This window comes from Carcharhinus amblyrhynchos, unplaced genomic scaffold, assembly GCF_965287045.1.
Source record: "Carcharhinus amblyrhynchos unplaced genomic scaffold, sCarAmb.v2.hapA chromosome_111, whole genome shotgun sequence".
NCBI lineage: Eukaryota > Metazoa > Chordata > Chondrichthyes > Carcharhiniformes > Carcharhinidae > Carcharhinus > Carcharhinus amblyrhynchos.
Genome location: NW_027649851.1, coordinates 1 through 62,500, shown reverse-complemented (window position 1 = coordinate 62,500; position 62,500 = coordinate 1). Strand labels below are relative to the sequence as shown.

Genomic DNA, 62,500 nt, shown 5'->3' with positions numbered 1-62,500 from the left:
ATTCTGAACCAGTGCCAAACCTCATGGTGTCTTCTTAGCCTCCGCTCCCTGACAAACTCTTGTCTTACTGAGGGGGAACCAGATCAGTACATCTAATGGAGTGTTGAAATAGGCATAGTCCCACTGGAGGCTGGATTCTCCCTGCTTCTGGATTCTCCAACCCTTGGGCACAGCAGGGAGTCATGATGTGGAGATGCCGGCGTTGGACTGGGGTAAACACACTAAGAAGTCTCACAACAGCTCCAAGTGGAGAGGATCTCCAAGAAGATCGAGCGTATCGACACAAACGTCACTTTAACCTGGTGTTGTGAGACTTCTCACAGTGGGGAGCCCAGAGAAAATCACCACTGGTCCCCACAAACTGAGACCAGGCCATGACGGGAGCAGGGTGTGGGGGCACTCAGCGACCATCGGAGCTCCAGTAGCTTGGGACATGGCTTGCCATTGCCCACCTGGCACTGCCAGCCTGGCACTCTGGCAGTGCCAAGTGAAGGGAGGGGCCCAATATCCCAATGCCGGTGATCTTTATTAGGGGATGAGGTGTGGAAATATCCCTTCAATGGAGGAGCGGGTCAGGTGGTTCTTCGATGTCTGTGGGACGATGTAGGGGGGTCCCAGTGTTTCAATTTGAGATCCAGCTCAAAACCGGAGCAACTTTTTTTACTTATTGGTGGGATGTGGGCATCGCTGGCTGGCCTAGCAGTTGTAGCCTATCCTCAAGAGCAGTTAAGAGTGAAAAGAGTTAAAAGGACATTCATGAACCAGATGGTTTTCTTTGACAATTGCCAATGGTCATCATCTCACTCCTCTCCTTAAAACTATGCCCTTATGACCTCTTCCTGGCCTGAGGTGAGGTGGTACATTTGGGGACTGTTGGATCTATTCATTTATTTGAGAGTGGACAGCACTGTTAGAAGTTTTAAAACTGTTTTCTTTTATTGAACAGAACTTAAAATTATCATAATAAAAGCGAAAAGAGAAAGCAAACTTGGAGACTTCTAAGCAAGTTCTACTGTCCTGGACTGAACTGGATCTCCAAAACTGAACACACGGTTCCAAACTATATTTCAACCATTATCTCATTATTGGAAATGTTTTCTGCAGGCTGTCTCTGATTTGAAAAATAATATATAGATGATCTGGAGGAGGGAACCGAGTGCAGGGTGTTGAAATTTGCTGATGACACCAAGATTGGTGGAACGGCAAATTGTGCGGAGGGTGTGGAGAGTCTGCAGAAGGATCTAGATAGGCTGGGCGAATGGGCCAGGAAATGGCAAATGGAATTTAATGTTGGCAAGTGCGAGGTGGTCCACTTTGGTAGGAATAATGGTAGGAAGGACTATTACTTACGTGGAGAAAAACTGCAGCAGGCGACGGTGCAGAGGGACCTCGGGGTCCTTGTGCATGAGTCGCAAAAACCCAGCTTGCAGGTGCAGCAGGTGGTCAGGAAGGCGAATGGGATGCTGGCCTTCATAGCGAGGGGGATTGAATATAAAAGTAGGGAGGTCTTGCTGCGGCTATATAGAGCATTGGTGAGGCCGCAGCTGGAGTACTGTGTGCAGTTTTGGGCGCCGTACTTACGCAAGGATATTTTGGCCTTGGAGGGAGTGCAGAGGAGGTTTACTAGGCTGATGCCGGAGTTGAGGGGGTTGAGCTATGAGGAGAGGCTGAATAAACTAGGCTTGTACTCGTTAGAGTTTAGAAGAATGAGAGGAGATCTCATTGAGACGTATAAGATGATGAATGGGATGGATAGGATAGAGGTGGAGAGACTCTTCCCGCTCAGAAAGGACAGTAGGACTAGGGGGCACAGCCTCAAGATAAAGGGGGGGCGGTTTAGAACGGAGTTGAGGAGGAACTTCTTCACTCAAAGGGTGGTGAATCTCTGGAATTCTCTGCCCGTTGAAGTGGTGGAGGCTACCTCGCTAAATATTTTTAAGACGCGGGTTGATGGGTTTTTGATAAGAGAGGGGATTAAGGGTTATGGGGAGAGGGCGGGAATGTGGAACTGAGCCACGACAGATCAGTCATGATCTTATTGAATGGCGGGGCAGGCTCGAAGGGCCAGATGGCCTACTCCTGCTCCTATTTCTTATGTTCTTATGTTCTGCTGTTGTTTGCCTGCATTGTGTACCCTTTAGGAATGCAGTCATTTTTTAGCTAACATTTAGCCTTCTGAGTTTCAAAATGTAGCCAAGCTTAGCAGAGTTAGTTATAAAGGCAGAAATGTCTTAAAATGAGGTCCTTGCATAGATGGAAGCAAACAGGCCTAAGCATGCATAGATGAGAGGCTGGTTTCTCGCCTTCCCCAATCTCACCCGGCTCTGTTCTCCTGGCGAAAGTGGCTCCATGCCCAGCAAGAAAGCGCAGCCCGTTGAACTATTAACGGCGTGTTATTAACGGCCCATGGATGCTATTGTCTGTGCTGGTCCAGCTTGTGGCCAGCGAGACTCACGGCTCGTCTCCATAAGGAGAGACTCGACTCGCCAAGGGGTCTGGAAAGCTCGAGTGGGTAGGCCCTGGCCTCAGGCGGTCGTTATTTGGGGGAAATTCTGCCCAGCGTCTTTTAACAGAAACACAGACTCTTCCAGACTGTTCCTCATCCCTGAAGGTAAACTATTTTCCCTGATTACAGTGATTATGGCAAACAGCAGACAGTTCAGAGTTCAGCCCGGTTACAGGTAGAAACAGGACAGGAATCATGTTTGGAATTTAATCATCCGCTTTCTTCAGCAACTTCAGAAACTGTGGTGAGTAACACGGCCTCAGACCGCGTTTGGTCACAGGATCAACAACATGACTGCACAAGACTCGAAGAAATAGGAACAGGAGAAGGCCATTCAGCCCTCCAGCCTGCTCTGCTATTCAATAAGGTCATGCATGGCTGATCTAACACTCACTAAATCCACTTTCTAACCTTTAATTCCCCTACTAATTAAAAACCTCTTGATCTCAGTCTTGGAAATGGTCGATTCCTCAGCTTCCAGGGGGAAGGAGTTCCATATTTCCACCATTCTTTCAGGGAAGAGATTCAAAGAACAAAGAACAGCAAAGCACGGGAATCAGGCCCTTTGGCCCAATGAGCCCAGGCCACTGAGATGTTTACTATGTCAGATTTTACAGGGTGGGGGGGGGTGAGTTAAAGAGACATCTTCAAGAAAAGGAGAGAGGGAGAGAGTAGGGAGAGGCCGTGAGGGATTTATACACCGTGCCCTGGCACAGCACCCTCAGGTAATTGGCAGAATGGATCAGTTTCAAAACATTTCCTCTGTTTATAAGAACATAAGAACATAAGAAATAGGAGCAGGAGTAGGCCATCTAGCCCTTCGAGCCTGCCCCGCCATTCAATAAGATCATGGCTGATCTGTCGTGGCTCAGTTCCACATTCCCGCCCTCTCCCCATAACCCTTAATCCCCTCTCTTATCAAGAACCCATCAACCCGCGTCTTAAAAATATTTAGCGAGGCAGCCTCCACCACTTCAACGGGCAGAGAATTCCAGAGATTCACCACCCTTTGAGTGAAGAAGTTCCTCCTCAACTCCGTTCTAAACCGCCCCCCCTTTATCTTGAGGCTGTGCCCCCTAGTCCTACTGTCCTTTCTGAGCGGGAAGAGTCTCTCCACCTCTATCCTATCCATCCCATTCATCATCTTATACGTCTCAATGAGATCTCCCCTCATTCTTCTAAACTCTAGCGAGTACAAGCCTAGTTTATTCAGCCTCTCCTCATAGCTCAACCCCCTCAACTCCGGTATCAGCCTAGTAAACCTCCTCTGCACTCCCTCCAGGGCCAAAATATCCTTGCGCAGGTGCGGCGCCCAAAACTGCATTCCCAGCAACTGAACACAACCACAAAATATTGGCAAAGGAGAGAGGCATTCCGGGTGTTCTCAATAGGATTGACTGACTGGCTGAATGAAGCAGGGAGAAAGTTGAATCTCTGTCTCACCCAGAAGCTGTTCAGGGCCCTGAAAGATGGAAGGGCAGGATTTGATTTATTATTAGAAGAATAATAAAGTTCAATGAGTCCCTAGGAGGCCACTCAGCCCATCGAGCCTGCACTGACAACAATCCCACCCAGGCCCTGTTCTCGTAATCCCACAAATTTACCTTGATAATCACCCTGACACCAAGGGGCAACTTAGCCTGACCAATCCATCTAACCTGCACATCAATTTGTCTCCCTTGTTGTGATGTTCTTTGCTCTGAGTTCCGTTTGGACTTAAATTGTAATGGTGTTCATTTGGGAATTCGCCATTCTTTTCATTCATTGGTGGGACATGGGCGTCACTGGCTGGCCAGCGTCTACTTCCCATCCCTAGTTTTCCAAGGGCTGTTGAGAGTCAACCCCATTGTCAATAGGAGCCAGTTAGGTGAAGTAAATCAGAAAAGCTTTAATAAGTGATAGATGAATACTTATCAGTGACAGCGCAGGAATTGACTAGTGTCCAACTTGCTTCATGGTTCGGCCTTGGGTATATAGAATCATAGAAACCCTACAGTATGGAAAGAGGCCATTTGGCCCATCGAGTCTGCACCGACCACAATCCCACCCAGACGGGAAGATAGAGATGGAAAGACAAGGAGGCGACCATTCTGTTTCCTGAAGCCACTCACTGTGAACTGGGTGTTGCACCCTGAATGGGCTGTGGATGCAGGTTAAATACTAATGTTCAAAAGAGGAGTTTGCTGAATGACTGGATTATAGGAGTGTGTGTGAGAGAGAGTGAGTGTGTGTGTGAGAGAGAGTGAGTGTGTGTGAGACTGTATGTGTGAGAGAGAGTGTGTGTGTGCGTGAGATATGAGTGTGGGAGAGTGTGTGTGAGATGTGTGTGTGAGAGACTGTATGTGTGAGTGTGTGTGTGTGTGAGTATGTGTGTCAGTGTGTCTGTGAGTGTGTATGAGAGTATGTGTGTGTGTGTGTCTGTGTGAGAGAGAGAGAAAATGTGTGTGTGAGTGTGTGTTTGAGCGTGAGTTTTTGTGTGTCTATGTATGTGTGAGAGAGTGTGTGTGCGAGTGCATGTGTTTGTGCGTGTGTGAGTTTGTGAGGGTGTGTTTGTGTGTGTGTGAATGAAACTGTGTGTGAGAGAATGTCTGTGTGTGCGTGTTAGTGCGCGTGCGAGAGTGTGCATGTGTGTGAGTTTGTATGTGTGTGCATGTGTGTGTGAGTGAGTGCATGTGTGTGTACGCGTAAGTGTTTGTGTTGTGTGTGAAAGTGCGTGTGTGTGTGTGAATGTGTGTGTTTGTGTGTGAATGTGTGAGGGTGTCTGTATATGAAACTGTGTGCGTGAGAGTGTGTGTCTGTGAGTGTGTGCGTGTGTGTGTGAATGCATGTGTGTGAGAAAATGTGTGTGTTTGTGAATGTGTGTGTGTGAATGTGTGCATGTCTGTGTGTGAAAATGTTTGAGTGTGTGTGTGTGTGAGTGAAAGTGTCTGTGTGAATGTGTGTGTGAATGTGTGTGTGTGTGTGAGAGAGAGAGTGAAGCAGGAAGGTTGATTTAATTGGATGTCAGGAGCACACAGTGAGGAAGGGCTCGATGGGTTAAACAGCCTCCATCAGAGCCAAGTGCACATTTAAATACCAGTAACAGGTCCGCCTGTCTGCTATCCGCTGTGTTTTTCCAACATTTTCTCTTTAGGCAACATAAAATGGTAACATTTTTAAAGGACTGCAGAAGCAGAGGGAGCTGGGATAAATGTGAATAGATCATTGAAGGTGGCAGGATAGATGGAGAAAGCAGTGAGTAAAGCAGATGGTATTCTGGGCTTTATTAACAGGGACACAGCTGGAATTCTACCACCTCACCCTCCCAGAATCGGAGCGGGCAAGGGTCCGACAACAGAAACCTCTGTTGACCTCAGGCAGGGATCTGCGGTCTTGCCCGAGCGAGGCTGTAAAACCCCATCCATAAAGAGCAAGGAGATTGTGCTGAACAAGACACTGGTTAGACCTCAGCCGGAGTTCTGTGTACAGCTCTGGGCGCCACATGATAGGAAGGATGTAAACAGATTGGAGAGAGTGTGGGTTTATAAGAATGTTTCCAGCACTGGGATAGGCACAATCCAGGGATGAGGAACTTCAGTGAAGATGAGGATAGACTGGAGAGTTTGGGACCGTTCCCCTTGGAGACAAAGCTGAGAGGGGAGATGATAGAGATGTTCAAAATCAGGAGGGAGCTGGACAGAACAGACAGGGAAAAGGATCAAGAATGAGAGGGCAAAGATTTAAAGTGATTTACAAAAGAAGCAAATGAGATTGAGAAAAAGCATTGTCAGGCAGCCAGTAGTGGGGGTCTGGAGCGCACTGCCAGGCAGGGTGGTGGAGTCTCACTCCAGGCATTCGAGAGGGCACAGAGTGATTATTTAAATAGAAACTACATGCAGGGGTACAAGGAAAAAAAGCAGAACAGCACAAAATCACAATGCCAGACTGGAGAGCCATATCGCGATTTGTTCTAGCCTCTCTCAGTGCTGTGAGACTGTGCGTGCCCCAGTGCTGTCAGACTGTCCCAGTGCTGTCAGACTGTCCCAGTGCTATCAGACTGTCTCAGTGAAGTCAGACTGTGCCTGTCTCAGTGCTGTCAGACTGTGTCAGTGCTGTCAGACTGTGCCTGTTTCAGTGCTGTCAGACTCTCTCAGTGCTGTCAGACTGTGCCTGTCTCAGTGCAGTCAGACTCTCTCAGTGCTGTCAGACTGTGCCTGTATCAGTGCTGTCAGACTGTCTCAATGCTGTCAGAATGTGCCTGTCTCAGTGCAGTCAGACTAAGTGCTGTCAGACTGTACCTGTCTCAGTGCTGTCAGACTGTCTCAGTGCTGTCAGACTGTACCTGTCTCAGTGCTGTCAGACTGTCTCAGTGCTGTCAGACTGTACCTGTCTCAGTGCTGTCAGACTGTACCTGTCTCAGTGCTGTCAGACTGTGTCAGTGCTGTCAGACTGTACCTGTCTCAGTGCTGTCAGACTGTGTCAGTGCTGTCAGACTGTGCCTGTCTCAGTGCTGTCAGACTGTGTCAGTGCTGTCAGACTGTACCTGTCTCAGTGCTGTCAGACTGTCTCAGTGTAGTCAGACTGTCTCAATGCAGTCAGACTGTCGCAATGTAGTCAGACTGTCTCAGTGTAGTCAGACTGTACTTGTCGCAATGCAGTCAGACTGTCTCAGTGCTGTCAGACTGTCTCTGTGTAGTCAGACTGTACCTGTCGCAATGCAGTCAGACTGTGTCAGTGCAGTTAGACTGTCCCAGTGCAGTCAGACTGTACCTGTCGCAATGCAGTCAGACTGTCTCAGTGCAGTCAGACTGTACCTGTCCCAGTGCAGTCAGACTGTCTCAGTGCAGTCAGACTGTACCTGTCCCAGTGCAGTCAGACTGTCTCCGTGCAGTCAGACTGTACCTGTCCCAGTGCAGTTAGACTGTCCCAGTGCAGTCAGACTGTACCTGTCCCAGTGCAGTCAGACTGTCTCAGTGCAGTCAGACTGTGCCTGTCTGACATGCGCTCTGGGACAAGAAGGGAAAACCGTTTTGATGTACTGCGCAGGCGCGCTGGTGCCGGCTGGCCGGATCTCAGTGCGCAGGCGCTGCTCCTTGACCTCTCCCTGGTTGGCCCGCCTGGGCAGAGGCCCCGCTCCTTCATTCTGCACAGGCGCGTTGCTGCCGGCTTGCTGCGCCTTGCGATTGGTCCGGAGCCAGGCGGGACAAAGCCCCGCCCTATTTTGGCATCTCCCCCCCGCCCCCTCACGGCCGCCGCCCCCAGAGCCCCCCCGGGGGGGGGGACAGAAGTTTCCATGGAGATTGGCTCTCAGACAGACGCAGGCGCAGTGTAACGGCGATCCCAGATATGACGCAGGCGCAGTGTAACGGCGATCCCAGACAGACGCAGGCGCAGTGTAACGGCGATCCCAGACATGACGCAGGCGCAGTGTAACGGCGATCCCAGACATGACGCAGGCGCAGTGTAACGGCGATCCCAGACAGACGCAGGCGCAGTGTAACGGCGATCCCAGACAGACGCAGGCGCAGTGTAACGGCGATCCCAGACATGACGCAGGCGCAGTGTAACGGCGATCCCAGACATGACGCAGGCGCAGTGTAACGGCGATCCCAGACATGACGCAGGCGCAGTGTAACGGCGATCCCAGACAGACGCAGGCGCAGTGTAACGGCGATCCCAGACAGACGCAGGCGCAGTGTAACGGCGATCCCAGACAGACGCAGGCGCAGTGTGCTCCTTGCTGCTGGCGGGAGGTTTGATTGCAGTGGGAGAAAATGGCGCCGGGGCCCGGCTGGAGACTGAGGCCGCTCCGGGGCCCGGCTGGAGGATTGCGGATGTGATGCTGATCAAGCGGGGCTGTTTTGTCCTGGATGGTTTTGAGTTTCTTGAGTGTTGTTGGAGCTGTGGCCATCCAGGCAAGTGGAGAATATTCCATCACATTTGTAGTGTGTGGATGGTGGACAGGAGGTGAGTTATTCTGCACAGGAATCCTAGTCTCTGACCTGCTCCGGAGCCGCGGTGCTTACGTGGTTGGCTCCAGTTCAGTTTCTGGTTGTTGGTGACCCTCAGGATATTAATATTGGGGAGTCAGCGATGATAACACCATTGAATGTCAACGGGCGATGGTTAGAGTCTCTTTGGTTGGAGATGCAGCGAGTTATTGTGATCTGGAGCACCCGAGCTGGGGGTCTCTGGTTGTTTACTACCCGTTGCTGCTGCCAGCGAGGGTGGGGAATCTGGCACTTGGCCCTGTGACAGCGCGGCGCTCCCTCGGCACTGGCCCCCCTGGCGGCGCGGCGCTCCCTCGGCACTGGCCCCCCTGGCGGCGCGGCGCTCCCTCGGCACTGGCCCCCCTGGCGGCGCGGCGCTCCCTCGGCACTGGCCCCCCTGGCGGCGCGGCGCTCCCTCGGCACTGGCCCCCCGGCGGCGCGGCGCTCCCTCGGCACTGGCCCCCCAGCGGCGCAGCGCTCCCTCGGCACTGGCCCCCCCTGGCGGCGCGGCGCTCCCTCGGCACTGGCCCCCCTGGCGGCGCGGCGCTCCCTCGGCACTGGCCCCCCTGGCGGCGCGGCGCTCCCTCGGCACTGGCCCCCCCTGGCGGCGCGGCGCTCCCTCGGCACTGGCCCCCCCTGGCGGCGCGGCGCTCCCTCGGCACTGGCCCCCCTGGCGGCGCGGCGCTCCCTCGGCACTGGCCCCCCTGGCGGCGCGGCGCTCCCTCGGCACTGGCCCCCCTGGCGGCGCGGCACTCCCTTGGCACTGGCGGCGCGGCAATCTGCATTAATTAGTATTCCTATTTCTCTACGGAGCCTTGAACGCTTTGTCTGCCGGCTTTGAGGTGCAATTATGAATCGCTGACCCTCATTTGTCAAACATTTATTCTCCTGATAGTTTACGCTGTTGATATTTGTAACTTGTTTGAGACTGCAAGATAACTAGTTTGCAGCCACCACCCAGAAACATAAGAAATAGGAGCAGGAGTAGGCCATCTAGCCCTTCGAGCCTGCCCCGCCATTCAATAAGATCATGGCTGATCTGTCGTGGCTCAGTTCCACATTCCCGCCCTCTCCCCATAACCCTTAATCCCCTCTCTTATCAAGAACCCATCAACCCGCGTCTTAAAAATATTTAGCGAGGCAGCCTCCACCACTTCAACGGGCAGAGAATTCCAGAGATTCACCACCCTTTGAGTGAAGAAGTTCCTCCTCAACTCTGTTCTAAACCGCCCCCCCTTTATCTTGAGGCTGTGCCCCCTAGTCCTACTGTCCTTTCTGAGCGGGAAGAGTCTCTCCACCTCTATCCTATCCATCCCATTCATCATCTTATACGTCTCAATGAGATCTCCCCTCATTCTTCTAAACTCTAACGAGTACAAGCCTAGTTTATTCAGCCTCTCCTCATAGCTCAACCCCCTCAACTCCGGTATCAGCCTAGTAAACCTCCTCTGCACTCCCTCCAAGGCCAAAATATCCTTGTGTAAGTACGGCGCCCAAAACTGCACACAGTACTCCAGCTGTGGCCTCACCAATGCCCTGCAGCAAGACCTCCCTGCTTTTATATTCAATCCCCCTCACTATGAAGGCCAGCATCCCATTTGCCTTCCTGACCACCTGCTGCACCTGCAAGCTGGGTTTTTGCGACTCATGCACAAGGACCCCGAGGTCCCTCTGCACCGTCGCTTGCTGCAGTTTTTCACCACGTAAGTAATAATCCTTCTTACCATTATTCCTACCAAAGTGGACCACCTCGCACTTGCCAACATTAAATTCCATTTGCCATTTCCTGGCCCATTTGCCCAGCCTATCTAGATCCTTCTGTAGACTCTCCACACCCTCCGCACAATTTGCCGTTCCACCAATCTTGGTGTCATCAGCAAATTTTGACACCCTACACTCGGTTCCCTCCTCCAGATCATCTATATAAATGGTAAATAGCTGAGGCCCCAGCACCGACCCCTGGGGCACTCCACTAGTCACCATCCTCCAATCCGCACCGGCTCTCCTCTATCCACCGCCCTAGACACATCCTCGTAGAACTCCGGCAATCCCTGCAGAATCCTGGTTTGGGAATGATTCCCTAATTTATTTCCATGATTACTGCGTCCCAAATCTCGGAATATGAATCTCCAGCAGGAAGCATTGGCAGGAACCCAGGATTTTGTACGGAATGATGGAATCTTTTGGGATGGAGGGCAACCTTATACCCTCTGGTAACTGTAGCAACTCTTTGGGAAAGGTGTCCAGTTTAATTCACCAACCTGACCCCACAGCCACGGTACTGGGCAGCACAATGGTTTGCACTACTACCTCACAGTGCCAGGGACTTGGGTTCGATTTCCAGCTCGGGTCACTGTGTGGAGTCTGCAAATTCTCCCCATGTCTGCGTGGGTTTCCTCTGGGTGCTCTGTTTTCTTCCCACACTCCAAAAGATGGGCTTGTTAGGTTGAATGGCCATGCTAAATTGTCCCTTGGTGTCAGGGGGATTAGCAGGTTAAATATGTGGGGTTACTGGGATAGGGTCTGGCTGGGATTTTGTTGGTGCTGGCTTGATGTGCCGATGACCTCCTTCTGCACTGTCGGGATTCTGATTCCATGGCTCTGCAAACATGTCCTCTTTCCATTTTGAATGTTTCTCTTGAATTTGCTGCTTACTGTGTGCCTGGGGGTGGGGGACGTAGGCAGGGTGCTTATGCCTGGGAGGGCGGGCAGGGGGGGAGGTGTGGGCATAGGGCTTATGCCTGGGAGGGGTTCCTGGGCACGCACCCGAGTGCGGAAATGTCTTTGCGTTTTCCCTCTATTTGAAGCAGTTCTCCTCATTCGTCCTATCAAATTCCTTTGTAATCTTGAATGCCTCCTGTTTAATATCCCATTGACCCTCGCTGGTGTGAGGAGAATGATCCCAGCTTCTCCATCTCCACATGAACTGAACTACCTCGTTCCCCCAGCACCCTTCTGGTAAATCTCCTCTCACCTTTTCCATTCTCCTTCCCATCCTGTTGAGATGTGGCCATAAATATGAGCAAGATGATTGATTACGATGGACTGTGATGACAGACAATATTCCGCTGCCTCATCTCATTGAGAGCAGGTCTGATGGGCTCAATGGCCTCCTTCTGGTCCAGTATCTTTATGGGGTTTGTCTCCACTCTCCCCACCTGCTTCTTCATCCCATTGATTCCCCGAGTGACCAAATGTCCTTTGGTCCTGTCATAGAAACTAGAAGGAAGAGGAGGTCATTCGGCCCTTCGAGTCTGCTCTGCTATTCATTTTGATCATGGCAGATCATCAAATTCAATATCCTGATCCCCCCCCCCACCGCCTTCCATATCTCTTTAGCCCCAAGAGCTATATCTAATTTCTTCCAGTCACACAACGTTTTGGCCTCAACTACTTTCTGTGGGAGTGAATTCCACACATTCACCACCCTCTGGGTGAAGAAATTTCTCCTCACCTCAGTTCTAAAAGGTTTACCCCTTATCTGACCTCTCGTTCTTGATTCCCCCACCATCAAGAACATTCTTTCTGAATCTATCCTCTCTAACCCCTGTTAATTTCCAATAAAGCTTTTGTTTGTACCTTCATGGTCTGCAAGCCAATCCTTTAAAAATTACCACACTCTGCAGGTAAGCAGTATCTGTGGAGAGGGAAACTGAGACATGGAAGGTCAAACGTTAACTCTGTTTCTTTGTCCACAGATGCTGCCCTGACCTGCTGACTATTTTCTGATTTCATTTCGATCTCTGCTGTCTGCTGGATTCAGCCCCTTTATGGATGTCCAGCCAAAGTAGGTAAGTAGAGATCAGATGCAGATCAACCATCATCACATACTGAGTGGGCAGAACAGGCTCCTGGAGGCTGAATGGCCTCCTCCTGTCCCTGTGTAACAGGCTGGAGAAGGGGCTGAATGGCCTCCTCCTGTTCCTGTGTAACAGGCTGGAGAAGGGGCTGAATGGCCTCCTCCTGTCCCTGTGTAACAGGCTGGAGAAGGGGCTGAATGGCCTCCTCCTGTTCCTGTGTAACAGGCTGGAGAAGGGGCTGAATGGCCTCCTCCTGTTCCTGTGTAACAGGCTGGAGAAGGGGCTGAATGGCCTCCTCCTGTCCCTGTGTAACAAGCTGGAGAAGGGGCTGAATGGCCTCCTCCTGTTCCTGTGTAACAGGCTGGAGAAGGGGCTGAATGGCCTCCTCCTGTTCCTGTGTAACAGGCTGGAGAAGGGGCTGAATTTAACACTCCAGTGGTCACTGTATGGCTGAGAAAATGAGCAGTGAGGCAGTTGCAGGGAGTATAATACCTTTTATTGTTTGGTGTTTACAGAAGGTAAGCCAACAGTCAGCCCGGGATGTCTCAGGATGGCCGTCTCCATCGCTGCAGCCAATCAGAGGAAGGGATGCTGACTGTCAGTGGGAGGCACCATGGCAGTGAGTGATTGGCTGGTGGGCTGTTGGATTCCATCCTCGATTGTGCCTACCTTGGGTTGGACAGGAGGACCAGCGGCGTTGGGAGGGTGGGGCAGGAGGAGGGGGGTTTCTAACAATTCCACCGTCATTGCTGCCCCAAGGTGCCCTCCACCAGTTGGTGTCTGGACGCAACCTGGCTCCTGCCACACCACCCCCCCAACCCTCCCCCAACTTGTAAGTGTGGCTGCCTGCAGCCATTTAGCCCCTCCTTCCAGCTCCCCCCTACTCTCCCATCCCCCCTTTCCTCCCACATGTCCAGAATCACCCACCCCCTCCCTCTAACCCGCCTACTCCCATTGCAGCAGCCAATCACTTGAGTGTGACACTCAGGCCTGACTTCCTGCGGACATCCTCCTGTGTTGCTGTCGGAGGGTCCTGTGTGATGTCTTCATTGTTGGAACAGGGAGTTTCATCTGTGAAGAGAAGGATCAGTCAGTTACTATCGACTCTCCTCACTTAGACACACAACAGGAGAATAACATCAGATTTAAACAGCCTTGAAGAGCCCATTCGGCCCATCTGCTCTGTGCTGGTGTTCCATATGATCTATCTCTCAATATCCTACCAAGTTCTTGTCTCAACTAAAGTCACCAGAATATTAGTCGGCCTGCATTCATGGGTGTTTGAAAGTGCAGCCTTCTCTGTCAATCAGCAGAATCTGTTGGTGGAAATGTTTTCTAAAAATTGAACTTTCATTTATTTTTCAAAATTAACAGTTAGGAGATTAAACTTGTAACTTTATAGCTGACAGGGTGATGACATTACTTCTCCCGCCCCTCTTCATCTAGCCCACTCCCCCTCCGTCTTGCAGACCACACCCCCCTCTCCATCTTGCACCCCTGCCAAAATCCTAGAACCCCCATCCTCAGAGCAGTCTGGGTAAACCTACACCTCCAGGCGAGACGGAGGGGGGGGGTGAGACAGAGTCTCAATTCTGCCAAAGAATCCCAGTAGGATTTTGGCTGTGACAGTGAAGGGCCGATATATTTCCAAGTCAGGATGATAACTGATTTGAGGGGGAACCTCCAGGTGATGGTGTTCCCAGGTATCTATTGCCTTTATCCATCTAGATGGTAGTGGGCGTGGCTTGGAAAGTGCAGCTTAAGGAGCCTTGGCGAGTTCCTGCAGTGCATCTTGTAGATACACACAGTGACCACCATGTGTACTAAGTGGAGAGACTGAATGTTTGTGGAAGGAGTAGCAATCAAGCGGCTTTGTCCTAGATGGTGTTGAGCTTCTTGTTGGAGCTGCACCCATCCAGGCAAGTGGAGAGTATTCCATTACACTCCTGACTTGTGCCTTGTAAATAGTGGACAGGCCTTGAGGAGTGAGGAGGTGAGTTAGTCGGCACCAAATTCCTAGCCTCTGACCTGCTGTGGTCGCCACAGTATTTATATGAAGAGTTTGTCACATGAGGCGTCTGGGCCTATTCTCCACAAAGAATGAGGGGAAATCTAATTGAAACTTAGAATACTGAGAGGCCTGGATAGAGTGGACATGGAAAGGGCGTTTCCACTGGTGGGAAAGACTAGAGCCAGAGGGCACAACCTCAGGCTAAAAGGACGATCCTTAAAAACAGAGAGAAGGAGGAATTTCTTCAGCCAGAGAGTGATGAATCTGTGGGACTCTTTGCCGCAGAATCTGTGTGGGACTCTTTGCCGCAGAATCTGTGGGACTCTTTGCCGCAGAAGGCTGTGGAGGCCAGGTCATTGAGTGTCTTTAAGACAGAGATAGATAGGCTCTTGATTAATAAAGAAATCAAGGGTTGCAGGAGAATGGGATTGAGAAACTTATCAGCCATGATTGAATGGTGGAGCAGTCCCGATGGGCTGAGTGGCCTAGTTCTGCTCCCATATCTTGTGGTCTTATGGGTCAGTTCAGTTTCTGGTCAATGATGATACCTCCAGGATGTTGATAGTGGGGATTCAGTGATGATAATGCCATTGAAAATCAGGGACGATGGTTCGATTCTCTGCTGGTTGATAAGGATACACGTAGGGATAGTGATGGCGGTGTCTGGGATGTTGTTGATGGATCTGAGAAACAGCTGTCCCAATGTTGGCACAGGCCAATGTTAGTTGGGGGAGGCGGTGGGACTGGGATTGTCATTTCCAGTGCGTAGATCACGAGGGAGTTTAATTCCCCGGTTTAACACAAACGAGGAACTTGACTTGCTAGGGGAGTTCTGAGTGAACCCAACTGCAGTGGATCTGGAGTCGGGATTGGCCAGGGGAGAGATAGTAGAATTCCTTCCCAAAATCAGACGGGTTTTTACCAAAATCGATGGCCGCAATGTGACCACTGTACGTGAGACCCGCTGTTCAATTCCAGAGCTTACTTATTCCAATTAAATTCCACCAGCTGAATCTGTGTCCAGAGCTGTTAGCCTGGCTGTCAGGGTTACTCTGTCATCCCCTCACCCTATAGAGACTATGGCATGATTTGAAACAGCTCTCAGGTCACTGCTCCAACCTCTACAGGAGGCAGACCCAGCTGCATGGATCCTTTCTATTAGCTGAGCATCTCCTATCCAACATTCTGGGTAATCCTTCCTGCTGCTTCTCCACAATCTCTCCACAGCACTCCCAAACTGTGCAGACCAGAACTGTGTATCGTAACAGAGGAGGTCACAGAGCTAGGGAGGGTTGTAGCAGCTGGAGGAGGTTACAGAGATAGGGAGGGTCTGAGGAGGTTGCATAGATAGGGAGAGCTGTAGGGCCTGGATAGGTCACAGAGCTAGGGAGGGTTGTAGCAGCTGGAGGAGGTTACAGAGATAGGGAGGGTCTGAGGAGGTTGCATAGATAGGGAGAGCTGTAGGGCCTGGATAGGTTACAGAGATAGGGAGGGTTGTAGCAGCTGGAGGAGGTTACAGAGATAGGGAGGGTCTGAGGGGCTGGAGGAGGTTGCATAGATAGGGAGAGCTGTAGGGCCTGGATAGGTTACAGCGATAGGGAGGGTTGTAGGGGCTGGAGGAGGTTACAGAGATAGGGAAGTTGTAGGGGTTGCCGGAGGCTACAGAGGTAAGTGGCGGGAGAGGCAATGGAAGGATTTCAGTAGACTGACCAGTATTTGAGATTCCCGGACTGTGAACCATTGCCACTCTGCGGGCCGCAGGCACGGGCACCATGGATGAGGGTCCTCTCTGCAGCTTCCCATTCTCAATCCAGCCCTTTCACCCTCAGAGGGAGCTGGCCAGGGAGGTCCCGTGTTGGGATAGTGTTGACCCGGAGCGGCACTAACCCGAGTGACCCTGATTCCTGCAGGCGCCATTACCTGATCCACAGAGCTGCTTAACATCCAGGTAGCTCCGTCCCTCCATGGCTGGCAGGGCAGCTGTGACAGTCATGATGTCTGGTGGAATCTGGTTAATGATGTTGTCCAGCAAGGATTGCAGCGATTGTGAACAGTTATAAACATCTCTCAGCGGCGACAGCCTTGGGCCCAGGTTAGAATTCAGCACCTTGGGATGAAAGGGAGATGAATTCAGGATGGCGGAAATGCCAGGTATTTGCTCGTAGCAATGGAAACGGGGAACGTTGCAAATGTGTGGGAGAAATGTAGGTGTGCTTGAGGAAGGAACACAAATTAATCAGTTAAATTCCCCAATCAACCAGGAAAGGGATGTGGTGTCTCTGGCTGGGCCCAGCATTTATTACCCACCCCTAATTGCCCCTTGAGAAGATGGTGGTGAGGTACCGCCTTGCTCACTGCAGTCCCTGAGGTGTAGGTACACCTACATTGCTGTTAGATAATGAGTTCCAGGATCTTGACCCAGTGATAGTGCAGGAACAGCTGATACATTTCCAAGTCAGGATGGTGAGTGACTTGGAAGGGAACCTCCAGGTGGTGGTGTTCCTAGGTATCTGCTGCTCTTGTCCTGTAGATGGTAGCGGTCATGGATTTGGAAGGTGCTGCTTAAGAGTCATGAGGAATTCCTGCAGTGCATCTTGTAGATGGTGCACGTGGCTGCTACTGAGTGTCAGTGGTGGAGAGATTGAATGTTTGTGGATGGGAGCAATTGAGTGGGGCTGCTTTGTCCTGGATGGTGTTGAGCTTCTTGAGTGTTGTTGGAGCTGCACCCATCCAGGCAAGTGGGGGATATTCCATCACACTCCTGACTTGTGCCTTGTAGATGGTGGACAGGTTTTAGAGAGTCAGGAGGTGAGTTACTACCCAGTATTTTTCTGCTTTTTTTGAATGGAGTTGTTGTAGTTGTGGTTTATCCAATCTGCTGGATTTTCGGGAATGTTGGACGATCACAACTGATCATCAACCATCTCTGTATTTTTCCAACACCTTCGGACAGTGGTTCCTAACTAATGTGCTGTGAAGGCACCCCCTCCCCCCCACCCCCTCCCCCAACCCCACCCCCTCCCCCAACCCCACCCCCTCCCCCCCACCCCACCCCCCTCCCCCCCACCCCCAAATAAGTGTGCCATGGAAAAAGATTGGAAAATTCATGTAATTGAACTAAATCTAACCCTTGTCTTCAACTCCTTGTTGACATCTCCAAGTCCTGATCGATCTTAGGTGTTCTGTGCATGGCAGGCTAGTCTGGAAAGTTAGGTCCCATGGGATCCAGGGTGAGCCATCAAATTGGAATCAAAATTGGCTTGCTATTCGGAAGCAGAGGGCAATGGTCGAATGTTGTTTCTCGGACTGGAGGCCTGTGACTAATGTGCCTCAGGGGTCAGTGCTGGGGCCCTTGTTGTTCATTATTTATATAAATGATTTAAATGCAAATGTACAAGGCACAGTTAGTAAACTTGTGGATGATGCTAAATTTGGAGATATTGTTGATAGTGAAGAAGGTTGTGAAAAATTCCAGGGGGGGGGAATCTTGATCAGTTGGAAAATTGGGCCGAGGATTGGCAAATGGATTTCAACACAGATAAATGTGAGGTGTTGGATTTCGGAAAGTTACACAGGGTAAGACTTATACAGTGAGTGGTCGTGCCTGGGGGGAATGTTGGGGCGCAGAGGGCCCCAGGGAGTCACAGCCATAGAGTCACAGAGGATTACAGCATGGAAACAGGCCCTTTAGCCCAACTTGTCCATGCCGCCCATTTTTTTAAAAACCCAGAAGCTAATCCCAATTGCCCGCATTTGGCCCATATCCCTTTATATTCTTTGCACCCATGTAACTAACTAAATGCTTTTTAAAAGATAAAATTGTACCCAACTCGACTACTACCTCTGGCAGCTTGTTCCAGACACTCACCACCCTCTGTGAAAAAACTGCCCCTCTGGACACTTCTGTATCTCTCCCCTCTCACCTTAAACCTATACCCTCTAGTTTTAGACTCCCCTACCTTTGGGAAAAGATATTGACTATCTGTCTGATCTATGCCCCTCATTATTTTGCAAGCCTCTATAAGATCACCTCTCAGCATCCTACGCTCCAGAGAAAACAGTCCCAGTTAATCCAACCTCTCTTTATAACTCAATCCATCAAGTCTTGGTAGCATGCTAGTAAATCTTTTCTGCATTCTTTCTAGTTTAATAATATCCTTTCTATAATAGGGTGACCAGAATTGCGTACAGTATTCCAAGTGTAGCCTTATCAATGTCTTGTACAACTGCAACAAGACATTCCGACTCCTACATAAGAACATAAGAAATAGGAGCAGGAGTAGGCCATCTAGCCCTTCGAGCCTGCCCCGCCATTCAATAAGATCATGGCTGATCTGAAGTGGATCAGTTCCACTTTCCCGCTTTCTCCCCATAACCCTTAATTCCCCTGTCTATCAAAAACCTATCTACCCGTGACTTAAATATATTTAGCGAGGTAGCCTCCACCACTTCAACGGGCAGAGAATTCCAGAGATGCACCACTCTTTGAGTGAAGAAGTTCCTCCTCAACTCTGATCTAAACTGCACCCCCCCCCCCCCCCCCCGCGCGTCTTGAGGCTGTGCCCTCTAGTCCTGCTATCCTTTCTAAGCGGGAAGAATCTCTCTACTTCTACCCTATCCATCCCTTTCATTATCTTATACGTCTCTATAAGATCCTCCCTCATCCTTCTGAATTCCAACAAGTACAGACCTAGTCTATTTAGTCCCTCTTCATAGTCCAACCCTCACATCTCTGGTATCAGCCTAGTAAACCTCCTCTGCACTCCCTCCAAGGCCCAATATATCCTTGCGCAAGTGCGGCAACCAAAACTGCACACAGTACTCCAACTCCAACTGCGGCCTCACCAGTGCCCTGTACAGTTGCAGCAAGACCTCCCTACTTTTATATTCCATCCCCCTTGCTATAAAGGCCAGCATCCCATTTGCCTTCTTGATCACCTGCAGACAGGGTTTTTGCGACTCGTGGACGAGGACCCCCAGGTCCCTCTGCACCGTAGCATGCTGCAGCTTTTCGCCCTTTAAATAGTAATCCCTCCTACTATTATTTCTGCCAAAGTGGATAACCTCACACTTGCTAACACTATACTCCATCTGCCAGGTCCTCGCCCACTCGCTCAGCCTATCCAGATCCCTCTGCAGACTTTCCACACCCTCCTCGCAATTTGCTTTTCCGCTCATCTTCGTGTCATCAGCAAATTTCGTCAGCCCCCTCCTCCAGATCATCTATATAAGTGGTAAATAGCTGAGGCCCCAGCACCGATCCCTGCGGCACTCCACTAGTCACCAACCGCCAATCAGAATAGCACCTATTGATACCAACTCTCTGCTTCCTATTAGACAACCAATCCTCTATCCACGCTAACACCTTTACCCCCAACTCCATGCACCCTAACCTTCTGTAGCAACCTTTTATGAGGCACCTTATCAAACGCCTTTTGAAAATCTAAAAACGCCACATCCATTGGTTCCCCTCTGTCTGCAGCACTAGTCACATCCTCATAGAAATCCAATAAATTTGTCAAACACGACTTCCCTTAACGAATCCGTGCTGCATCTGCTCGATCAAACCATTCTTTTCTAGGTGCCGCGCTATTTCTTCTTTGATGATGGATTCAAGCATTTTTCCAACTACAGACATTAAACTAACTGGCCTGTAATTCTCTGCCTTTTTTCTGCTACCTTTTTTTAAACAGTGGCGTAACATTAGCCATTTTCCAATCTTCCGGCACTTCCCTGGAATCCAGCGAATTTTGGTAAATAATTATTAAGGCATCCACTATCACCTCTCCATTTCTTTCAGAACCCTGGGATGCATTCCATCCGGTCCTGGGGACTTGTCCACCTTCAGTCCCATTAGTCTACCTTTCTAGTGACAGTAATCGCATTCAGGCCCTCAACTCCTACCATCCTTCTATCTTTAAGATCTATCTTTAATTCCTGTATTCAATGTTCTGACCAATGAAACCAAGCATGCCAAATGCCTTCTTTACCACTCTGTCCACATGTGACTCCACTTTCAAGAAGCTATGAACATGTACCCCTAAACCTCTTTGTTCTGTAACTTTACCCAACCATTAACCCATCAGTCACCGTTAATTGAGTAAGTCCTGACCTGGTTCAATCTACCAAAATACATCACCTTGCATTTGTCTAAATTGAACTCTATGTGCCATTCGTCAGCCCACTGGTCCAATTGATCAAGATCCTGTTGCAATTGGTGATAACTTTCTTCACTGTCCACCATACCACCAATCTTGGCGTCATCTGCAAACTTACTAACCACGCCTCCTATGTTCTCATTCCAAATCATTAATATAAATGACAAATACCAATGGACCCAGCACTGATCCCTGAGGCACACCGCTGGTCACAGGCCTCCAGTTTGAAAAACAACTCTCTACAACTACCCTCTGGCTTCTTTCAAGAAGCCAATTTTGCATCCATTTAGATACCTCACCCTGGAACCTGTGAGATTTAACTTTATGCAACAACCTACCATGCGGTACTTTGTCAAAGGCCTTGCTAAAGTCCATATAGACGACATCAACTGCACTGCCCTCATCTACCTTCTTGGTCATCCCTACAAAAAACTCAATTAAATTTATGAGACATGATTTTCCACTCAAAGCCATGCTGACTGTCTGTAATCAGTAATTGTGCTCTAAATGCCTGTAGATCCTGTCTCTCAAAATACCTTCTAGTAATTTACCCACCTCAGATGTGAGGCTCACCGGCCTGTAGTCCCCAGGCTTTTCCCTGCAGCCCTTTTTAAACAAACGCACAACATTTGCCATCCTCCAATCTTCAGGCACCTCACCTGTGGCAATTGATGCTTCAAATATCTTGGCTAGGGGACCCGCAATTTCCTCCCTAGCCTCCCACAATGTCCTGGGATACACTTTATCAGGTCCCGGGGATTTATCTACCTTGATGCGCTTTAAGACTTCCAGCACCTCCTTCTCTGTAATATGTACACTCCTCAAGACATCACTATTTATTTCCCCAAGTTCCCTCACATCCTCACATACTTTCTGAACAGTAAATACTGATGAGAAATATTCATTTAGGATCTCACCGATCTTTGTGGATCTGCACATAGATGACCGTTTTGATCTTCAAAAGGACGATCACAACTGATCATCAACCACCTCTGTATTTTTCCAATACTTTGGTTGGGAACCACTGTCCGATGTACTGTGAAGCACTCCGCCCCATCATAAGTGTGCCGTGGAAAAAGATTGGAAAATTCATGTAATTGAACTAAATCTAACCCTTGTCTTCAACTCCTTGTTGACATCTCCAAGTCCTGATTGATCTTAGATGTTCCGTGCATGGCAGGCTAGTCTGGAAAGTTAGGTCCCATGGGATCCAGGGTGAGCTAGCAAATTGGAATCAAAATTGGCTTGATGTTTGGAAGCAGAGGGTGATGGTTGAAGGGTGTTTCTCGGACTGGAGGCCTGTGACTAATGATGTGCCTCGGGTCAGTGCTGGGGCCCTTGTTATTCATTTTTTTTTATATTAATGATTTAAATGCGAATGTACAAGGCATGGTTAGTAAGTTTGCAGATGATACTAAATTAGGAGATATTGTTGATACTGTAGAAGGTTGTGAAAAATTCCAGGAGGGGAATCTTGATCAGTTGGGAATTGGTCTGAGGATTGGCAAATGGATTTCAACACAGATAAATGTGAGGTGTTGGATTTTGGAAAGTTAAACAGGGTAAGACTTGTACATGTTTTGGCCTCAGCTACTTTCTGTGCGAGAGTGACAAACTGACAAAGTCCCTGGGCCTGGTGCTGTGTACCGGACAGTAAAAAGTCTGACAACACCAGGTTTTAGTCCAACCGATTTATTTGATAGTAAACTCACAAGCTTTCGAGGGGACTCCCTCTTCGTCAGGTGAATGGAGAGTTCTGGCCTCAGACAGAGCATATAAAGCACAGACAGTTTAGAGATTACTGATTAGAATGCGAATCTTTACACCTAACCTAAGATTCGCATTCTAATCAGTAATCTCTAAACTGTCTGTGCTTTATATGCTCTGTCCGAGGCCAGAACTCTCCATTCACCTGACGAAGAGGGAGTCCCCTTGAAAGCTTGTGAGTTTCCTATCAAATAAATCGGTTGGACTAAAACCTGGTGATGTCAGACTTTTTACTGTGTTTACCCCAGTCCAACGCCGGCACATCCGCATCATGCTGTGTACTGGGCCAGAGCTTCCCAGCCTTTACCACGTCATGCCACACCTCCATAATATAGAAATAAGCTGAGGCACGGATCCTATTTTCTTTGCCTTATTCCCGTACAGAGGACTTTGTTTTTACCTCCTGTTTTTAACCTTTCTGTATCCCTCCCACTTCTCCCTTGTTTTTTTTTTGTGACGTTTTTGAGTTTTGAGTTTTTGTGCGGCTGCGTGGACCCTTTGTCTTCAGCTCCGAGTCCCGTTAGCCAAGCGCTTGGACCTGACCAATGTACAAAATCTAAACCGCACACATGTGGCTCTTTTCCAGCCAGCACGTAGAGTCAGAGAGTAATACAGCATGGAAACGGGCTCTTCAGCCCAACCGGTCCATATTTCTATATTATGGAGGTGTGGCGTGATGTGGTAAAGGCTGGGAAGCTGTGGCCCAGTACATAGCACCAGGCCCAGGGACCTTGTCAGTCTGTCACTCTCACACAGAAAGTAGCTGAGGCCAAAACATTCTGATTTCAAGAAGAAATTACATTTTACTCTGGGGGCTAAAGGGATACAGGAGGAAGGGGTATCAGGATTCAATGATCAAAATGAATGGTGGAGCAGGTTCGAAGGACTGAATGGCCTACCCCTGCTTCTGGTTTCTATGTGATAGCTTTACCAATAGCTGTGGGTTATATTCCTCCCTCCTTTTGACATGCACACAGACTCAAGGACAGAGTTACGCACAGAGACACTCGCAGTGATACCTGAATAATCATTCCTGTTTCGTAAGCATTCCCAAAGCTGCCATCCAGCTGAATGTTCTGAATTAAATCGGTGAGCAGCAGTTGAATGGCCACCTGCATTCTGCTGTACTCAGTATCTGAGTTGCTTTGTGTATTCTGTAAGCAGCTCAGTGCCAGAATATAATTACACTTGGCTTCTGGAAGAAAAGAGACACAGGGAGTCAGGGAACCTTGACCCACACACACTCCCTTCTTCCGAATCATATCGCTGGGGTCGGTTACCGCAGTATGCTTGTAACACAAAGAGTAAAACATTTTGGCACGGTGGCACAGTGGTTAGCACTGCTGTTTCACAGCTCCAGGGACCCAGGTTTGATTCCCGGTTTGGGTCACTGTCTGTGTGGAGTTTGCACATTCTCCCCGTGTCTGCGTGGGTTTCCTCCCACAGTCTGAAGATGTGCGCGTTAGGTGGATTGGCCATGATGAATTGCCCCTTCGTGTTAGGGAGATTAGAGGGTGAACGTGTGGGGTTAGTGAGATAAGGCATGGGTGGGATTGTGTCGTTACAGAATTGATGGGCTGAATGGCCTCCACTTGTACTGTCGGGATTTTTTGATGAAAAAGAAAAATTGACTACGTTGCGCTAGACAAAAAAGTAGCTAAAATTTCAATATGAACACCAGAAAGTGATTGCAACACAAACCAATCTGTTTATCCCAAAACTCTCTGCTCAAGAGGGCATAGGGGATTCTTGACTCTATTGAGGCACAGAATATAAGAGCAGGGAGGTTATGATGGAACTGTATTAAACACTTGTTAGGCCACAGCTAGAATACCATATGCAGTTCTGGTCACTGCACTACAAGAAGGATGTGATTGCAATGGAGAAGGAGATTCACCAGGATGCTGCCTGAGATGGAGTGTTTCAGCTATGAGGAGAGGCTGGTTAGGCTGGGGTTGTTTTCCTTAGAACAGAGAAGGCTGAGGGGGAACCTGATTGAGGTGTACAAAATTATGAGGGACATAGGAAGAAACTTTTTCCCTTAGTAGAGGGGTCATTAACCAGGGGACGGAGATTTACGGTAAGGGACAGGAGATTGAGGGGATTTGGAACTCGCTGCCTGAAAGGGTGGCAGAGGCAGGAACCCTCACAACATTTAAGCAGCATAGAATCCCTACAGTTCAGAAGAGGCCATTTGACCCATCGAGTCTGCACTGACTTTGACAAGGTATCTTATCCAAGCCATGTCCTCCACTCTATCCCTGTAACCACACAAATTTACCATGAATAAACCATCTAACCAACACATCTTTGGACACTATGAACCAATTTAGCATAACTGACTCATCTAACCTACACTAAGGGACAACTTAGCTGGGACTGTGTGCCTAACCTGCACACCTTCGGACTGTGGGAGGAAACCCATGCAGACACAGGGACAATGTGCAAACTCCACTCAGACAGTGACCCAAGCCAGGAATTGAACCAGGGTCCCTGGCACTGTGAGGCAGCAGTGCTAACCACTGTGCCACCTAACATTTAGATGAGCACTTCAAATGTCATAGCATAAAAAGCTACGGTTGTGTGCTGGAAAATAGGATCAGGATATATAGAGGCTTGTTGGCCAGCACAGACCCAATGGGCTGAAGGGCCTCTTACTGTACTCTAAAGCTCTATGACTATGATCCTTACAGATACGAAAGCCCAGTGAAGATTTATCATCATCCCAACACCAATTCCTCCACTGCTCTGAGGAAATGAATTCCACAAACTCACAAGTCTCTGAAGGAGGAAATTTCTCCTCGTCTCCATCATAAAGGAGAAGCTAAACCGAGTCCCCTATCTGGTTCTGGATTCCCCCACAAGGGGGAAAACAGCTTCTCAGCATTCACCCTGTCACGTTCCCTCTGAGTCCTCAATGGCATCACATCTCATTCTTCCAAACCCCAACCAGCAAACATTCCTTCACTCAGACAATCCCTTCATTCCAGGAATCATCCCAGCCAACCCTACCCCAACTGCTTGCAATGGAAAGTTGACCGTGGAGAGTCAAAGATTAGCTTCTTCGCTTCCAGAATGGCACGGTGGTTCACAGTGCCAGGGAACTGGGTTCGATTCCAGCTTTGGGTCACTATCTGTGTGGAGTTTGCATGTTCTCCCCGTGTCTGTGTGGGTTTCCTCTGGGTGTTCCAGTTTCCCCTCACAGTCCAAAGACGTGCAGGTTAGGTGAATTGGCCATGCTAAATTGCCCCTTAGTGACTAAAGATGTGTAGGTTAGGTGGATTGGCCATGCTAAATTACCCCTTAGTGTCCAAAGATGCGCAGGTTAGAGGGATAGGTGGGGGAAAGGGCCTGGGTAAAATACTCTGTCATAGAGTCAGTGCAGACATGACAGGCTGATTGACCTCCCCTACACTGTAGGGATTCTATGTTTAAGTGGTTGTAGATTTTTCCTTTTGGATTTGCGTTCGACCAGGAAATTGCACAGCCCCTGGAGTGTGGGTGGGCGGAGGTGACTAGGAACAATCCCATCCTGATCTTCTCCCAGACGGGATAACAGGATTCATGGGTTGAATGGTATATTCTTGCAGCAGGTGGGAGATAAGAACATAAGGAATAGGAGCAGGAGTAGGCCATCTAGCCCTTCGAGCCTGCCCTGCCATTCAATAAGATCATGGCTGATCTGTCGTTGCTCAGTTCCACATTCCCGCCCTCTCCCCATAACCCTTAATCCCCTCTCTTATCAAAAACCCATCAACCCGTGTCTTAAAAATATTTAGCGAGGCAGCCTCCACCACTTCAACGGGCAGAGAATTCCAGAGATTCTCCACCCTTTGAGTGAAGAAGTTCCTCCTCAACTCCGTTCTCAACCGCCCCCCCCTTTATCTTGAGGCAGTGCCTCCTAGTCCTACTGTCCTTTGAGCGGGAAGAGTCTCTCCACCTCTATCCTATCCATCCCATTCATCATCTTATACGTCTCAATGAGATCTCCCCTCATTCTTCTAAACTCTAATGAGTACAAGCCTCGGTTATTCAGCCTCTCCTCATAGCTCAACCCCCTCAACTCTGGTATCAGCCTAGTAAACCTCCTCTGCGTTCCCTCCAAGGCCAAAATATCCTTGCGTAAGTGCGGCGACCAAAACTGCACACAGTACTCCAGCTGCGGCCTCACCAATGCCCTATACAGCCGCAGCAAGACCTCCCTACTTTTATATTCAATCCCCCTCGCGATGAAGGCCAGCATCCCATTCGCCTTCCTGACCACCTGCTGCACCTGCAGGCTGGGTTTTTGCGACTCATGCACAAGGACCCCGAGGTCCCTCTGCACCGTCGCATGCTGCAGTTTTTCGCCACCTAAGTAATAGTCCTTCCTACCATTATTCCTACCAAAGTGGACCACCTCGCACTTGCCAACATTAAATTCCATTTGCCATTTCCTGGCCCATTCGCCCAGCCTATCTAGATCCTTCTGCAGACTCTCCACACCCTCTGCGCAATTTGCCGTTCTCCCTCACATTCCTTAAAAGAGGCTAGTAGACAAGTAGGTAGAACGGAGGACAACTGAAAGTTAAATGTAACACAGAGAAGTGTAAAGTGGGTGGCACAGTGGTTAGCACTGCTGCTTCACAGTTGCAGGGACCTGGTTCAATTCCTGGCTTGGGTCACTATCTGTGTGGAGTTTGCACATTCACCCCATGTCAGTGTGGGTTTCCTCTGGGTGCTCTGGTTTCCTCGCACAGTCCAAAGATGGGTCAGGTAGGTTGGTCATGCCCCCTAGTGTCCCAGGGTGAGTAGGTTAGAGAGATAAGCGGGGTAAATATGTGGGGTTCCGGGGATAAGGCTTGGGCAGGATTGTTGTTGGTACAGACCAAACTGCCTCCTGCACTGTAGGGATTCCGTAGTTCATCTTAGTAAGATGAACACAGGGGGCAATAAACTAGAGAATTTAAAAAGGGAATGCAGGAACTGGGTGTAAGTGTGCACAATTCATGGAAGCTGGCAGGAAATTGTAACCTCAACCCCATATTCCTGCTGAACCCCCCCCCACAATAACCTTTCACCCCCTCATTAATCAAGAAACTCGCTCTGCCTTAAAAAAAATATCCACAGACTCTGCTTCCACTGCCTTTTTGAGGAAGAACGTTCCAGAAACTCACCCCCTCTGAGAGAAAGAAATCCTCCTTATCTCCATCGGGCAACCTCTTATTTTTAAACAGTAGCCCTGAGTTCTAGATTTTTCCGCAAGGGGATAAGATAAGAACAGGGAATGATTTGAAGGAAGATGGAACTCTCTTGACTCTGGGAGACTGGTTACAAAGGGCTCACAGGGTGCTTTAAGGTTTTGGTTAAAGCAAGTGTAGGTAAAGTTGTGTTTTGAGAGCTGGTCGGCTGGTTTAACTTTGGGGCAGAAAACAAGAAGGATTAACTGCTGGATAAAGCAGATAAAACACTTCCTGAAACTTCAAAGCCAGTCCGAAGCAAAACGTGAATGGAGATTGCTACGAGACCTGCAAGTTTCCTGTGAAGTTTGCCTGATAAACTGTAAGAATCATCGAGAGTTTCACAGAGCAGTGCTGAAACTAACTGTATAACCTGCATAAAATTCCAAACTCCATCATCTGTCCTTTACCCATTAAACCAATAACCTTTGGGCAGAATTCCACCGTTCCATGTGTGTGTGAGACAGAGACTGAGTGATGGGTATTTAGAAAGTAATTTTTAAATTTTAATATTCCATACTGTGCATTAACAAGCTTTGCCTGTCTATTTAACAAGTCTGATTTAATAATAGACTGAAAATATTGTTGTAATGGGAGACATTTAAAAAAAAAAGTGTCCAGAGGGGCAATTTTTTCCACACAGGGTGGCGAGTGTCTGGAACAAGCTGCCAGAGATAGTAGTAGAGGCAGGTACAATTTTATCTTTTAAAAAGCATTTAGACAGTTACATGGGTACGATGGGTATAGAGGGATATGGGCCTAATGAGGGCAATTGGGATTAGCTTAAGCCTTTTGAAAAAAAAAGGGCCGAAGTGTCTGTTTCCATGCTGTAACCTCCATGCCTCTATGACTCGATTCAAGAAAGACACTGGGTGGGAATTTACAGCCACACTTGCCCCAAGGCCGGAAAATCTGTCTGACACCACAGACCTTTGCATGGTCCACCTCCACCCCCACCCCGGTACGATTACCAAGGTGGGACTGGAACATTCCCCCTATTTGAGTGGGCCACGCTGAGGTGAATCAGTAAAGCAGTGGTATTTGGCTGTAGAGTTAGCTGGAAAGATCATTTCAATGTGGTGTTGTGAGCCCCTGGAGATTGTGTGGCAGGAGAAAGGGATGGTGCGCTGCCCCGATCTCCATCGTAAACACAGGAAAGAATAAATAGAAGATCCAGCTGGACCTGAGGCTTTGGCTTTGCTTCCTCACCAATGGACATGTTCTTGGACTCCGGGGCATCCAAGTTGATGCTGAAGCTGATGAATTCGTGAACGATACTGGTGGGAATCTCTTCGTTCTCCAGACATAGGGCCAGGATAGCCAGGCTGACCTGATAGGCATTAGTGAAATAGGCTTTGGTCTTTTCTGTGAATTACAATAACAATAATCATCACACAATCTGGTGGGGAAGACAGGGGCAAAGATAACTCTTAATCTTAACAATGCAGCAGTACTCTGCACTGAAGGAGGCCTTTTGGCCCATTACCTGTGATAGCACTTTGAATAAATCTATCCAGTGAGTCCCATGTCCTCTCGCTCTTGATCTATAACCTCACACACACTTTACCATGAAGTATTTATCCAATCCCCACTGACAAAGCTGTACACAGTATTCCAGGTGTGGCCTCACTGGCACCTTATACAGCTACAACATAACCTCGCTGTATTTAATCTAGCAATGAAGGACAAAATTCTATTTGCCTCTTAATTGCATGCTGCATCTGTGAACCATCTTTTTGTGATTCTTGCACAAGGACACCCAGGTCCCTCTGCACAGCAGCATGCTGCAATCTTTTAACAATTAAAAAAGGGCTTCAGCTACTTTCTGTGGGAATGAATTCCACATCACACTCACCATCCTCTGGGTGAAGAAATTTCTCCTCACTTCAGTTCTAAAAGGTTTACTCCTTCTCAACCTAGTTCTGGACCCCACTTACCATCAGGAACATTCTGTCTGTCCCAGTTCCCACCCTCCTCACCCTGCCCTAGTATTGGGTTCTTTCCCGTTTTCCCGAGGGGGTCCGTGACTGGGGCCTGACATCCCATTCCCCAAATCCGCTGGTTAGCACGTGACCCCTTTGTTAGTAGGCGTGAACTAAAGGCAGCTGACTGCTGTTAGTGTTGCACTGTACCTACCCAGAGAGTGCATTTCAATGCTCAGGGTGGCGTCCAGAAGGCGAATCAGGTTAACTCCCAGGTCGTTATTGGGAATGTTGGCGGGATCAATGCAGGCAGCCCGGAATGCCATCGTGTACAAGCCCATGTCGCCAGTTGTAAAGTTTCCGTCTGCAAATAGGAGGAGGAGAGAATGGGAGAGCATCAGTAAACACAAAACCCACCATCAGTTCCAATCAGTACCCAAGGGGAGGCCATTCAGCTTCTCCAGCCTGTTACACAGGGACAGGCCATTCAGCCCCCTCAAAGCCGTTGTACTATTCAATGGTCATTCTGTATCTTAACCACATGGATTTTGCCTCTATATAAAATAATAGGAGAGTATTGGGCAATCTGAGATATGAAACATGCTGTCAGTGTGTGGAGATGTGATGGCCACATTCCTCAACCGGTAATGGGAGGTTTGGGTTAAAAATCTCACTGGGATGTGAGTTCAGTTCCCCCGCAGGGCAGGCTGGGTGTTGGGAGGTTGTCTAAATTGTGTCATTAATGTCCTGGTATGACCCCTGCTTCTCCTGATGTATATTCCTGACTCCGACCTCAGTGTACATAGAAGGTAGGAGGAGGCGGCCATTCAGCCCTGCAAGCCTGCTCTGCCATTCATTACGATCATGGCTGATCATCCAGCTCAATAGCCTAATCCTGTTTTTACCTCATAACCTTTGACCCCGTTTGCCCAAGTGTGACATCTAGCCACCTCTCGAATATATTCAATGTTTTGGCGTCAACCACAAGCTCATCACTCTTTAGGTGAAGAAATGTCTCCTCATCTCCGTCCTAAATGGTCCACTCTGAATACTCAGACTGTGACCCCTGGTTCTGGACTCCCTCACCATTGGGAACACCCTCCCTGCATCTACCCTGTCTAGACCTGTTAGAATTTTATAAGTCTCTATGAGATTCCCCCTTCATTCGTCTGAACTCCAGTGAAAACAATCCAAACCTAGTCAATCTCTCCTCGTGTGAAAGTGGTGTGAACGGAAGAATTAGGAGCTACTACTGGAAGGACGTGGAGACTCTGGAGAGAGTGTAGAGGAGGTTTACCAGGATGTTGCCTGGTATGGAAGGACTGGCTTATGAGGAAAGATTGAACAAATTAGGGCTGTTTTCCCTTGAAAGACGGCGACTGAGGGGGGATCTAATAGAGGTATGTAAGATTATGAAGGGTATAGATAGAGTAAACAGAGGTACAAGAGACACACAGTACAAGGGGCCACGGGCTTAGGGTGAGGGGGGAGAGGTATAACACAGATATTAGAGGGAGTTTTTTCACACAGAGGGTAGTGGGGGTATGGAATGCTCTGCCAAGCAAGGTGGTGGAGGCAGGCATGCTGGAGTTGTTTGAGTAACTTAGACAGGCACATGAGTGGGTTGGAGATGGGAGGATATAGGAGACTGTTTTAAATAAGGTTCATTAGCATTGGGACGTCCCTGGTAATGCAAAAGGATATGGTATGATAATGTTTTTTTTCTCTTTTAATTCACAGGTTTAAGTCGGTCTGCCTTGTTGTCCAACGAGGGGCATACACGCCATGGGTCGTACTTGGGCTGCTCTTGAATGTTTGAGATTGGCCTAGTTGGCTGATTGATTGGGTACTAAATTGGGTACTAAATTGTCCCTCAATTGGATCTCCCTGATCCTCGCACATTAGGCTTAGACTAAAATCATGAATAGGTCACTGAGACAGTGGGACGGCGGCGCGGGCTCGTTGGGCCGAAGGGCCTGTTTCCCGTGCTGTGTTGTTCTTTGTTGTTGCTTCATGTTGTTAGTGTGCTTAAACTGGACCAGATACTGGGCAACATGACAGCTCAGTGACTATCACTGTTTGCTGTGCAGACACAAGGATTTGGGCCAGTGTCTGTGGGAGTTTGCGCATTTTCCCCGTGCTTGCGTGGGTTTTCTCTGGGTGCTCCGGTTTCCTCCCACACCCCAAAGATGTGCTATTAGGCTGATTGGAAGTAATAAATTGTCCCTAAATTAGTTTCCCTCAATGTGGATTGCCATAAAAACAATAGATAAGGGTCATGGGTGGAGGGGGGGACTGGCAGTATTAAAATGGCGGCGCGGGCTCGTTGGGCCGAAGGGCCTGTTTCCCGGGCTGTTTTTATTCTTTGTTCTTTGAGCTGAAGTGGGCAATGACCCTGCCTAAGACACAGGCAGATAGGTGGATAAGTGACTGACAAAACTGATGGGGGTGGCACAGTGGTTAGCGCTGCTGCCTCACAGCGTCAGGGACCCAGGTTCAATTCCTGGCTTGGGTCACTGTCTGTGTGGAGTCTGCACATTCTCCCCGTGTCTGCACGGGTTTCCTCCGGGTGCTCCGGTTTCCTCCCATGGTCCGAAAGACGTACTGATTAGGGTCATTGACCCGAACAGATGCCAGAGTGTGGCAACTAGGGGGATTTTCACTAACTTCATTGCAGTGTTAATGTAAGCCTACTTGTGACAATAATAAATAAATAAACAATTTCAATTTGTGGATGATACAAAAACTTGGAAGCATTGTAAACTGTGAAGAAGGCGGTGTAAACCTTCAAACAGACGTAGACAAGGTGGTGGAGTGGGCTGATAGGTGGCAGATGAAGGTCAGTGCGGAGGAGTGTGAGGTGCTGCATTTTGTTAGGAAGAACATAGACATTACAAAATAAGGTAAAATTCTTAAAGGGCAGCAGGAGCAGAGGGAGCTGGGTGTAAATGTGAATAGATCGTTGAAGGTGGCAGGATAGATGGAGAGAACAGTGAGTAAAGCACATAGTATTCTGGGCTTTATTAATGGGGTCACAGAGTACAAGAGCAAGAAAGCTATGCTGAACTTACACAGCCTCGAGTTAGACCTCAATTGGAATATTGTGTACAGTTCTAAGTACTACACTATAAAATCCCCACAATGCAGAAGGAGGCCATTCAGCTTATCAAGTCTGCACTGACCACAATCTCATTCAGGCCCAATTCCCATGACCTTACATATTTAGAACATAGAAAAACTACAGCACAAACAGGCCCTTTGGCCCACAAGTTGCACTGATCATATCTCTACCTACTAGGCTTAGGACTAGGGGGCACAGCCTCAAGATAAAGGGGGGGCGGTTCAGAACGGAGTTGAGGAGGAACTTCTTCACTCAAAGGGTGGTGAATCTCTGGAATTCTCTGCCCGTTGAAGTGGTGGAGGCTGCCTCGCTAAATATTTTTAAGAAGCGGGTTGATGGGTTTTTGATAAGAGAGGGGATTAAGGGTTATGGGGAGAGGGCGGGAAAGTGGAACTGAGCCACGACAGATCAGCCATGATCTTATTGAATGGCGGGGCAGGCTCGAAGGGCCAGATGGCCTACTCCTGCTCCTATTTCTTATGTTCTTATGTTCTTATGTTCTTATAACCCTCAATCCTATTAAGTCCCATGTACTCATCCAGAAGTCTCTTAAAAGACCCTATCGAATTTGCCTCCACCACCACCGATGGCAGCCGATTCCACTCACTCACCACCCTCTGAGTGAAAAACTTACCCCTGACATCTCTTCTGAACTTACTCCCCAGCACCTTAAACCTGTGTCCTCTCGTAGCGACCATTTCAGCCCTGGGAAAAAGCCTCTGAGAATCCACTCGATCAATACCTCTCAACATCTTATACACCTCTATCAGGTCACCTCTCATCCTTCGTCTCTCCAAGGAGAAACAACCGAGCTCCCTCAACCTATCCTCATAAGGCATGCCACCCAATCCAGGCAACATCCCTGTAAATCTCCTCTGCACCCTTTCAATGGCTTTCACATCCTTCCTATAATGAGGCAACCAGAACAGAGCACAGTACTTCAAGTGGGGTCTGACCGGGGTCGTATAAAGCTACAGCATTATCTCCCAACTCCTAAACTCATTTCCTCAATTGATGAAGGCCAGTACACCATATGCCTTCTTGACCACAACCTCTACCTGTGAAGCTGATTTGAGAGTCCTATGAACCCAGACCCCAAGATCCTTCTGATCTTACACACTGCTAACAGTCTTACCCTTAATATTATATTCCTATATTTACCGAAGCTAGTCACCCTGACACTGAGGGACAATGCCCCTAACCCGCACATCTTTGGATTGCGGAGAGAACTGAAGGAAACCCATGCAAACATGGGGAGAATGTGCAGACTCTGCACCGACAGTCACTCAGGCTGGAAATCGAACCCAGGTCCTGCAGCAGTGCTAACCACCGTGTCACCCCATGTACGAAGGATGTGAACTCATCGGACAGAATGCAGAGAGGTTTACAAGAATGGTTCCAGGATGGGAAACCTCAGTTATGAGGATAGATTGGAGAGGTTGAGACCGTTCTCCTTGGACAGAAGACGGTTGAGAGGGGAATTGATAGAGATGCTCAAAATCATGAGGGAGCTGGACAGAGTAGACAGGGAGAAACTGTCACAAATGCAGAAGGATCAAGATCGAGTCGGAAATGAGTTAAATTGCTTGGTAAAGATAAAAGAGAACCTGTAGATATGGTGTATTTTGGATTTTCAACAGGCCTTCAGTAAGGTCTGACACATAGGAGGCTAGTGAATGAAATTTGAGTACACGGTATTAGGGGTGAGATACTGCTCTGGATTGATAACCACTCAATGGACAGAGAACAGAGAGTAGAAACAAACGGGTGATTTTCAGGGTGGCAGGCTGTTACTGGTGGGGTACTCGCAAGGAACAGTGTTGGGGCCGTAGCTATTCACATTATATCTGAATGATTTGGATGTAGGGACCAATTGTAATACATATTTCCAACTTGGCTGATGGTATAAAACTCAATGTGAATGTGAGGGGGGTTGAAAAAGAGGCTTTGAGAGGACGTGAACAGGCTAAGTGAGTGAGCTAGAACATGGCAGGTTGAATTTAACAATAACCGTAAAACTGCTGTCCATTAACACCTAGTGTTCTGGTTCATGGGTCTTTAAAGGCCAGCACGTAAGTGCAGGAAGCAATTAGATAGTTTGCGGATAAGGGTAAACCTTTTAGGACTGAGGTGAGGAGAAATTTCTTCAACTGAAGGGCAGTGAATGTGTCAAATTCATTCCCACAGAAATTCGTTGAGGCCAAAACATTTTGATTGGAAGAAATTAGATATAATTCTTGGGGCTAAAGGGATCAAGGGATATTGGGGAGAAGGGCGGTGGGGTATCAGGATATTGAATTTGATGATCAGCCATGATCACAATGAATGGCAGAGCAGGTTCAAAGGGCCAAATGGCCTCCTCCTGGGTGGGTGGCACAGTGGTTAGCACTGCTGTCTTACAGCACCAGGGACCTGAGTTCAATTCCGGCCTCGGGTGGCTATGTGGAGTTTGCATATTCTCCCGTGTCTGCGTGGGTTTCCTCCGGGTGCTCCAGTTTCCTCCCAGAGTCCAAAGATGTGCGGATTAGGATTAGTCATGGTAAATTGTCCTTTAGTGCTGAGGAACTAGCAGGATAAGTAGGTGGGGTTATGGGAATAGGGCCTGGGTGGGACTGTTGTCAGTGGGCCAAATGGCCTCCTTCTGCACTGTAGGGTTCCATGATTCTATTTTATGATTGATTCCTGCTTCAGATTTCTGTGTTTTAAATTGCGAGGGGTTTGGTGTTGGGAATTTGCTGCAATTGTACAGAGCCTTGAGTACACATGGAGTATTACATACAGTTTTGGCTTTCTCATCTAAGGAGTGATATACTTGCCACTGATGAAGTGCAGTGGAGGTTTACCAGACTGATTCCAGAGATGGTGAGATTGTGGTATGAGGTGATTCAGGAAACAGGGGCCTGTATCTACTTGAGTTTTGAAGAATGAGAGGTGATCTCATTGAAACTAACTCAATTCTTCCAGGGTGGATATGTTGTGTGTGTGTGTTTTCCCCTGGCTGGTGAGACTAGAACCAGGGTACACAGTCTCAGAATAAAGGGCAGGCTACTTCAGTCTGAGGAGGATGGTGAATCTTGGAGTTCTTTAGCTCAGAAGGATGAACGTGTCCAAGACATCAATAGATTCTTGGAGACGAATGACATTGCAGGATATAGGAACAGTGGGGAAAAATGGTGAGAGGTAGATGATTGGGTGTGATCTGTTTGAGTGATAGGGTTGGCTCGAGGGGCTGAATGGCCTCACCTGCTCCTATGTCTCTATGTTGTCCTCAATGGAACTCTGTGGAAAAGGCAAGCAGAATCTCTATCTCCCATTCCTTGTCCTAATTTAGGGGTCATGCTGCAGAGCCCCCCCATCCCTCGATGACCATGGGGCTCGCAAGCCTAGCCCATGGACTCCGTCAAACACCATCAGAAAGTCTATATACACAGCATCCGCCGCACCATCCTCCCCGCCTGCCCTGCTCCCAAGCCAATCCACCCTGTCCATCCATCGAATCTCTGCCAACGTTTCCCCTCCTTCCCGACTTTACCTCCCACCGACTTCTCGGCGTAGGACTTGAGCAGGCAGTCCTGGAGCTGCTGCTCCATATTCAGGTTGTGTTTCCGGGAGAGGCGCAAGGCAATGAGGATGCTGGGGTCCGGATGGTCATTGCAGTCCCCAATGGTCTCGAGCAGAAGGCTCACAAGGAGGTTGACGAATGGCGCCTGCTGCTTGCTGATGCCTGCAAGGTAGAAATGAGGGGATCAAACAGGGAATGAGTGCAGGAGGCATCCCTGCTTTGGGAAGCTGAAACCAAGACACAGGAGCATGTCTCCATTGAGAGAATTCATTGACCTGTTCAGTCTCACAGCTCTGTACACCCAGTATCCCAGCCTTCCCCGATTAACTATAAACCAGTTCAATAAAAGGGCATGGGCACCCCCTGCTGGGCAGAAGTCAAAACTTCCAATGGAAACTTAACTAAATTAAAAGCCTGTTACCGGAGGCTGGCGATGCATTCCAGCTCTGAGGTGCCCACTAGGCATGGAATAGTGTACCAGCAGGCACTGTGTTCCCTCTCCAGGCCATGCACATTGTCCCTGGGAAGGGCTGTCCCTGATTTATACATAGTATAAGACAATTCCCACCCATTGCCCGATTTCTCTTAAACGCAATCATGTGATTGACATTAACCAGTCTGAACGATGTTATTGATATAGCATTCACAATATAACCAGTGTGACAATTACATTACAGTGAGAGGTACATTCTTCATAGAATCCCTATTCTTCATAAGGTCCGTCCATTTGGCTCATGGAATCCGCACCCACTCTCTACCCAGGCCCTCCCCTCCATCCTATCTCCATAGAACATAGAACACATAGAACATTACAGCGCAGAACAGGCCCTTCGGCCCACGATGTTGCGCCAACCAGCTTTTAAAAAAACACTAACCCACTAATCTAAACCAATCCCATTTCGTCCATAAACCTATCCACAGATCTCTTAAACGCCCCCAAACTAGGTGCATTTACAACTGCAGCTGGCAGGGCATTCCAGTCCCTCACCACCTTCTGGGTAAAGACCATACCCCAAACATTTAGCATGGCTAATCCATCTAACCTGTGTGTGTTCGGACACTAAGAGGCAATTTTACCATGGTCATTCACCTAACCGCATCTTCGGGCCCTGAATTCTTGTAGCACCTTTCTCCACTTCTGCACTAAAAGTGTGTTTCAGCCAAGGAGGCAGGTTACCAAGCCTGTTCACAAAGAAGGAAACGCAAGAACCAATTTGTACACAAAAAGATACATTTTGGAAGGAGCAATTTGACAAGGAAGTATTCAATGAATGGTAGGACACTAGGAACAAAGAGACCTTGGTGTGTTTATCCATAGATCTTTGAAGGCAGGACATGTTAGTAGGGTGGTGATAAAGGTAGCTGGGACGCTTGACTTTATCAATCGAGGCATAGATTACAATAGTAAGGATGTCATGTTGGAGTTGTATGGAACTTTGTTCAGGCCACAGTTGGACTACTGTGTGCAGTTCTGGTCGCCACACTATCAGAAGGATGTGATTGTACTGGAGAGGGTGCAGAGGAGATTCCCCAGGATGCTGCCTGGGATGGAACATTTAAGTTATGAACAGAGATTGGGTAGGTTTGGGTTGTTTTCGTTGGAGCAGAGAAGACCAAGGAGCGACCTGATTGAGGTGTACAGGAAATGGCGGCGTGGGCTCGTTGGGCTGAAGGGCCTGTTTCCCGTGCTGTGTTGTTCTTTGTTTTTTGTTTGTATTATGAGGGACACAGAGTGGATAAGGAGCAGCTGTTCCCCTTAGTTGAAGGGTCAGTCATGAGGGACAGATGTTCAATTGCGGGGGGGGGCAGGAAGTTTAGGGGGATGTGAGGAGAAACTTTTTTACCCAGAGGGTGTTGATGGTCTGGAATGTGCTGCCTGGGAGGGTGGTAGAGGTGGTTACCTCACATCCTTTAAAAAGTATCGGATGAGCACTGGGCACATCATAACATTTAATACTGTGGGCCAAATTGCGGCAGAGGGGATTAAGTGGGAGTTCCTAATGTATCTATGCAGTCTTGATAGGCTGAAGGGCCTCTTCTGCACTGTATGATTCAATGATAGCTCCAAACAGCCATGTGATGAACATCTCTTATTTTACTCATCTCTGGATTGGGGATCTCGAATTGAATCTGCCCTGAGCCCTGTAAAAGATTGGATAGTCTGGGGGTAGATTTAATTAAATAGTACAACATTGAGCTTGGACAAACTGGAGGGAAAGGGCCAGTTTCCCTTCGTAGAGAGGTCAGCAAGGAATAGATTTATAGTGATAGGTATAAAGATTAGTGGGGAGATATTTTCATCCACTGTGTAGCAGAGGGCTGGAACTCACTGCCTGAACGGGGAGATTACGTGACAGTTATATAAAATGTTGGTTTGGCCACATTTGGAATATGTGTCCAATTCTGGTCACCACACTACCAGAAGGATGTGGAGGCTTTGAAGAGGCTACAGAAAAGGTTGACCAGGATGTTGTCTGTTATGGAGGGTATTAGCTATGAGGAGAGATTGAATTAACTGGGATTGTTCTCCCTGGAAAGACAGAGACCTAGGGGAATAGATAGGGTGATCAGTTGGAAGCTTGTTCCCAGGACAGAAATGACAACTACACAGGGGTACAAGTTCAAGGTGAGGGAGGAAGGTTCAGTGGAGATGTGTGGGGGAAGTTTCTTACACACAGGGTGGTGGGAGCCTGGAATGCACTGCCAAGTGAGATGGTTGAGGCAGTTATATTAGTGACATTTAAGACTTATCTGGGTAGACACATGAACAGATGGGAAGTAAAGGGATTTGGTCTAGAGAGGACAATGTGATCGGTGAAGGTTTGGAGGGCCTGTGCTGTGCTGTTATTTGTTCTTCTTGAAGAGGCAGAAATGCTCTGAATAAATTATATTTTTTTTGACTAGAACGTGAACTGGACCCCACCATACAAGTACTGTGACTATCACAGCAGGTCAGGCTAGGAATCCTGTGTAGAGTAACTTACCTCCTGACTCCCCAAAGCCTGTCCAGTATCTGCAAGGCTCAAGTCAGGAGTGTGATGGGCTACTCCCCACTTGTCTGGATGGGTGCAGCTCCAACAATGTTCAAGAAGCTCAACGCCATCTGGGCGGCACAGTGGTTCGCACTGCTGTCACACAACACCAGGGACCCAGGTTTGATTCCCAGCTTGGGTCGCTGTTTGTATGGAGTTTGCAGGTTCTCCCCGTGTCTGCGTGGGTTTCCTCTGGGTCTCCAGCTTCCTCCCACAGCCTGAAAGATGTGCTGGTTAGGAATATTGACCCAAAGTGTGGTGACTAGGGGAATTTCACATTCACTTCATTGCACTGTTAACGTAAGCCTTACTTGTGACTAATAAATTAACTTTAACTTCCAGGACAAAACAGCCCGCTTGGTTGGCACCACATCCACAAACATTCGCACCCTCCACAACCGACGCACAGAGGCCGCTGTATGTACTGTCTACAAGATGCACTGCAGCAACTTCACAAGACTCCTTAGACAGCCCCTTCCAAACCACGACTTCTACCACCTAGAAGGATAAGAGCAGCAGATACCTGGGAACAGCACCACCTGGAGGTTCCCTTCCAAGTCATTCTCTATCCTGACTTGGAAATATATCATCGTTCCTTCGCTGTCACTGGGTCAAAATCCTGGAACTCCCTCCCTAACAGCATCGTGGATGTACCTTCACCTCAGGGACTGCAGTTCAAGATGGTGGCTCACCACCACCTTCTCAAGGGGCAATTAGGGATTGGGCAATAAATCCTAGCCAACGATGCCCACGAAAAAATAATAGAAAAACACCCTCAGCAAACTTTAGAATTATCACCCAGTTTTTGGTCAATATGTTGACACTGAGCACTCCAAAACCTCACTCAACAAAACAGAGGAGACCGTCATAGACTTCAGGAAGCGTAAAGGAAAACATGCCCCTATCTACATCAACGGGATCAAAGTAGAAAGGGTCGAGAGCTTTTTGGTGTCCAGATCACCAACAACCTGTCCTGGTCCCACCAAAGCCTCTACATTCTCAGAAAACTAAGGAAATTCAGCATGCCAGCTACAACTCTCACCAACTTCTACAGATGCACCACAGAAACTATTCTTTATGATTGTATCACAGTTCGGTATAGCTGCTGCTCTGCCCAAGACTGCAAGAAGCTACAAAAGGTTGTGAATGTAGCCCAATCCATGACGCAAACCAGCCTCCCATCTATTGAGTCTGTCTACACTTCCTGCTGCCTCTGCAAAGCAGCCACCGCAATCAAGGACCCCACACACCCCGGACATTCTCTCTTCCACTTCTGTCGGGAAAAAGATACAAACGTCTGAGAACACGTACCAACTGACTCAAGAACAGCTTCTTCCCTGCTGCTGTCAGACTTTTGAATGGACTTACCTTGCATTAAATTGATCTTCCTCTACACCCTAGATATGACTTTAACACTACATTCTGCACTCTCTCTCCTTTCCTTCTTGATGAATGGTATGCTTTGTCTGTATAACATGCAAGAAACAATACTCTTCACTGTATATTAACACGTGACAATAATAAATCAAATCTCACTCTATATATTTCCTGGTCTGAAATAAAACTATCACTGTGGTAACATTGCCGACTTTCCTGAGACAATGTTTCGAGAGAGAGGTTCAGTACCACCGTGCCATGGGCTAATAACAACAACTTGCATTTCTATAGCAGCTGCGATCCAGGAAAATAACCCAAAGACAATTCACATTGTCACCCTGGAATTGACACTAAATCCCAAACAGTAAAAAGGAGAGAGGGTGAGGGGTGGAGGGACGCGGTGGCAGGGGGGAGGTCAAGGACCATCCAAATGGAGAGGATTGAGAGGAAGAGAATGAGAGAAAAAGAGCAAGGATGGGGGAGGGAATTCCGGAGCTATGGGCTCCAGGCAGCTGGAGAAGGTTACAGAGATATGGGGGGGCTGTCGGAGGTTACAGAGATATGGGGGGGTGCAGGAGGTTATAGAGATATCCGTGTGTGAGAGTACTGGGATGTCAAATGTGTGTAGATTAGCTGTGCTCTGTACTTACAGCAGGTTTCGAACACGGTTGACTGTGTCTCACTGATGGCGGTGATGGAGGTCATAGTGACAGTGATCTCCGTGGTGGCAATGATGGAGCTTTCTTCAAAACTGGCCGTAGTCAGATCTTCTGCTGCAGCTGCTGGAAGTGGCAAACATGCCAGTTAGTACACACCCTGTCAGTGCTGCCAGCACTCTCTCACACACACCCTGTCAGTACTGCCAGCGCTCTCACACACACACCCTGTCAGTACTGCCAGCGCTCTCACACACACACCCTGTCAGTACTGCCAGCGCTCTCACACACACACCCTGTCAGTGCTGCCAGCGCTCTCACACACACACCCTGTCAGTACTGCCAGCGCTCTCACACACACCCTGTCAGTACTGCCAGCGCTCTCTCTCACACACACCCTGTCAGTACTGCCAGCGCTCTCACACACACCCTGTCAGTACTGCCAGCGCTCTCTCTCACACACACCCTGTCAGTACTGCCAGCGCTCTCACACACACCCTGTCAGTACTGCCAGCGCTCTCACACACACCCTGTCAGTACTGCCAGCACTCTCACACACACCCTGTCAGTACTGCCAGCGCTCTCTCACACCCTGTCAGTACTGCCAGCACTCTCACACACACCCTGTCAGTACTGCCAGCGCTCTCACACACACACACCCTGTCAGTACTGCCAGCGCTCTCACACACACACACCCTGTCAGTACTGCCAGCGCTCTCACACACACACCCTGTCAGTACTGCCAGCGCTCTCTCTCACACACACCCTGTCAGTACTGCCAGCGCTCTCACACACACACCCTGTCAGTACTGCCAGCGCTCTCACACACACCCTGTCAGTACTGCCAGCGCTCTCTCACACACCCTGTCAGTACTGCCAGCGCTCTCACACACACCCTGTCAGTACTGCCAGCGCTCTCACACACACACCCTGTCAGTGCTGCCAGCGCTCTCACACACACACCCTGTCAGTACTGCCAGCGCTCTCACACACACCCTGTCAGTACTGCCAGCGCTCTCTCTCACACACACCCTGTCAGTACTGCCAGCGCTCTCACACACACCCTGTCAGTACTGCCAGCGCTCTCTCTCACACACACCCTGTCAGTACTGCCAGCGCTCTCACACACACCCTGTCAGTACTGCCAGCGCTCTCACACACACCCTGTCAGTACTGCCAGCACTCTCACACACACCCTGTCAGTACTGCCAGCGCTCTCTCACACCCTGTCAGTACTGCCAGCACTCTCACACACACCCTGTCAGTACTGCCAGCGCTCTCACACACACACACCCTGTCAGTACTGCCAGCGCTCTCACACACACACACCCTGTCAGTACTGCCAGCACTCTCACACACACCCTGTCAGTACTGCCAGCACTCTCACACACACACCCTGTCAGTACTGCCAGCACTCTCTCACACACACCCTGTCAGTACTGCCAGCGCTCTCTCTCACACACACCCTGTCAGTACTGCCAGCGCTCTCTCTCACACACACCCTGTCAGTACTGCCAGCGCTCTCACACACACACCCTGTCAGTACTGCCAGCGCTCTCACACACACCCTGTCAGTACTGCCAGCGCTCTCTCACACACCCTGTCAGTACTGCCAGCGCTCTCACACACACCCTGTCAGTACTGCCAGCGCTCTCACACACACACCCTGTCAGTACTGCCAGCGCTCTCACACACACCCTGTCAGTACTGCCAGCGCTCTCACACACACCCTGTCAGTACTGCCAGCGCTCTCACACACACACCCTGTCAGTACTGCCAGCACACTCACACACACCCTGTCAGTACTGCCAGCGCTCTCACACACACCCTGTCAGTACTGCCAGCACTCTCACACACACACCCTGTCAGTACTGCCAGCACACTCACACACACCCTGTCAGTACTGCCAGCACTCACACACACCCTGTCAGTACTGCCAGCGCTCTCACACACACACCCTGTCAGTACTGCCAGCACTCTCTCTCTCACACACACACACACACTCACTCTCACACACCCCATCAGCGCTGCCAGCACTCTCTCTCACTCACACACAGACTCTCACACACCCCATCAGTGCTGCCAGCACTCTCTCACACACACACACTCACTCTCACACACCCCATCAGCGCTGCCAGCACTCACACACACCCCGTCAGTACTGCCAGCACTCACACACACACACACCCCGTCAGTACTGCCAGCACTCTCTCTCACACACATACGCACTCACTCTCACACACCCCGTCAGTACTGCCAGCACTCACACACACCCTGTCAGTACTGCCAGCACTCTCACACACACCCTGTCAGTACTGCCAGCACTCACACACACCCTGTCAGTACTGCCAGCGCTCTCACACACACCCTGTCAGTACTGCCAGCACTCACACACACCCTGTCAGTACTGCCAGCGCTCTCACACACACACCCTGTCAGTACTGCCAGCGCTCTCACACACACCCTGTCAGTACTGCCAGCACACTCACACACACCCTGTCAGTACTGCCAGCGCTCTCACACACACACACCCTGTCAGTACTGCCAGCACACTCACACACACCCTGTCAGTACTGCCAGCACTCTCTCACACACACCCTGTCAGTACTGCCAGCGCTCTCACACACACACCCTGTCAGTACTGCCAGCACTCTCTCTCTCACACACACACACACTCACTCTCACACACCCCATCAGCGCTGCCAGCACTCACACACACCCCGTCAGTACTGCCAGCACTCTCACACACACACACCCCGTCAGTACTGCCAGCACTCACACACACCCTGTCAGTACTGCCAGCACTCTCACACACACCCTGTCAGTACTGCCAGCACTCACACACACCCTGTCAGTACTGCCAGCGCTCTCACACACACCCTGTCAGTACTGCCAGCACTCACACACACCCTGTCAGTACTGCCAGCACTCTCACACACACACACCCCGTCAGTACTGCCAGCACTCTCTCTCACACACATACGCACTCACTCTCACACACCCCGTCAGTGCTGCCCGCACTCTCTCTCTCACACACACACTCTCACACACCCCGTCAGTACTGCCAGCACTCTCTCTCTCTCTCTCTCTCTCACACACACACACACACTCACTCACTCTCACACACCCCGTCAGTGCTGCCAGCGCTCTCACACACACCCCGTCAGTGCTGCCAGCACTCTCTCACACTCACTCTCACACACCCCGTCAGTATTGCCAGCACACTCACACTTACACACACACACACACACACACACACGTGTCGCATATTCTCTCTCACTTGCACACTCACTCTCTCTTGGGCAGCATGGTGGCACAGTGGTTAGCACTGCTGCCTCACAGTACAAGGGACCCAGGTTTGATTCCCGGCTTGGGGTCACTGTCTGCAGAGTCTGCACATTCTCCCCGTGTGTGCGTGGGTTTCCTCTGGGTGCTCCAGTTTCCTCCCACAATCCAAAGATGTGCAGGTTAGGTTGATTGTCCATGATAAATTGCCTCTTATTGTCCCAGGATGTGTAGATTAGAGGGATTAGTGAGGTAAATATGTGGGGTTGTTGTTGATGCAGACTCGATAGGCCAAATGGCCTCCTTTCTTCTCTGATTCTCACACACTCTCGCCCACTCTCTCTCTCTCTCCTTTGCACATGCTCTCACACATGTGAATGACAGAATAATGCTGGGTCTCTCCTACTTTTTTCAACCCCCCTAGGATAGATTGTAGAGTTCCTGCAGTGAGGAGGCCATTCGACCCATTGAGTCTGCACCAACCAACATCCCACCCAGCCCTATTCCCGTAATCCCATGTATTTATCCTGCTAATCCTCTAACACTAGGGTCAATTTAACTCACCTAACCCACACATCTTTGGACTGTGGGAGGAGACCAGAGCACCCATGCAGACAAGGGGAGAATGTGCAAACTCCACACAGTGACCCAAGCTGGAAATTGAATTTGGGTCCCTGGAACTGTGGGGGAGCAGTGCTAATCACTGTGTTGCTCCATATTATAGTTACAAAAGGGGGAAGATCCCCTCAACCACTCCCGCCCTCTCTTACTGTTACAGTTCATCTCACTGACGTCCAGGTAAGTCTTTCCTTCCAGCGTCGCAACGACCAGAGCCATAGCACCTGCTGTCATGGTCGGACCACTCCAGTTCTGCAGTCTGCTGACCAGGGTCTCCAGTGACTTGCTGCAGTTGTACCTCATGGGGTGCAGCAAGATATCTGCTCCCATGGCCTGTGGGAAAGGAGCTTGTGAATGCTGAGATAACCACAGAGACTAACGCGGTTTTGGGGCGAGTGCGGCCCAGTAACCCCATCCAGAGAGAACAAAAGAGAAAATGCAGGAAAATCTCAGCAGGTCTAGCAGTATCTGTGAGAAAAGAAAAGACAGTAAGAAGTCTGACAACACCAGGTTTAAGTCCAACCAATTTATTTCGTCAGGGGCAAACCCCGAAAGCTTGTGAGTTTACTATCAAATAAATTAGTTGGACTTAAACCTGGTGTTGTCAGACTTCTTACCTTGTTTACCCCAGTCCAATGCCGGCATCGCCACAGAAGAGAAAAGAGCCAGCGTTTGGAGTCCAGATGAGCCTTTGTCAAAGCTGCTTTTTCAAACCTGCTGAGATTTTCCAGCATTTTCTCTTTTGGTTTCAGATTCCAGCATCCACAGTCATTTGCTTTTGTTCCCAGAGAGAGAGAGAGGTCATGCATTGATCTATAACCCCACACCACCATAGGGCGTCCAGACACATTCCACAGCCAAGCAAGGACTTCAGCTGGTGCAGCCATTATCATGATGTGGAAAATATCAAACAGCACACAGCAAGATCCCACTCAGACTCAATGAGAGGGATTGCTATTTTATTTTGGTGATAGCTATCCCTCTAAACTGCCTGTTTTTCTTTGCAAGTGCCTTGCTTGAATCTGAAACATCAAACCCAGAGCGGGGACGGTGATCCCGACTTCATGTTCCACCCAAAGAATGGTAAGGTACAACTTCTCCGCACTTAGTAAAGAGCTCAGGAGAAGCACAGGGGCTGGAGGAGGTCACAGAGGGAGGGCTGTAGAGGCTGGGGGAGGTTACAGAGATAGGAAGTGTTGCAGGGCCTGGAGGAGATTACAGAGATGGGGGTATTGGAGCAGCTGGAAGTGGTTACAGATGTAGGGAGGGTCTCCGTATCACACTGGGAGTCACTGGGCACAGTTCCCGTCTCCGTATCACACTGGGAGTCACTGGGCACAGTTCCATTCTCTGTATCACACTGGCTGACATGTGTCTCATAAATTTGATTGAGTTTTTTGAAGGAGTAACCAAGAAGGTATAGATAATGGCAGTGCAGTTGCTGTTGTCTACACGGACTTTAATAAGGCCCTAGATAGGTACCACATCATAGGTTGTTGCCTGAAGTTAAATCTTACAGGATACAGGGTGAGATAGCTAAAGAGATACAAAATTGGCTTGATGACAGAAGCTAAGGGGTGGTTGTGGAGGTTTGTTTTTCCAACTGGAGACCTGTGACCAGCGGTCTGTCTCAGAGATCAGTGCTGGGTCCACTGTTATTGTCATTATATTAATGATTTGGATGAGAATTTAGGAGACATGGTTAAGTTTGCAGATGATACCAAGATTGGTGGCATTGTGGACAAAGTTATCAAGGATTGCAGCGGGATCTTAATCAGTTGGGCCAGCGGGCTGACAAATGGCAGGTGGAGTTTAATTTAGATAAGTGTGAGGTGATGCACTTTGGTAGATCGAACCAGGACTTACTCAGTTAATGGTAGGGTGTTGGGAAAAGGTATAGAATAAAGAGATCTCGGGGGACATGGTCATAGCTCCTTGAAAATGGAGTCACAGGTGGACAGAGTGGTGAAGAAGGCATTCAGCGTGCTTGGTTTCATCAGTCAGAACATTGAATACAGGAGTTGGAATGTCTTGTTGAAGCTGTACAAGACGTTGTAAGGCTACACTTGGAATACTGTGTACAGTTCTGGTCACCGTATTAAAGAAAGGACATGATTAAACTAGAAAGAGTTCAGAAAAGATTTACCAGGATGTTACCGGGACTTGATGGTTTGAGTTCTAAGGAGAGGCTTTTTTCTCTGGAGCATAGGAGACTGAGGGGTCACCTTATAGAAGTCTATAAAATAATGAGGGGCACAGAGCAGCAAGATATTCAATATCTTTTCCCAAAAGTAGGGGAGTCTAAACTAGACGGCATAGGTTTAAGGTGAAAGGGGAGAGATACAAAGTGGAGCAATTTATTCATACAGAGGGTTGTTGTTTGTCCATCGTCATCGATGAGGACCTCAACACCATTAGTCACTTTGAGTCTGATTGCAGTGTGTCCAAAGATGACTGATCAGGCCAATTCAGGCAGGGAATGTCCTGGCACGTATTGGAGAAGCCTGTGTAGACACTGTAGTTGTTGCGCTGGTGGCTCTGGACTTGCGCTTAAGTTGTGCTTCAGCAATAAACCTTGCTTCGTGAGCTTGACAGCCTTTGTGGATGAGGCAGCGCCAGGTAGGGCAGTTTCCTGCCAGCGTTTCCCAGGTGGTCGTGTCAATGTCAAGCGACTTTAGGGAGGCTTTGAGTGTGTCTTTGAAACGTTTCTTCTGCCCTCCATGCGAGCGTCTTCCAGCAGAGAGTTCCCCAAAAAGGAGCTGTTTGGGTTTGCGCTCATCTGACATACGGATGACATGTCCTGCCCACCGGGTCTGCGCTCTCATCAGTAGTGTGTGGACTGATGGCAGACTTGCTCTAGAGAGAACTTCAGTGTCTGGTACTTTGTCTTGCCATCTGATGCATAATATTCTGCGAAGACAAGTCACATGGAAATGATTGAGCTGTCTTGCATGCCTTCGATACACAGTGCACATTTCACAGGCATACAGGAAGGTAGTGAGTACTGCGGCGCTTTAGACCTTCAGTTTTGTTGCTGGACTGATTCCTCGACGTTCCCATGCAGTGGAGCAGTCTACCAAAAGCAGAACTTGCCTTTTCTATTCTGTAGTTAACTTTTGCATCAATTGTCACTGCTTGGGAGACAGTGCTGCCAAGATAAGTGAACTGGTTCACTGCCTGTAGTTTCTGCCCTTTGATTGTGATTATGGGTTCTGTGTACGGTGCATGAGGAGCGGGCTGGTGCATGACTTCGGTCTTTTTAATGTTGATGGTGAGCCCAAGGTTGTCACAAGCCGTGGAAAATTTGTCCATACTGACTTGCATCTCTGGCTCTGGGCCAGCATACAGGGCGCAGTCATCGGCAAAGAGGAAATCTCTCAGAACAGTCTCTTATCTTCAGGAGAAGTGTCAGGAGCAGAATCACAAGCTCTACACAACCCTTGTTGACCTCGCGAAAGCCTTCGATACTGTAAGCCGACAAGACCTCTGGAGAATCATATCAAAGTTCGGCTGCCCCCCCAAATTCATTCAGATGGTACGCCAGTTCCATGATGGCCAGAGTACTGGATGGCGGGGAATCCTCTGAGGCATTCCCAGTCACCAACGGCATCAAACAGGGCTGTGTGCTGGCACCCACATTGTTCAGCATGATGTTTACTGCCATGCCGAGTGATGCCTTCCAGGACAGTGTTGCTGGATTCAGCCTCAAGTACAGAGTGGATGGGAAGCTTTTCAACCTGAGGAGACTTCAAGCTATTACCAAAGTGAAACAGACTTTTCTGAGAGATTTCCTCTTTGCCGATGACTGCGCCCTGTATGCTGGCTCAGAGCCAGAGATGCAAGTCAGTATGGACAAATTTTCCACGCCTTGTGACAACTTTGGGCTCACCATCAACATTAAGAAGACAGAAGTCATGCACCAGCCTGCTCCTCATATAGAGGGTAGGGAGTGTTTGGAACAAGTTGCCAGAGGTAGTAGTAGATGCGGGTCAATTTTGTCTTTTAAAAAGCATTTAAACGGTTACATGGGTAAGATGCGTATCGAGGGATATTGGCCAAATGTGGACCATTAGGATTAGCTTTGTGGTTTAAAAGTGGCATGGACAAGTCGGACCGAAGGGCCATAAACCTCTTTGATTCTATGGCTGTTAAACAGATTGCACAGTTTGAGCAGGAATGAAGATCACAATTTGGGAACTGCCCATATGGAGTCAGAATAACCACAAGCATCTTACAATGACAAAGAGGGCCATTCAGAGAGTGAATGCTGGAGCAAGGATAGTCAATGCAAAAGTGTGGCAAAGTGGGTCACATTGCAAAAGCTTGTTGCCCTAGAACAGCTTCCCCTGAGAAGAATATTCAAGAGAAGAATCCGAGTACCTTCAAGAAGAAGAAGTTGTTATCGATGCGGAAGAAAAGCATTGCAGTTGTGAAGAAGAGAATGTCCAGAGACATGTTGAAGAGCTGCTACTGACTGTTAGATCCATACAGGTGGATCACAGAAGCACCACAGAATCATAGAATCCCTGCAGTGCTGAAGGAGGCCATTCAGCCCATTGAGTCTGCACCAATTCTTTGATAGAGTTTCTTGTCCAGGCCCAGCCCGTAACCTCACATTTACGTGGCCAATCCACCTAACTTACACATCTCTGAACACAAAGGAATAATTTAGCTTGGCCATCCATCTAATCTGCACATCTTTGGATTGTAGGAGGAAACTGTAGCACCCAGAGGAAACCCACGCAGACACGGGGAGAACATGCAAATTCCACAGTCACCCAAGGCTGGAATTGAACCCAGGTCCTTGGCGCTGTGAGGCAGCGCCAACCACTGTCATCCATGTCGATTCTGGCTCACTCTGAAGTTAGGTAGACAATTTATTAGTAGGAACGTTGATACTGGTGTTGCTGTATATTTAATTCCTGAGAATACACACCAACAAAAGATGAAATATCTTTTTTTAAAATCAGCTGATTGATTTTAAGAACAAAGAAAATTACAGCCTAGGAACAGACCCTTCAGTTCTCCAAGCCTGCATTGACCATGCTGCCCGACTTAACTAAAACCCCTTACTCTTCCAGGGACCATATCCTCCTATTCCCATCCTATTCATGTTTTTGTCAAGGTGGCCCTTAAAAGTCACTATCATATCTGCTTCCACTACCTGTCCCGGCAATGCATTCCAGGCATCCTTCACCTTCTGTATGAGATAAGTTTCTTACACATCTCCTTTAAACATTTGCCCCTTGCATCTTAAACCTATGCCCCCTAGTAATTGACTCTTCCACCCTGGGAAAAAGCTTCTACCCACTCTGTCCATGTCTCTCAATCTTGTAGACTTCTATCAGGTCGCCCCCTCAACCTCCGCCGCTCCAGTGAGAACAAACCGAGTTTCTCCAACTCCTCATAGCTAATGCCATCTATGCCAGCCAACAATTGTGGTAAATCTTTCTTGTACCCTCTCCAAAGCCTCCACATCCTTCTGTTAGTGTGACAACCAAAATTGAGCATTATATTCCAAGTGCAGCCCAACTAAGGTTCTATAAAGCTGCAACATGACTTGCCAATTTTTAAACTCAGTACCCCAGCTGATGAAGGCAAGCATGCTGTATGCCTTCTTGATTACCTTCTCCACCTGAATTGCCACTTTCAGTGATCTGTGTACCTGTACACTCAGATCCCTCTGCCTATCAATACTCAAGCAATAAGGGTTCTGCCATTTTACTGTTTATCTCCTATCTGTATTAGACCTCCCAATTACCTCACATTTGTCCAGATTAAACTCCATCTGCCATCTCTCTGCCCAAGTCTCCAACTGATCTATATCCTGCTGTATCCTCTGATGGTCCTCATTGCTATCTGCAATTCCATCAACCTGTGTGTTATCCGCAAACTTACTAATTAAACCAGATACATTTTCCTCAAAATCATTTATATATATTACAAACAGCAAAGGTCCCAACACTGATCCCTGAGGAACGCCACTTGTCACAGCCCTCCATTCAGAAATATACCCTTCCACTTCTACCCTTTGTCTTCTATGACCAAGCCAGTTCTGTATCCGTCTTTCCAGTTCACTTCTGATCCCGTGTGACTTCAACTTCTGCACCAGTCTGCCATGAGGGACCTTGTCAAAGGCCTTACTGAAGTCCAAGTAGACAATATCCACTGCCCTACCCTCATCAATCATCGTCATTTCCTCAAAAAACTCGATCAAATTGGTGAGGCATGACCTCCCCTTCAGAAAACTATGTTACCTCTAGCTAATATGTCCACTTATTTCCAAGTGGGAGTAAATCCTATCTCGAAGAATCCTCTCCAATAATTTCCCGACCACTGATCTAAGGCTCACCAGCCTGTAATTACTGGATTATTCTTGCTACCCTTCTTAAACAAAGAAACAACATTAGCTATTCTCCAATCCTCTGAAACCTCCCCTGTAGCCAGTGAGGATACAAAGACTTGTCTCAAGGCCCCAGCAATTTCCTCCCTTGCCGCTCTCAGTATTCTGGGGTATATCCCATCAGACCCTGGGGACTTGTCTACCTTACTGTTTCTCAAGAACCCCAATACCTCCTCCTTTTTGATCTCAACATGACTCAAACTATCTACACATCCTTTCCCAGACTCATCATCCACCAAGTCCTTCTCTTTGGTGAATACTGACGCAAAGTATTCATTTAATACCTCACCCATTTCCTCTGACTCCACACATAGATTCCCTCCCTTGGCCTTGGGTGGGCCAACCCTCTCCCTGGCTACCCTCTTGCTCTTTATATACGCATAAAAAGCCTGGAGATTTTCCTTAATCCTGCTGTCCAATGTTTTTTCGTAACCCTCCCCTTAACCCTCCTTACTCCTTGCTTAAGTTTCTTTCTATTTTCCTTACTTTCGACCTAAGGACATAAGTGGAAGAAATTGTGACATTAAAAGGTTATATTATGGTCAATGCAGAGTTGAGTGGACAAACAGCAGAATTACCTCTCCAGGTGGTCCATGATCATTTTCCAGCTCCATTTGAGAGATCACGCTGAGAGAAGATGAAGCTTAATTGGAGCACTATCAACGGAGTGGTCAATCCCAGTGACCATGTCTGCAGTAAGTGCAGGTTGCTGGAGGAGCTCCAGCTCAAGGTGGATGAGCTGGCCTCTGAGCTACAGACACTGAGGCACATCAGGGGGAGAGAGGGTGCCATTGTCAATGGGGTGCAAGTGACATCCACCCCCCCTAGACTGGCTAACTCTAAGGGTCAGGAACAAGAGGGGGCTGCTGGGAGGAGGAAGGGGGGTGAGGAGTGGAGGAAGGAGAGTGGGGAGAGGAGGAAGGAGGGTGGGGAGAGGAGGCCTCAGCCTCTTAATCTGCATAACAGGTTTGAGGTTCTTGCTTCCAGTCTGGAAGAGGACGAGGCAGGTGAGGTTGGTGAGCAAACTGCACACGGTACAGTGATGCAGCAGGACATAGGCAAAGAGAAGGGGAAAAGGAACGTAGTAGTGATTGGGGATAGTGGGGTGAAGGGTATTGACACTGTCCTTTGTCGCAATGACAAAGTGCACAGAAGGGTGTGTTGTCTGCCTGGTGCTCGGGTACAGGATGTTGCAGCTGGGCTGCAGAGGAACCTGGAGTGGGAGGGTGAGAATCCGGTCGTTGTGGTACATGTGGGTGCCGGCGACGTAAGCAAAATGCAGACTGAGGATCTGGGGAGGGAGTATGAAAAGCTGGGAATGGAATTAAAAAGTAGAACCGACAAGGTGGTTATCTCTGGGCTACTGCCTGAACCGAGTGCAGACGGGCATAAGGTTGACAGGATTAAGGAAGTGAATGGGTGGCTCAGGGATTGGTGTGGGAGGAATGGGTTTGAATTTATGGGGCATTGGCACCAGTATTGGGGTAGGTGGGACCTGTTCAGGCGGGATGGGGTTGGTCTGAACCGTGCTGGGACCAGAGTGCTGACGAATCGAGTAAAGAGGACTGTAGACAGGGCTTTAAACTAATTGGGGGGGGGGAGGGTGCGAGGGTAGGTGACGTTACGAGGTCTAAAGTTAAGGATAGGGTACAGGTAAGGGAAGAGGCCGAGGATGTCCCAATAATAGAGGGAGTAGGGGGCGTGAGTATGGTTGGTGGCGTTACGGCAAATAGGGTCCAGGTGAAGGCTGGGATGAAGGCACTTTATCTGAATGCACGAAGCATTCGGAATAAAGTGGATGAGCTGATGGCGCAGATCGACACAAATGGATACGATCTGGTGGCCATTACAGAGACGTGGCTGCAAGGTGACAGGGACTGGGAGCTGAATGTACAGGGCTATCAAGTGTTTAGGAAGGATAGGCAGGAGGGAAAAGGGGGGGGCGTAGCTCTGCTGATTAAGGATAGCATCAGGGTGGTAGCAAGGGATGATATTGGAGCCAAAGAGCAGAACGTGGAATCGTTGTGGGTGGAGATTAGGAACAGCAAAGGGAGGAAGACGCTGGTGGGTGTCGTCTACAGGCCCCCGAATAATGATCTGGAGGTGGGGCGGGCTGTTAACGCGCAAATAAGTGTGGCGTGCAGGAATGGGACGGCCGTAGTTATGGGGGATTTCAATCTGCATATTGATTGGTTGACCCATGTTGGACGCGGTGGGCTCGAGGAGGAGTTCTTGGAATGCTGCCGGGATAGTTTCCTCGAACAGTGTGTGTTGGAGCCGACGAGGGAGCGAGCTATCTTGGATCTTGTGCTATGTAATGAGGCGGGTAGAATTAGGGACCTTGCGGTGAAGGATCCTCTTGGAGAGAGTGATCATTGTATGGTGGAGTTTCTGGTGCAGATGGAGGAGGAGAAAGTGGGTTCCCGGACACGCGTACTTTGTTTGAATAGAGGGGAATACGGTAAGATGAGAGAAGAATTGGCGAATGTGGACTGGGGGAGTGCGTTGGAGGGAGGGTCTGCTGAGGAGCAGTGGCGGATCTTTAAGGAGATCTTTCTTGGTGCTCAGCAGAAATTTATTCCGATGGTCAAAAAGGACAGTAGGAGGAGAGGTAATAAGCCGTGGATAACGAAGGAGGTGAAGGAAAGTGTTAAATTAAAAACGGAGGAATTTAGAGTAGCTAAGAGTGGTGGGCGAGAAGAGGATTGGGAGAGGTATAAATGTCAACAAAGATTGACAAAGAAGTTGATAAAGAAGGGTAGGAGAAACTATGAAGCTGGGCTAGCGCTTAATATAAAAAAGGATAGCAAGAGTTTTTATAAATATATAAAAAGGAAGAGGCTGGCTAGGGTGAACGTTGGTCCTTTAGAGGATGAGAAAGGGGACCTAGTGGTAGGGGATGGGGATATGGCTAAGGTATTGAATAACTTTTTTGTTTCTGTCTTCATGGAGGAGGACGTGAATAATTTGCCGGGTGTTAGCGATGGAAAGGTGGTAGGACTGGAGGGTCTTAATGACATTACTGTTACTAGAGAGGCGGTGCTCGACAGACTGGAGGGGCTGATTGTGGACAAGTCCCCAGGACCGGATGGAATGCATCCGAGGGTTCTGAAAGAAATGGCGAAGGTGATAGTGGATGCCTTGGTGGTTATTTTCCAGACGTCGCTGGATTCCGGGGAAGTGCCGGAAGATTGGAAAACGGCTAATGTTACGCCGTTGTTTAAGAAGGGTGCCAGGCAAAAGGCGGGGAATTATAGGCCGGTTAGTTTAACGTCTGTGGTAGGTAAAATGTTAGAATCTGTCATTAAGGAGGAAATTGCGAGACATCTTGAAGGGAATTGCTTGATAGGGCGGACGCAGCACGGTTTCATTAAAGGGAAGTCGTGTCTGACAAATTTACTGGAGTTCTATGAGGATGTGTCTAGGGCGGTGGATAGAGGAGAGCCGGTGGATGTGGTCTTTCTGGACTTTCAGAAGGCGTTTGACAAAGTACCTCACAAGAGGTTATTGCAGAAGGTCGAGGGACATGGAGTTGGGGGTAGGGTGTTAGCGTGGATAGAGGATTGGTTGTCAAATAGAAGGCAGAGAGTGGGGATCAACGGGTGCTATTCGGATTGGTGGATGGTGACTAGTGGAGTGCCCCAGGGGTCGGTGCTGGGGCCTCAGCTTTTTACCATTTATATAGATGATCTGGAGGAGGGAACCGAGTGTAGGGTGTCGAAATTTGCTGATGACACCAAGATTGGGGGAACGGCAAATTGTGCGGAGGGTGTGGAGAGTCTGCAGAAGGATCTAGATAGGCTGGGCGAATGGGCCAGGAACTGGCAAATGGAATTTAATGTTGGCAAGTGTGAGGTGATCCACTTTGGTAGGAAGAATGGTAGGAAGGACTATTACTTAAGTGGCGAAAAACTGCAGCAGGCGACGGTGCAGAGGGACCTCGGGGTCCTTGTGCATGAGTCGCAAAAACCCAGCTTGCAGGTGTAGCAGGTGGTCAGGAAGGCGAATGGGATGCTGGCCTTCATAACGAGGGGGATTGTATATAAAAGTAGGGAGGTCTTGCTGCAGCTGTATAGGGCATTGGTGAGGCCGCAGCTGGAGTACTGTGTGCAGTTTTGGGCGCCGCACCTGCGCAAAGATATTTTGGCCTTGGAGGGAGTGCAGAGGAGGTTTACTAGGCTGATATCGGAGTTGAGGGGGTTGAGCTATGAGGAGAGGCTGAATAAACTAGGCTTGTACTCGTTGGTGTTTAGAAGAATGAGGGGAGATCTCATTGAGACGTATAAGATGATGAATGGGATGGATAGGATAGAGGTGGAGAGACTCTTCCCGCTCAAAAAAGACAGTAGGACTAGGGGGCACAGCCTCAAGATAAAGGGGGGGGGCGGTTTAGAACGGAGTTGAGGAGGAACTTCTTCACTCAAAGGGTGGTGAATCTCTGGAATTCTCTGCCTGTTGAAGTGGTGGAGGCTGCCTCGCTAAATATTTTTAAGACGCGGGTTGATGGGTTTTTGATAAGAGAGGGGATTAAGGGTTATGGGGAGAGGGCGGGAATGTGGAACTGAGCCACGACAGATCAGCCATGATCTTGTTGAATGGCGGGGCAGGCTCGAAGGGCTAGATGGCCTACTCCTGCTCCTATTTCTTATGTTCTTATGTAGATCTCCAGCACCTTTTGGATAAATATAAGAGTGTATCTGAAGAGAAACTTCGCTCAATGAAGGGAGTTCAGATGGATCTCAAGATAAAGCCTACTGGTCAATCAGAATGCTTCCAAGACTGGTGCTACATGCAATTTGTTCCAAGGCCGAAGAAGAATTACTTTGACTCGCTAACACTCGTGTGTTAGAGCCAGTTACAGTGAGTGATTGTGCTACCCCATTGCACCTGTCATGAAACCAGATGATTCAATATGTATTTGTGCTGACTTTAAAACAACTATCAATCCAGTGTTGTGTTCTGATCAATATCAGCCTCATTAATTAAAGATTTGTTTGCTGGGTTATCAGAAATTCAGTAAGTTTGATCTTTCACAAGCATGTTTACAAATGAATATAACCACTGAATCTGAACCATTGCTTACTATTGTTACTCAAAGGTCTTTACTGTTTTAGAATTTGCCTTTTGGAATAATCTCTGCACCAGCCCTATTACAAAGATCAATGGAGCAGATTTTAAGTGGTCTCTCTGGTGTACAATGTTACTGGATGATATTGTAGTTACAGGGTCGAATAAACAGGAGCACTTGAATAATATAGAAGTAACACTGTCTGCACATCAAGAAAGAAACGAGTGGCTTTTGCCAGATGTCAGTCCAGTATTTGGGTCACATTATCGATAGTAAAGCCCCAAATGCGATAACTTCTCAAGTTCAGAGATATTCCAGAAATGACCCTCTGATCTGGAATGTGATAGATATGGGTGATGGAAAGAATTGGTAGCTGGGATGTATCATCCGTATCCTGATTTGAAACGAGATGTGTCAAGGAGGTTTGAGTTGACCATCCAAGGTGAGTGCCTGTTGTGGAGAATCTCACTGATCATTCCCCCTAGTCCGAGAGGAAGAGTCCTTGTAGATGAGATCTACTGCAAATGTGCACAGTGACTCCCAGTGTGATACGGAGACTGGAACCGTGCACAGTGAGTCCCAGTGTGATACGGAGACCGGAACCGTGCACAGTGACTCCCAGTGTGATACGGGGACCGGAACCGTGCACAGTGAGTCCCAGTGTGATACGGAGACTGGAACTGTGCACAGTGACTCCCAGTGTGATACGGAGACCGGAACTGTGCACAGTGACTCCCAGTGTGATACGGAGACCGGAACTGTGCACAGTGACTCCCAGTGTGATACGGAGACCGGAACTGTGCACAGTGACTCCCAGTGTGATACGGAGACCGGAACTGTGCACAGTGATTCCCAGTGTGATACGGAGACCGGAACTGTGCACAGTGACTCCCAGTGTGATACGGAGACGGGAACCGTGCACAGTGACTCCCAGTGTGATACGGGGACCGGAACTGTGCACAGTGATTCCCAGTGTGATACGGAGACGGGAACCGTGCACAGTGACTCCCAGTGTGATACGGAGACCGGAACTGTGCACAGTGACTCCCAGTGTGATACGGAGACGGGAACTGTGCACAGTGACTCCCAGTGTGATACGGAGACCGGAACTGTGCACAGTGACTCCCAGTGTGATACGGAGACCGGAACTGTGCACAGTGACTCCCAGTGTGATACGGAGACCGGAACCGTGCACAGTGCCTCCCAGTGTGATACGGAGACCGGAACTGTGCACAGTGACTCCCAGTGTGATACGGAGACGGGAACCGTGCACAGTGACTCCCAGTGTGATACGGAGACCGGAACTGTGCACAGTGACTCCCAGTGTGATACGGAGACGGGAACCGTGCACAGTGACTCCCAGTGTGATACGGAGACCGGAACTGTGCACAGTGACTCCCAGTGTGATACGGAGACGGGAACTGTGCACAGTGACTCCCAGTGTGATACGGAGACCGGAACTGTGCACAGTGCCTCCCAGTGTGATACGGAGACCGGAACTGTGCACAGTGACTCCCAGTGTGATACGGAGACCGGAACTGTGCACAGTGACTCCCAGTGTGATACGGAGACCGGAACCGTGCACAGTGCCTCCCAGTGTGATACGGAGACCGGAACTGTGCACAGTGACTCCCAGTGTGATACGGAGACCGGAACTGTGCACAGTGACTCCCAGTGTGATACGGAGACCGGAACTGTGCACAGTGACTCCCAGTGTGATACGGAGACCGGAACTGTGCACAGTGACTCCCAGTGTGATACGGAGACGGGAACTGTGCACAGTGACTCCCAGTGTGATACGGAGACCGGAACTGTGCACAGTGCCTCCCAGTGTGATACGGAGACCGGAACTGTGCACAGTGACTCCCAGTGTGATACGGAGACCGGAACTGTGCACAGTGACTCCCAGTGTGATACGGAGACCGGAACTGTGCACAGTGACTCCCAGTGTGATACGGAGACCGGAACTGTGCACAGTGACTCCCAGTGTGATACGGAGACGGGAACCGTGCACAGTGACTCCCAGTGTGATACGGAGACCGGAACTGTGCACAGTGACTCCCAGTGTGATACGGAGACGGGAACCGTGCACAGTGACTCCCAGTGTGATACGGAGACCGGAACTGTGCACAGTGACTCCCAGTGTGATACGGAGACGGGAACTGTGCACAGTGACTCCCAGTGTGATACGGAGACCGGAACTGTGCACAGTGACTCCCAGTGTGATACGGAGACCGGAACTGTGCACAGTGACTCCCAGTGTGATACGGAGACCGGAACTGTGCACAGTGACTCCCAGTGTGATACGGAGACCGGAACTGTGCACAGTGACTCCCAGTGTGATACGGAGACCGGAACTGTGCACAGTGACTCCCAGTGTGATACGGAGACCGGAACGGTGCACAGTGACTCCCAGTGTGATACGGAGACCGGAACTGTGCACAGTGACTCCCAGTGTGATACGGAGACCGGAACTGTGCACAGTGACTCCCAGTGTGATACGGAGACCGGAACTGTGCACAGTGACTCCCAGTGTGATACGGAGACTGGAACTGTGCACAGTGACTCCCAGTGTGGTACGGAGACCGGAACTGTGCACAGTGACTCCCAGTGTGATACGGAGACCGGAACTGTGCACAGTGACTCCCAGTGTGATACGGAGACCGGAACTGTGCACAGTGACTCCCAGTGTGATACGGAGACTGGAACTGTGCACAGTGACTCCCAGTGTGATACGGAGACCGGAACTGTGCACAGTGACTCCCAGTGTGATACGGAGACGGGAACTGTGCACAGTGACTCCCAGTGTGATACGGAGACCGGAACTGTGCACAGTGACTCCCAGTGTGATACGGAGACGGGAACTGTGCACAGTGACTCCCAGTGTGATACGGAGACTGGAACTGTGCACAGTGACTCCCAGTGTGATAGAGAGACTGGAACTGTGCACGGTGACTCCCAGTGTGATACGGAGACCGGAACTGTGCACAGTGACTCCCAGTGTGATACGGAGACTGGAACTGTGCACAGTGACTCCCAGTGTGATAGAGAGACTGGAACTGTGCACAGTGACTCCCAGTGTGATACGGAGACAGGAACCATGCACAGTGACTCCCAGTGTGATACGGAGACGGGAACCGTGCACAGTGACTCCCAGTGTGATACGGAGACTGGAACCGTGCACAGTGACTCCCAGTGTGATACGGAGACCGGAACTGTGCACAGTGACTCCCAGTGTGATACGGAGACCGGAACTGTGCACAGTGACTCCCAGTGTGATACGGAGACCGGAACTGTGCACAGTGACTCCCAGTGTGATACGGAGACGGGAACCGTGCACAGTGACTCCCAGTGTGATATGGAGACCGGAACTGTGCACAGTGACTCCCAGTGTGATACGGAGACGGGAACCGTGCACAGTGACTCCCAGTGTGATACGGAGACCGGAACTGTGCACAGTGACTCCCAGTGTGATACGGAGACCGGAACTGTGCACAGTGACTCCCAGTGTGATACGGAGACCGGAACTGTGCACAGTGACTCCCAGTGTGATACGGAGACCGGAACTGTGCACAGTGACTCCCAGTGTGATACGGAGACCGGAACTGTGCACAGTGACTCCCAGTGTGATACGGAGACCGGAACTGTGCACAGTGACTCCCAGTGTGATACGGAGACGGGAACTGTGCACAGTGACTCCCAGTGTGATACGGAGACCGGAACTGTGCACAGTGACTCCCAGTGTGATACGGAGACGGGAACTGTGCACAGTGACTCCCAGTGTGATACGGAGACTGGAACTGTGCACAGTGACTCCCAGTGTGATAGAGAGACTGGAACTGTGCACGGTGACTCCCAGTGTGATACGGAGACCGGAACTGTGCACAGTGACTCCCAGTGTGATACGGAGACCGGAACTGTGCACAGTGACTCCCAGTGTGATACGGAGACCGGAACTGTGCACAGTGACTCCCAGTGTGATACGGAGATCGGAACTGTGCACAGTGACTCCCAGTGTGATACGGAGACCGGAACTGTGCTCAGTGACTCCCAGTGTGATACGGAGACCGGAACTGTGCACAGTGACTCCCAGTGTGATACGGAGACCGGAACTGTGCACAGTGACTCCCAGTGTGATACGGAGACCGGAACTGTGCACAGTGACTCCCAGTGTGATACGGAGACCAGAACTGTGCACAGTGACTCCCAGTGTGATACGGAGACCGGAACTGTGCACAGTGACTCCCAGTGTGATACGGAGACCGGAACTGTGCACAGTGACTCCCAGTGTGATACGGAGACCAGAACTGTGCACAGTGACTCCCAGTGTGATACGGAGACCGGAACTGTGCACAGTGACTCCCAGTGTGATACGGAGACCGGAACTGTGCACAGTGACTCCCAGTGTGATACAGAGACGGGAACTGTGTACAGTGACTCCCAGTGCGATACGGAGACTGGAACTGTGTACAGTGACTCCCAGTGTGATACAGAGACGGGAACTGTGCACAGTGACTCCCAGTGCGATACGGAGACTGGAACTGTGCACAGTGACTCCCAGTGTGATACTGAGACCGGAACTGTGCACAGTGACTCCCAGTGTGATACGGAGACCGGAACTGTGCACAGTGACTCCCAGTGCGATACAGAGATGGGAACTGTGTACAGTGACTCCCAGTGTGATACAGAGACGGGAACTGTGCACAGTGACTCCCAGTGCGATACGGAGACTGGAACTGTGCACAGTGACTCCCAGTGTGATACTGAGACCGGAACTGTGCACAGTGACTCCCAGTGTGATACGGAGACGGGAACTGTGCACAGTGACTCCCAGTGTGATACGGAGACCGGAACTGTGCACAGTGACTCCCAGTGCGATACAGAGACTGGAACTGTGCACAGTGACTCCCAGTGCGATACAGAGACTGGAACTGTGCACAGTGACTCCCAGTGTGATACGGAGACTGGAACTGTGCACAGTGACTCCCAGTGCGATACAGAGACTGGAACTGTGCACAGTGACTCCCAGTGTGATAGAGAGACTGGAACTGTGCACAGTGACTCCCAGTGTGATACGGAGACCGGAACTGTACACAGTGACTCCCAGTGTGATACGGAGACTGGAACTGTGCATAGCAACTCCCAGTAAACTCCCGGTAGATTTTTGTATTCAGTACCAGCTATCCTTACCTGCATTGCGAGTGTGGTGTTGAGAATATCCCCAAAGGAGCCGTCTACTCTGAGCCGGTGCAGCAGACCCTTCACTGAAAACTCCATGGCCACAAACAATTTGGTCTGCACGCTCTTGTACAGTTCGACCGAGCGATGGAGGCATGTCAGAGCCAGGATGGAGCAGCTGTTGGTTTCTGCAAGTGAGTCAATGTTTGGCAACATGAATGGAAAGTTGCTGGAAGCAGGCTGTGCCCATCCTGGAACTGCCCCGTCACCCTGGCATTGCCCTGTCACTGCGGTCTCACCCCACCCCCCTCTGTCAAATCCACCGCCTTATTATTGACTCCCCCCAACCCCCCACCAAATCCACCGCCGTACTATTGACTCCCCCCACCAAATCCACCGCCTTATTACTGACCTTAATCCCACCGACATCATTATAATTTCAAACACTGGGAAAATTGTCTTGAACTGAGTTCAGGAACACGAGGTCTTGACAGTGCTGGGGCGGGGGGAGATTGTGTTCGGGTGCATGAGGTGGTCAGATTTAAGCAGCATCTTAAAGGAGAGAGAGGGGGCGAGACGGGGAGGAGGGGGCGAGCGGGCGAGACGGGGAGGAGGGGGCGAGCGGGCGAGACGGGGAGGAGGGGGCGAGCGGGCGAGACGGGGAGGAGGGGGCGAGCGGGCGAGACGGGGAGGAGGGGGCGAGCGGGCGAGACGGGGAGGAGGGGGCGAGCGGGCGAGACGGGGAGGAGGGGGCGAGCGGGCGAGACGGGGAGGAGGGGGCGAGCGGGCGAGACGGGGAGGAGGGGGCGAGCGGGCGAGACGGGGAGGGGGGGGAGAGAGCGAGCGAG

At 49.5% G+C, this 62,500-nt stretch overlaps 1 protein-coding gene across 1 annotated transcript; it reads right to left on the bottom strand.

The window, feature by feature from the left end:
* Positions 1-13,224: 13,224 nt before the first annotated feature.
* LOC145338619 (cobalamin binding intrinsic factor-like) lies at positions 13,225-61,868 on the bottom strand. Its single transcript, XM_080182994.1, has 9 exons — positions 61,665-61,868; positions 45,156-45,336; positions 41,095-41,226; positions 36,006-36,197; positions 29,567-29,716; positions 28,640-28,795; positions 23,231-23,406; positions 16,207-16,393; positions 13,225-13,346 (listed from the first exon to the last, which is right to left on the bottom strand). Exons 1-9 carry the CDS (start codon positions 61,866-61,868, stop codon positions 13,243-13,245), a joined length of 1,482 nt encoding a protein of 493 aa, XP_080039120.1. The 3' UTR covers positions 13,225-13,242.
* Between the last annotated feature and the right edge of the window lie 632 nt (positions 61,869-62,500).

Bases quoted from the DNA above. Each gene is read 5' to 3' on its own strand.
- LOC145338619 (XM_080182994.1), bottom strand. From the start codon at position 61,868: ATGTTGCCAAACATTGACTCACTTGCAGAAACCAACAGCTGCTCCATC. The intron at 28,796-29,566 runs GTAGGTACAGTG...TGTAATTCACAG, and splicing joins CATTGAAATGCACTCTCTGG to AAAAGACCAAAGCCTATTTC. The intron at 13,347-16,206 runs GTAATGGCGCCT...TTCTCTTCACAG, and splicing joins TAAGCAGCTCTGTGGATCAG to ATGAAACTCCCTGTTCCAAC.